The following is a 72,089-nucleotide window of genomic DNA, read 5'->3' as shown; positions in this document are numbered from 1 at the left end:
TTTTCCGTGCTGTGCGCCCCCTCCTGGAAGAAATGTGGACGCGTCTGAAGCGACGAGAAAACGTCACACCGCGTGTTATTCAACCGAATTCTTCTTTTTCATCGTCATCTATTTTCCCCCCACTCAATCCCCGTTCCTGTTCCATCTCAGCATTCCCGTTTCTTGTTGCCACATCCCACACAGGGAGCAGAGCCAGGAATTCATGCTGGACTTCACCGACCGCTAGATGTCGCCATTGTTTCATGAAACCGTTATTTATCTTCAGAAGCAATTGTTTCATTAACTTATTTTTTAGTGTTTAAGACAGGAGGGGAGCACAGGGTGACATAAAAGAGTGGAGGAAGGTGCACACACAGGTGGTGTAAGGTGAAAAGAGAAGTGGCAAAAACTAAGGAAAAGGCATGTAGCGAGCGCAGCACAAGAAGTTGAATAGTAAGGAAGGAGAAAAGGACTTGTACTTGGCCAGACAAAGGGACAGAGCTGGAAAGGATGTGCAGCAGGTTAGGGTGGTAAAAGATGCACATGGTAATGTGCTGAGAAGTGAGGAGTGTGTGCTGAGAAAGTGGAGGGAATATTTTGAAGAACTGATGAATGAAGAAAATGAGCGAGAGAAAAGGCTGGATGATGTGGTGAGAGTAAATCAGGAAGTACAAGAGATCAGTAAGGAAGAAGTGCGGGCTGCTATGAAGAGGATGAAGAGTGGAAAGGCAGTTGGTCCAGATGACATTCCAGTGGAGGCATGGAAATGTCTAGGAGATATGGCAGTAGAGTTTCTAACCAGATTGTTTAATAAAATCTTGGAAAGTGAGAGGATGCCTGAGGACTGGAGATGAAGTGTGCCGATTCCTATTTTTAAGAACAAGGGTGATGTGCAGAGCTGCAGTAACTACAGAGGCATTAAGCTGGTTAGTCACAGCATGAGGTTGTTGGAAAGAAAACAGGTGGAGATCTGTGAGCAGTAGTATGGTTTCGTGTTGAGAATGCAATGTTTGCTCTGAGAGTACTGATGGAAAAGTAGAGAGAAGGTGAGAAAGAGTTACATTGTGTCTTTGACACGCAGTAGTATCTTAGCTGTTCCTAGGACTGCACTCTTCCGGACAGAGACCTCCAATGTTGTCCCTGGAATCTGCTGGAGCTACGCTTCCAATTTGTGGGTTACAGCTCCAAGTGCTCCTGTTACCACTGCGTTCACTTTGGACTTCACCTTCCACATCTACTCCAGTTGCTCCTTCAGCCCTTGGTACTTCTCAGTTTTCTCATGCTCCTTCTTTCTGATGTTGTTGTGTATATGTATACAGTAAAACTCACTTAAACCATCTTTGTATAAATTGGATATTCGCACTCACCGGACCAAAGCAAAAGTCCCAATGCTTTTCTATGTAATAAAAACCGTATATAACAGATTTTGTACAACGGATTTTCGCTCACATCGGACAAAACGTCCTGTTTGATCGCAATGCATTTTCCATTAAAAACTCCTCGCACATACTGGACAGAGCAGTCTGAATGTCCCCAGAACCAGAGGTATGAAATGAAGTTCAGCACTGACACTCGTCGATTCCAGGAGAGCGGGCACTGTATTTCCGCAATTAAAAGACTGGGCATTTATTTTTTTAAACCATGCTTAGACACGGTACCTAAACAAGGCCAGCCTTTATTCAAGTCCGGTGATTATTAACAAAATGCTGCTTGCTGCCTTCACTGTAATATAGTGTTAAGTTTTCACACCTATCCCTGGGTGTGACAAACCAAACCGCTTTAGATTACAGCCCTCTATGGGGCTGCGAACCATCGCTGTAGCCCGATGCGTAGCTGACTGAGGCCGCAAGGGCTGCAATTGGTCACTTTTACGTTTTCACTCCTTCCTCTCCCGTCATATTTTAAAGGTTTTGCAGTGGGCCTGCCGATTAGGTCCCCTTCACACATAATACAAAATTGGGCAAAAGAAGCAGAAACAGGCCAAAAAACTGCAAACAAAAAACGAAATGGGGGGCTGCGAAACATTCCACCTGCTGTTGTGAGGGACACACGCCTGTGCGCATGCACAAACACAGTGTGAGCACCTGGAACATGTGGCACCACATCATGCTGCTGCTGTTGTGGGGGGGGGACGACACACACACAAAAAGAGCAAAACCGCAATTTCTAATATTGAATCTCTCTTATTGAGCAGACAATACAAGTATGATCCTTCCATGGTCATAAACACAGTCATGAAATAACATGAATGAAGCAGTATGCTTTTATCATATCCACATCTGCTGGCACCGCTCCAGCCGGCCCCGCGTGTCCAGCCTGCCCTGCATGTCCAGCGAGCAGTGCGCCGAAGGACACCGTGTCATGTGGTCCATAGCTGACGTGGGCAACGTGACATTCAGATCGCCAGCTGAGTGTACACATGATCATTGTATATGTGTGTGTATATATACATGTACACACATATAATCCGTCCAGATAAGAATAGTGATCTTGTTTATCAACCATCATTCTTCTCTACAAGAGTCAAGACAGAAGTCAGACTACCAGAGCAAGAATTTTAGCTGAGGAAGCTTCTGTGATTTGAAGCAAAACGTCCTCATGTCAAGCAACCCAGTCCAGTCGAAGATTCAAGCTTCTCTACTATGGAAACCACCTGGACAACTGAGAGCCTACACAGAAACATTGCGACCAACTGTGGGCATGAGGCCCTGGCACTGGTATGTAAGCTGGAAAGGACTGCTAAAAAGATAGCTAACTTTAGAAACCACTTAAGATTTAACCTAAGATGCAAACAAAACAATGTTATTCCCAAATGCATGAAGCAAAAGGCACTAGAAGCAGGTCACACAGCAGAAAAGATCCAGCACAGTTACCTTAGGAGGATTTTGGGTCTAAGAATTAGAAGGCTTCATTTTAAAATATTAGACCTCCAAAATAATCTTGATAGCCTTTACAAAAGGTTAGAAACCTTAGTGGGGGAAGAGGCCCATAATAAGATCACAAAGTTCATAGTTAAAATTCAAATGGCTGAGCATTTAAAAAGTAAGGAGCGGCAAATCAGGAAGTTTCACAACCTTTTAGTGCAGAAAAGGTGTACTTTCAGTGGGAGTAGTTTTAAAGATACACCCAGACAAATTAGTGACAACAGGGAAAATTGGGTAAATAATCTCTCCAACAGGGTTCTTACACAGACAGAAAAGGATGTGCTCGCTAAAGGACTAAATTTCTCAGTGACCCCTAAACATATTCCGACAGTAGATTACATCACTGCAGTAGAGTCAGCCATTAAACACAACAGTTTGTCAGAGTCAGAAGCTGGGGACCTCCGACTAAGAGTCACAGCAGTGCTGAACAGTGCTAAGCCTCCTCCGTCCAACATCACAGGAGAAGAACAGAAAGCTTTGGCAGCACTGCAGAAGGACCAAAGCATCCTTATCCTGCCAGCAGATAAAGGTAGATGCACGGTGGTCCTGAACACATCGGACTACGAGGCCAAGATCAACAACTTGCTCAGTGACTCCAACACATACAAACGTCTGAAGAGAGACCCCACGAGTGGCTATAAGAAGAAAATCATTAGCTGCCTCCAAAACCTGGAGAAAGAGGGACTCATTGACAGGCAGACATACTACAGACTGTACCCTGGGGACGCCACTCCGTGCATCTATGGACTGCCCAAAATCCACAAACAGGACGTGCCACTCAGGCCTATTTTATGTAGCACAGATTCCATCACATACAATTTGGTCAAGTGGATTTTGGCTCCTCTAGTGGGTAACTCAGACCACCATGTGGAGAACACACAAGATTTTGTGAACAAAATCAAGGACCTGCAGCTGGAGGCAGATGAAACTATGGTGTCATTTGATGTGACTTCGTTGTTCACCTGCATCCCCACTGCTGAGGCCATCTCAGCTGTGAGGCAGAGACTGCTGGAGGATGTGTCTCTACCTGAAAGGACCAAACTCACACCAGACCACATCTGCCAACTCTTGGAGATCTGTCTTAACACCACGTATTTCCTGTTTAGGGGGAATTACTACAGACAACTGAGCCTACACAGAAACTTTATCAACTAAAAATATTGCCTCAAGAGGGCGCCATTGGCTTCCCGAAAAGTGCTGAGCTATCTGGATACATTAAAAAAAAAGCAAGTATTCATTGATTTTTTGATGTGGGTCCGTTTTGTGGAGACAGCAGACCAAGCAGCTCACACCACACTTCCCTATCCTTGGCCAAGTCCTGGCTGTAACTCTTCCTGGGGGATCCCATGGGATTCCCAAGCCAGCTGGGAAATATCATCCCTCCAGCATGTCCTGGAGAAAATCCAGGAATAAGTCATCAAATTTATGTATTTTTAGTTCAAATAACTGTCAGAAACAGTATTGGTGTTATGTGATGTTATGCATACAGTTTACGGACTAATCATTTGCTGTACAGGTGGCACGGTGGATTAGTGGTTAGCACTGATGCCTCATAACAAAAAGGTCATAGGATTGTTTCCCACCCTTTCTATGTCTTGTTTGCATGTTCTCCCTGTGTCTGTGTGGGTTTCCTCTAACAATCAAAAACATGCTTATTTAGGGTGTTTTCATTTCCCTAATTCTGACCAAGACAGTGTCTGCTGTTGGTCCCCAGGTGCTGGACTGTGGCTGCCCACTGCTCCTATGGTTGCATTGTCTGTAACTGTAATTAAGATGGGTTAAATGCAAAAGGACAAATTTTGTTCTATGTATATGTACAACCCCAATTCCAATGAAGTTGGAACATTGTGTAAAATGTAAATAAAAACAGAATACGATTTGCAAATCCTCTTCAACCTATATTCAATTGAATACACCACAAAGACAAGATATTTAATGCTCAAATTGATAAACTTTGTTTTTGTGCAAATATTTGCTTATTTTGAAATGGATGCCTGCAACACATTTCAAAAAAGTTGGGAGGGGAGCAACAAAACACTGGGAATGTTGATGAATGCTCAAAGAACACCTGTTTGGAAACAGGTGAGTGCCATGATTGGGTATAAAAGGAGCATCCTCAAAAGGCTCAGCTGTTCACAAGCAAAGATGGGGCGAGGATCACCACTTTGTGAACAACTGCATGAAAAAAAAATGGTCCAACAGTTTAAGAACAATGTTTCTCAACATTCAATTGCAAGGAATTTAGGGATTCCATCATCTACAGTCTATAATATAATCAGAAGATTCAGAGAATCTAGAGAACTTTCTCCACGTAAGCAGCAAGGCCAAAAACCAACATCGAATGCCCGTGACCTTTGATCCCTCAGGTGGCACTGCATTAAAACTGACATTTTGTAAAGGAATCTTACCGTGTGGGCTCAGGAACACTCAGAAAACCATTGTCAGTTAACACAGTTCATCACTACATTTACAAGTACAAGTTAAAAGTCTACCATGCAAAGTGAAAGCCATACATCAACAACATCCAGAAACGCTGCCGCCTTCTCTGGGCCCAAGCTCATTTGAAATGGACAGACGCAAAGTGGAAAAGTGTGCTGTGGTCTGATGAGTCCACATTTCAAATTGTTTTTGGAAATAATGGACGCTGTGTACTGTGGACAAAAGAGGAAAAAGACCATCCAGATTGTTACCAGCACAAAGTTCAAAAGCCAGCATCTGTGATGGTATGGGGGTGTGTTAGTGCCCATGGCATGGGCAACTTACACATCTGTGATGGCACCATTAATGCTGAAAGGTATATCCAGGTTTAGGAGCAACACATGCTGCCATCCCAAGCAACGTTTTTTTTCAGGGACGTCCCTGGCTTTTTTCAGCAAGACAATACCAAGCCACATTCTGCACATGTTACAACAGCGTGGCTTCGTAGTAAAAGAGTGCAGGTACTAGACTGGCCTGCCTGCAGTCCAGACCTGTGGCGCATTATGAAGCACAAAATACGACACAGAGACCCCAGACTGTTGAACAACTGAAATCGTACATGAAGCAAGAATTGAAAAGAATTCCACCTACAAAGCTTCACAATTAGTGTCCTCAGTTCCAAATGCTTACTGAGTGTTGTTAGAAGGAAAAGTGATGTAACACAGCGGTAAACATGCCACTACTGTCCCAGCTTTTTTGAAACTTGTTGCAGGCATCCATTTCAAAATGAGCAAATATCTGCACAAAAACATTAAAGTTTATCAGTTTGAACATTAAATATCTTGTCTTTGTGGTGTATTCAATTGAATATAGGTTGAAGAGGATTTGAAAATCATTGTAGTTTTTATTTACATTTTACACGTCCCAACTTCATTGGAATTGGGGTTGTACAATGACAATAAAGGCTATATTATATACAATTCATTTGCCTTTTTGCTGCCAGCTTGCTCTTAAGCAAGGCATTTAGACCTGACCTCTTGTCTTGTGTATCACTGTCACTCATCCCTGATGCAAGCTTAATGAAAATTGGTACAATACACATTAAAATAATCACAAACATCATTTTTTGGTTTTGAAAACAGTTTAAATTCATGTTGTTTTACAAACAAGCCAAATATACAGAACTCCCAAAAAGCAGTCACTTCAGTACAACATACATTATTATTGTGATAGCGATGAAACTGATTTGTTTTTTTTGTTTTGTTTTTTTAAAGTGTTTCTTGGTATTCTTGCAGTTTTTCCACAAACATACAAATATCATAAATGTACATCACCTTCATCTCCATTTTTCCCCTATAAGGCACTGTGGTAAAGTCACAACAGTACAACACACACACACACACACACACACACACACACACACACACACACACACACACACACACACACACACACAAAGTCTGTTTTTCTTGGCTTTTGCTGGAACAGAAACACAGTAACAGTTGAATGTTAGGGTTAAAATTACAAATCAGCACTTCTGGCACTGTGGTTCCCAAACCTTTTTTTTGGCACACTGCACCACGCCTGATCCAATAAAATATCTACATTTAATCAATCAGTTATTGATGAAAGCAGCAAAAATTTTATTTATTTTCTCGAAACAAGATTATTCACAAAAACAAAGTGCAACCTTTAGTTTCACCTTCATGGTTTATCCAATTGAATTTCTGCAAACTGGAAGTTTTTAGGCAAAAAAATTAACATTTTTCCCCCATATCTTTGTGTGGAAAAAATCCTAGAGCATTAATGCCCTTTTAGGAATGAATAAACAAAACTGATTATTGTTGGCACATTAAACAGATTCCTCTTCAAACAGGAATGTTGGTCCTTCCCAGGTTTGGGAACCACTATTTAACAGCACAACTAAGAAATTATAGCGTTTCACGTCCAGTATGGTCAACTATGTACTCGTATTAAAATTACAAATATATCAAAAAGGAATGCACATTTAAATACACATTTACAAAGTGGATATATTAGTTTCACAACAAACCTTCAAACATCAGTTAATATCTTACAAAACGAGATCTATTCTGTTAAAGTCTAATGATTTAGCAAATAAATTACATACTTCTCAAATCAATACCTGTACTGCTTGTGCTCTTGCCTGCTCTTTATAATCATTTTGTGTTCCCACAAAATGATTCCACGTTTAGACGGCAAGTGGATCCGGCTCAGTATCAGGTTTGCTTCCAACAAATTCCAAAATTCTGAGAACTACAACAGCCAAATTGTCTTGTACTGTTGCTGTTGGTGATCAAGTTGTGTCTTATGTTTGCTGTGTTGCCAGATTTTCAGAGCCCTTCATCTCTTCAGCCACAAAGGGCGTCATGGAGACAGTGGAAGGAGATGACGTAGAATGTTTTTGTCTTAAATCCTAAGTCAAAAAGTTTCCAGCTGATGGGCTGCACGTGCACCATAAGAAAGAAATATTGATGCTCACGATTGGATTTTCATCACATAAAGACACAGTCCCATGTAAATGTAGAGCTGAGATAACAGGCAAAAGTTTTCACAATTGAGAATTTAAAAAAAAATTAACACCAAAAATTGTTCAGTGGTTCCAACTTCCACAATGAGGATTGATTGGCTGTTTTTTTTTTTTTTTTTTTCCAGTTTTGTGTTATTTACAGCTTAATATTTAACAGTGTAGGTTAGAAAACTAAATATAAAACATTAAGAACATGCTCAACTGGTTTCTGAAAAAGTCTTGTGTGCTGGTAAATTGTGATGGACAATTAGTAATTTCTGATGTAAATAAATTGAAATATTTGCATTCTCCTTACAGGTTACATTAGCAAAGCAATCTGCAAAGAACACTAACATCATTTAAGAAGGTTTTTTTTTTTTTTTTTTTTTTTAAAGCAAATTCATATTCCAGACTTACATGTTAAATAACGAAAATATTAATCATTCACTCTCCTTACCAGGGAACTGGGAAGTTAATTGGGAAATTCAAAATTTACAAATAAGTGTTTGTTTGCTCTGTATTTTTTTATTTATTTTTTTTATTGACTGGTCTAGACCAGGGGTGGGCAATTAATTTTTACAAGGGGCCACATAGGGAACCTGAATTATGTCCGAAGGCCACACCATCAATAACTCAGCTGTCTCCCATTACAAATTTTACAAAAAAATTACCCATTTAATAGCTTTTATAGGTAATTTTTATTATTGTAATCATGTTAATATACCTAAATAAACCTCTCTAATGATTTGCAACACACAAGCTTGACATTTTTAATATATGTAATAATAACCACAGACCTCATGAGGGCCGGACAGAGACATGCAAAGGGCCGCATGTGGCCCTCGGGGCTGCAGTTTGCCCAGGTCTGGTCTAGACGTTAGCTTTGTTTTTCCTTCAAAGTGAATGTCAAAACATGAGAAAACTACAAACAGTTGAAGTAATTGCTTATTAGCTAACTAGCTAGCTGATTGAGTTGGCCGTATAAGCAACACTGTCAATATTCAGGATGTTTTTACTGTCTCTAATGGTTTGTGGTACTTCACCAATACCTGTGTTTGTTAACTTTTTGTAAAACAAATATTAAAAAAGTTAATTTTGAAACTAACAAAGTCATCATTAGCACTGATTCTGTGAACGACTATATAGCAACCAGCTTGTGGTTTAGAAACCATGTATCTTAGGACTGTATCTTCAGGAGGTATTTTAATGAGATTTTATTTTAACAAGCTGGAAATTCAGCATTCCTGCTTCAAACTGATACAACACAGTTGTTCAATCAGTTATATTCACAGTTTCAACTTATGACACAAAAAGAGCAATGGACTGGTCTTCCAAATTAAATTTTAGCATGTTATGTACTCAACAAAAAATATAAATGCAACACTTTTTTCATGGGTTGAAGTAAAAGATGCAATACATCTATGAACAATGATAGGTTTTGTTTTCCTTTGAATTCTGTTCACAAAATGTATTAAAATTCATGTGGTGAACATTTCACCTTTGCCAAAATAATCTTAGATGTTTTTATTTGAATGCATGAAAAATGGGCACAAAAACAAAAGTGTTGCATTCATTTTAAGTTTAGAAAATGTAATTTGATGTTATATGTAGTTTTAGAGTTGTGAAAATGTGTTTGGCTGTCTCAGTTCAGGGGCTGCACCCTTCTTAAGCTGCGTCCCACGAAGATCTGGTCATCAGAGACAGTGGAGTCTGAACCAGTCGTTCTGAAATGAGATCGTCTAGCTCACAGAACATCATTAGCTTTTTCCATCCCTATCCCAGTCACCTGGCAACCTTGACAGCTGCAGACAATCTAGCGTAGTGGGCACAACCTGTAATTTTGTAGTAAATCTTCAGTACTTATCTATATATTAAAGCCAAGTGGCCTCTGTGTACGTGTATGGGTGTACTTTTGACCATGGACAAACTGGGGAGAGCTGACATTTACCGTTTGGTATGCTTATGTATTTTGGGTCAAGGATGAACACCACGATAACAGAAAGTTGATAGGACTAATATCTTTGGAGAAATTATGAATATTACATAATAACAGTGAACAATGGATCTTGGAAACTACATTCTGGACTCACACGCCATGCACAAATTCACACTACCCAATCTACAGCCCTTGGATCCCCACCGGCAACGCTACAGTTTATAATTTTTTGATAAACATTAACTTATTTATTTATTTATCTTTACAATTGTGCTAGAAAGTGTCTTTTTTTAATGAACCATTTTGCTCGGGGTGGGGGATGGGGGGTGTTGTTAAATGACCCATAGGATAGTTTGGGTTGTGAAGGATACACCCGCTGTATTTCTTCATCTTTTTGGGAAAGAAGGCTGCATCAGCTGCATTCCAAGGAGCCTTCGAAACAGGACAGTCAAGTCACGTACACAGACGACGAAAACAGCCTTAGAAGGATGCGGCCCCTGAATTGGGACACAGCCTTTGTGCAAGTATCCAAGTTGCACCCCCACCAAACAGAACACACTTAATTTGGAAACCAAGTGAGCTGATTTTGAACTTTGTGTGTTCTGAGTGTAATGGATGTCAAGTTACATGATGTTGAAAATAAATTTTAAATCTTTTGTTAAAAACCTCAGAAAATATCCCACTTGAAAAATGTTGGCAGAGTTTATCTGAATTTTCTGCTTCGTAACGTGTGGTTGTAATTCCATTTCATCTTCAAAAACTAAAATTCAGACTGTCAAATGTTTCTGGAATGCAGCACCTGAACAACCTCGAGGGTTTTCTCCATCAAAAGTACTTTTGGGGTTTGTTCTTTGGCAGTGAGACACAGTGCAACACCAGAACCTGTTGTGATGAGGAATCCAACCATCCATTTTCTATACCCGCTTACTCCAATTAAGTGTCTGTCATAGGGCGTGAGGCAGGATATGAAGGCTGAGGAATGATGTCAGTAAAGGAAAGACGATAAAAAGTGAAAACACAAATCTCCAAGACAGTCAGACGAGTCTGGCAGTGCCATAAACCTTCCCAGCTCAGTCATTCAGAAACTTCTCGTTTTTAAACCCACCGTTTTGTGCCATGTAGCTCTTACGCCGTTGGAAGAAGTCTGCACGCAGCAGGCGGTAAAAATAAATCAGCATCATAACGTTGATCGTTATCATAGCGGTGAAAAAATATTCGGCGTGTACTATCTCGGAGTAGTTGATGACGAGGTACCAGGTAAGGTAGAACTGAGTGCCGAGGCGGAACGTGATGTAAGTGAAGATGTTGACCAGCTTGTTGATGTGGTACACAAAGGAGGACTGAGCGCTCGCCAGTCAGGTATCAGCTCAGGTGCAGCGTGATGCTGTTGACTCTCCACAAAGAGAACGATCACAGCACCAGATATGCACTGGCTGTGTGGTACAGGCTTGTAGGGAAGAAACAGCAGATTCACCTGACAAACACACTACAGGAGGTGAAGTATTCACAGCTCTAATGGTTTCCCATGCAAGAATTAAACGGGGGGGGGGGGGGGGACAAGAATTTAAACAAGAGCGCTCTGAGAGCACAATATCCCCCGCTGGCAAATGCCACTTTGGTACAAGTGTTTACTATATTCTGCAAACATTTAAAGGCATGTGATAGTTGATTTCAGAATGCAGACACTAAAACATGAAACTGATGGAGTCTAGATTTGTTAATCGAGGGCCATAACTCTGGTAAAATCGGGCCAACTTGAACGAAATGATAATAGGCGGCTTGCCAAAATAAAACAAGAACTTGTGTCAAGTTTCAACAAATTCCTCCTAAAAATGGTGTCAATTTTAGAACGCTTATGGGTTGATTCTTAACTACGGGTACTACGGGCACTTTAACTACGGGCCTTGGTAAATGTAATTTCCACCACAACCATTGCCTTACAATATAAAAGTGCCTTGGGGCAACTGTTGTTGTGATTTGGCGCTATATACATGTGCTCTGATGTCACTGTTTTATCTCCATAGAAACTACCCAAACAATCTTTCATACAAACGTTTAGGGACAATTACAGTTGTTGTGGTGGAAAATATGGCAATAGTGTGGACAACTACATTTTGTTTAAAAAAAATCACACAGTTGTATGACATTGGAATACCCCAATTATGTTTTGATTATTTTACTGATATTTTATTCAGAGATATTTTAAAACTTAGAAAAAACGTTCTTTACCATTCATTTTTATCATTGAAGATCAAAGTCTGGGTGTGGGACAAGCACAAAACGGCAATATTTGCATATAATGATGCTGAAAAAAGGTGAAAAAGTCATCATAGACTACTAGAACAAATTTCTTAACACACTTTCATTGTAAAGATAACTATAAAAGTGTGAAATTTCCCCTTTTTTCTGTTTTTCAAACAATATGATCAAAGGACATAATAAGTGCCCGTAGTCTAAGAATCACCCTTATATGCTTTTTGGGACAGACTGACAGACAGAACCATGACACAATCCCCCTTCGGGCCTACACACATAATCCATCCAGAAAAGAATATAGATCTTGTTTATATCCTTCAACTAAACATATTGCCTCTAGAGGGCACCATAAGCTTCCTGAAAAGTGCTGCGCTATCCCCACATATTTTAAAAAAGTAACAATTATTCTTTCATTCATTTTCTGCCATCCCACACTTGCCTCTCCTTGGCCAAGTCCTGTAACTTTTCACGGAGGATCCCGAGGCATTCCCAAGCCAGCTGGGAAATATCATCCCTCCAGCATGTCGTGGGGAAAAGCCAGGAACAGTTGATCAGATTTATGTATTTTTACTTCAAATAACTGTCCAAAACAATATTTGTGATATGTGATTTGACAAGTGGAGATTTCTCTGCATCTGTTTTACAGACTGATCATTTGATATGTTATTTGTTTGCCTCTTTACTGCCAGCGTGCTCTTAAGCAAGGCATTTAAACCTGACCTCTTGTCTTGTGTATCAACTGTCCCTCATCCCAGGTGCAAGCTTAATGGAAACTGGTACAATGCACATTAAAATAAACACAAACATTTTTGGTTTTGAAAACAGTTTAAATTCATGTTGTCTTACGAACAAACCAAACATACAGTGCTCCTAAAAAGCAGTCACTTCAATACAACATACATCATTAGTGCGACAGTGATCAAACTGATTTGTGTTTTAAAAAAAGTGTTTCTTGGCGTTCTTGCAGTTTTTTCCACAAGCACACAGATATTAGCGTACTGTGCACGCAAAAAGTATTCACAGCACACTACACACAACACCCCATAACGACAACATGAAAAGTTATTTTTGAAATTTTTGCAAATTCATTAAAAATAAAATCACATGTGCATGAGTATTCCCATCCTTTGATCCTGTGATTTATTTTTTGTTTGCTGGTTTGTTTGTTTAATAAATTTGCGAAAATCTCAAAAAAAAAAAAAACTTTTCACATTGTCATTATGGGATGTTGTGTATAGCGTTTAATGAGTTTCATCCATTTCGGAATAAGGTTGTAACATAAAATAATGTGGAAACAGTGAAGTGAATGCGCCGTACATCACCTTCATCTCCATTTTTCCCCTATAAGGCACCGTGGTAAAGGCACAGCAGTAAAGCGCACACATACATACACTGCAAGTTTGTGTTTTCTTGGCTTTTTCTGAAACAGAAATACAGTAACAGTTAAACTGAAATGTACCAAAAAAAAAAAAAATGCACGACTAGTTTGACCTTCATGGTTTATGGACTGAACTGAAGCAAACTACAAATTTTAGGCTAAAAATGAGAGGATGCCTGAGGAGTGGAGACGAAGTGTGCTGGTTCCTATTTTCAAGAACAAGGGTGATGTGCAGAGCTGCAGTAACTACAGAGGCATAAAGCTGATCAGCCACAGCATGAAGTTATGGGAAAGAGTAGTAGAAGCTAGGCTTAGAAAACAGGTGAAGATCTGTAAGCAGCAATATGGTTTCATGCCGAGAAAGAGCACTACAGATGCAATGTTTGCTCTGAGAATACTGTTGGAAAAGTACAGAGAAGGACAGAAAGAGTTACGTTGTGTGTTTGTGGACTTAGAAAAGGGTGCCAAGAGAAGAGTTGTGGCATTGTATGAGGAAGTCTGGAGTGGCAGAGAAGTATGTTAGGGTAGTGCAGGACATGTACAAGAATAGTGTGACAGCGGTGAGATGCGCAGTCAGAATGACAGACTCATTCAAGGTGGAGGTGGGATTACACCAAGGATCAGCTCTGAGTCCTTTCTTGTTTGCAGTGGTGATGGACAGGTTGACAGATGAGATCAGACAGGAGTCCCCATGGACTATGATGTTTGCAGATGACATTGTGATCTGTAGTGAGAGTAGAGAGCAAGTTGAGTCTAGTCTGGAGAAGTGGAGATATGCTTTGGAGAGAAGGGGAATGAAAGTCAGTAGAAGCAAGACTGAGTACATGTGTGTGAATGAGAGGGAGCCCAGTGGAATAGTGCAGTTACAAGGAGTAGAAGTGGTGAAAGTAGATGAGTTTAAATATTTGGGGTCAACTGTTCAAAGTAATGGAGAGTGTGGTAGAGAGGTGAAGAAGAGAGTGCAGGCAGGGTGGAGTGGGTGGAGAAAGGTGGCAGGAGTGATTTGTGACCGAAGAATATCAGCAAGAGTGAAGGGGAAAGTTTACAAAACAGTAGTGAGACCAGCTATGCTGTATGGTTTAGAGACAGTGGCACTAACAAAAAGACAGGAGGCAGAGCTGGAGGTGGCAGAGCTGAAGATGTTGAGATTCTCTTTGGGAGTGACAAGAATGGACAAGATTAGGAATGAACATATCAGAGGGACAGCTCAGGTGGGACGATTTGGAGACAAAGTCAGAGAGGCGAGATTGAGATGGTGTGGACATGTGCAGAGGAGGGACCCAGGGTATATAGGGAGAAGGATGCTGAGGATGGAGCCACCAGGCAGGAGGAGAAGAGGGAGGCCAAAGAGGAGGTTCATGGATGTGCTGAGAGACGACATGCAGGTGGTTGGTGTGACAGAGGAAGATACAGAGGACAGGGTGAGATGGAAACGATTGATCTGCTGTGGCGACCCCTAACGGGAACAGCCGAAATACAAAGAAGAAGAAGAAGAAGTTAACGTGAAAGAATGATGTTACAATAATTTTTTGGGAGTGCATTTCTGGTTTTTGTGCAAAAAAAATAAAAAATCCTGGCGCATTAAATACTGACTAGCAAAGTTAATATCTTACAAAACTGAGATCTATTCTGTTAAAGTCCAATTATTTAGCAAATAAATTACACACTTCTCAGATCAATGTCAGTACTGATTGTGCTGTTGCCTGCGCTTTATGTTCATTTTGTGTTCCCACAAAATGATTCCACATTTAGACGGCAAGTGGATCCGGCTCAGTATCAGGTTTGCTTCCAACAAATTCCAAAATGCTGAAGCAAACTCTTAATTATGAGAACCACAACTGTCAAACTGTGTTGTACTGTTGCTGTTTGTGATCACGTTGTGTCTTATGTTTGCTGTGTTGTCAGATTTGCAGAGCCCTTTATCTCTTCAGCCACAGAGGGCGTCATGGAGACAGTGGAAGAAGATGACGTAGAATGTTTTTTTCTTAAATTATAAGTCAGTAATGTCAAAACGTTTCCAGCTGATGGGTCGCACATGCACAAGAAAGAAATATTGATAATCACATGATTGGATTTTCATCATATAAAGACACAGTCCCATGCGATGTGATGGACAATTATTAATTTCTGATGTTTTTAGACATAAACTGAAATACGAGGTTTGTTAGAAAAGTATCGGACCTTTCTATTTTTTTGCAAAAACATGATGGATTTGAATCACGTGTGCTTGCATGAGCAAACCTTGAACCTTCGCGCGCATGCTTGAACTTTTTCATGCCTGTCGATTGCATCATTTTCTGGTAAGCAGCCTTTGTGTGAGGACGTGTTGTGCTCTCGGCGGATTTTCATTTCAAGGAAAAAGACGGAACGACTGGAACAGCGCTACTGCATCAAATTTTGACAGAAACTGGGCGACAGCCAGGTGGAAACCATTCAGAAGATTCAAACGGCTTTCAGTGACGATGCTATGGGCATCACACAGATTAAGGAGCGGTACAACCGGTTTAAAGACGTCCGCACAACGGTGGAGAGTGAGCCGCGCTCCGGTCAGCCATCAACATGCTGAAATGACCAGATCATTCCTAAGTGAATGCTGTGGTGATGCGGGACCGTCGTGTGACTATCCGAGAAATTGCGGAAGAGGTGGACATCAGCACTTTTTCGGTACAATCCATTGTGACAGAAGATTTGGCCATGAAAAGAGTGGCAGTGAAATTCATGCTGCTGCTAACGGCGGAGCAAAAGCGCCTCCGTGTTGAAGTCTCACAGGACATGCTGTGACATGCCCACCTCTTCCACAATTTCTCAGATAGTCACACGACTGAAATCATCTGAATGGTTTCCACCTGGCTGTCGCCCAGTTTCTGGCAAAATTTGATGCAGCGCTGCTCCAGTCGTTCCGTCTTTTTCCTTGAAATGAAGCTCCAGCGAGCGCACAGCACACGTCCCACACAAAGGTTGCTTACCAGAAAATGATGCAATCGACAGGCGTGAAAAAGTTCACGCATGCGCACGAAGGTCCAAGGTTTCCTCATGCAAGCACACGTGATTCAAATCCATCAGGTTTTTGCAAAAAACTAAAAAGGTCCGATACTTTTCTAACAGACCTCGTATTTGCATTCTCATTACAGGTTACATTAGCAAAGCAATCGGCAAGAATATTTTAAGATCATTTATGAAAGTTTTTTAAATATAAATTCATATTCCAGACCTACACGTTGAATAATTAAAATATTAATCATTCACTCTCCTTACCAAGGAACGGGGAAGTTAATTGGGAAATTCAAAATTGACAAATAAGTGTTTGCTTGAAAGCTGGTGCTTTGTATTTTTTAATTAACTGAGTAAACGTTAGCTTTGTTTTTCCTTCAAGCGGAGTGTCAAAACATGAGAAAATGCAAACAGTTGGAGCAACTAGCTCATTAGCTAACTAGCTAGATGACTGAGTTGGCCGTATGAGCGACGTCGTCAATATTCAGGATGTTTTAACTGTCTCTAATGGTTTGTGGTACTTCACCAATACCTGTGTTTGTTAACTTTTTGTAAAACAAATATTAAAAAAGTGAATGTTGAAAGTAAAGTCATCACCATGTATTAGCACTGATGCTATGAACGACTATGTAGAAACCAGCTTGTGGTTCTAGCAGATTTCATTTTATAAAACTGGGAATTCAACATCCCTACTTCAAACTGAACACAATACAGTGCTTCAATCCATTATATTCAGAGCTTGAACTTGTGATAAAAGTGCAATGGACTGGTCTTCCAAATTAAAATTTTAATATTTTGTGATGCAAGACATCTTTTGATAAGTACAGTTTTGTTTTCCGCTGAATTTTGTTCACAAGTTTATTAAAATTCATGTAGTGAGCATTTCACCTTTGCCAAAATAATCTTAGATGTTTTTATTTGAATGCATGAAAAATGGGAACAAAAAGAAGAGTTGCAATAAAAGTGTTGCATTTATTGAATTTGATTTCATTTATTTATTTTAGTTTAGAAAATTAAATTCGATGTTATATGCAGTTTTTGTGTTCTGAAAATGTGTTCTAACTACTTTGTGCTTTACTAAATTTCTCCTGTTGGTTCTCTGAATAATTTAGGCTGTTTCCCAATTCAGGAGCTGAACCCTTCTTAGGCTGTGTCCCACAAAGATCTGGCCATCAGAGACCGTGAAGTCTGAACCAGTCATTCTGAAATGAGACGGTATAACTCACAGAACATTTTGTGATTGCATCATTAGCTTTTCCTGTCCCTATGCCCCGTCACCTGGCAACCTTTGCAGCTGCAAACAATCTAGTGTAGTGGGCGTAACCCTTAATTTTGTAATAGTTTTTCAGTACTTATTTCTAATTTCTTGATAAACATTACCTTTTTTTTTACAATTGTATGTATGGGGCTAGAAACTGTCTTTTTTAAATGAACCATTGTGTCAGGCAGGGGGTGGTTGTAACTTGCTAAATGACGCATGGGATTGTTTGGGCCACAAATGATACAGCTGTTATATTTCTTCATTTTTTAGGGGAAAAGAAAGCTACGTTGGCCGCATTCCAAGAAGTCTTTGAAACGGGACAGCAATGTCACATACAGATAATGAAAGCAGCCTTAGAAGGATGCAGCCCCTGAACTGGGACACAGCCTTTGTGCAAGTATCCAAGTTGCAACCCCACCAAACAGAACACACTTAATTTGGAAACCAAATGGTCTGATTTTGAACATTGTGTGTTCTGAGTGTAATGGATATCAGGTTACATGATGTTGAAAAGAAATTTAAAATTTTTTGTTATAAACCGCAGAAAATAGAATAAAATAGTTAATGAGCATTGGGAGATGAAATCCATAGCAATTTTGCACAAAGCACGAGATTTCATCTCCCAATGTTCATTGACTATTTTATATCATTCATTGTTCATTCCATATATGACCTATTGTATTGAGGTTTGGGGAAATACATATAAAAGTAATACTAATCCAATATTTTTGTTGCAAAAGAAAGCTATAAGAATTATCTGTAACATATATTGTGAGCCAATGAATCCATTATTTGCCTGTTTACATATTTAAAAATTCCGGGACTTGGTTGATTACATCACAATACAAATTATGTATCAAGTTCAAAATAAACTGTTGCCACAACATGTCCAGGATCTGTTTAAAGTGAGAGACTCCAGTTATAATTTGAGAGGAATATTATTGTTTGAGAAATTAACGGCCCAAACTACTGCAAAAAGTCATTGTGTTTCTGTTAAAGATGTTAACTTTTGGAATACTTGTCCTGACAATATTAAATTACTTGGTACTTTAGTTGGCTTTAAAAGAATAATAAAAATGCTTGTTATATTTTGAAGACTTAGGTTTAGCGATTCTGTTATTGTTTTTGAGCTTGTGTGTTGTGCTTCATTGTTCGTCTGGTTGTGTTTTGAAATTTTAGTTAATTGATTAATTTTGCACACTTTTTTGGTATTTGTCATCGTGTGTGTGTATATGTATGTATGTAAGCATATATATATATCTGTGTGTGTGTGTATTTATGTTGTGTTTGTGTGCATGTATGTATATGTGTGTGTGGGTGATTCTTAGACTACGGGCACTTATGTCCTTTGATCATATTGTATGAAAAACAGAAAAAAGGGGAAATTTCACACTTTTATAGTTATCTTTACAATGAAAGTGTGTTACGAAATTTGTTCTAGTAGTCCATGATGACTTTTTCACCTTTTTTCAGCATCATTATATGCAAATATTGCCGTTTTGTGCTTGTCCCACACCCAGACTTTTGATCTTCAATGATAAAAATGAATGGTAAAGAAACATTTTTTCTAATGTTTTAAAATATCTCTGAATAAAATATCAGTAAAATAATCAAAACATAATTGGGGTATTCAATGTCATACAACTGTTGTGATTTTTTTAAACAAAATGTAGTTGTCCACAGTATTGCCGTAATTTCCACCACAACACTGTAATGCCCCTTTAAACAGTTTGTATGAAAGATTGTTTGGGTAGTTTCTATGGAGATAAACAGTGACATCAGAGCACATGTATATAGCACCAAATCACAACAAACAGTTGCCCCAAGGCGCTTTATATTGTAAGGCAATGGTGTGGTGGAAATTACATTTACAAGGCCAATAGTGCCCGTAGTTAAAGAATCACCCGTGTATACATTTCTTATTTTTATCGTATAAGGGGTGAGTATTTATAAGCTTTGCTTCTCCCACACCCTTTGGGTCACACAACTTCGCTGTTGAGTTGTTATGAGTTTTTGTTATTGTTGATTTGTGTGCTGAATAAATAAATTAATTCATTCAAATATCCTGCTTGAAAAATGTTGCCAGAGTTTAACTGAATTTTCTGCTTCATAACGTGTGGTTGTAATTCCTTTTTCTTCTTCAAAAACTAAAATTCACACTGTGAAACGTCTTTGAAATGCAGCACCTGAACAACCTCGAGGTTTTTCTCCATCAAAAGTATTTTTGGGGTTTGTTCTTTGGCAGTGAAACACGGTGCAACACCAGAACCTGTCAGTATGAGGAATCCAACCATCCACTTTCCATACCTGCTTACTCCAATTAAGTGTTCGGGGGGGTCATACGGTATGAGGCAGGGTATGAGCACTGAGGAATTATGTCATTAAAGGAAAGACAATGACAAAAAGTGAAAACACAAATCCCCAAAACGGTTAAATCACCAAACAGTCTGGCAGTGCCACAAACCTTCCCAGGTCAATCATTCAGAAACTTCTTGGTATTAAATGTTCCGTTTTGTGCCACGTAGCTCTTACGCCGCTGGAAGAAGTCTGCACGCAGCAGGCGGTAAAAATAAATCAGCATCATAACGTTCATCATCATCAAACCGGTAAGTAAGTATTCAGCGTGTACTATCTCGGAGAAGTTGATGACGAGGAACCAGGTAAGGTAGAACTGAGTGCCAAGACGGAACGTGATGTAGGTGAAGATGTTGACCAGCTTGTTGATGTGGTACACAAAGGAGGACTGAGCGCTCGCCAGCTTCAGTATCATCCTCAGGTGCAGCGTGATGCTGTTGACCTCCACAAAGAGAGCCATCACAGCACCAGATATGCACTGCTGTGTGTAGAGCGTGTAGGAGAAACAGCAGATCACCTGACAAACACACACAGAGAGGTGAAGTATTCACAGCTCTAATGTTTCCATGCAAGAATTAAACAAGAGTCATCAGGAGATGACATATTCCCCTGGTGCCCACAAACCAGTAATGCAAAGTATCGGGGAGTACACCCTTATGCTACAGTGCATCCAGAAAATATTTTGGAATGAGGCTGTAACATAAAATGTGGACAAAGTAAAGCACTGAATATTGTCCAGATGCACTGAAACTATGAATGAAATTGGTCAACTGGTTCTTGAGATATTGCGCTAACAAGGGTGGCAATAACATCTTGACCATCAAATTGACCCCAAGGTCACCATAATTGACTGATGTCGGGGGATCACTCAAGTACACCCTTGTGCTAAATATGGGTTAAATCAGTCAAGTGGTTCTAGAGATATCGCACTAACAAGCAAAAATGGATGGATGGACATACTGATCGCTATAGCACCGGTATTTCATACCGGTGGGATAAAAAGGGGGTCAAGAATTTATAAAATGAAGTTGCATTATTTTGCTTTCATCCATGTTGCCAGATAAAGATTTTTTTCACCATTTTCATTACTACACTGGAAGTTCAAGTCAGGCTAGGTCTAGGAGTGTGTGGTGGTGTGGTGTCCACCACACCTTAGGTCCAGGGTGGCAACCACCCAAGCAGACAACCAGTCCATCCCCATGTCTGAAAACTAACCATCGATCTGTAACAGCCAGGTGAAATGTGGGCGTGTCCTTGGCCTCCTTCAGCTGCTAGGGTCCTAAACACTAAGGCACCTAAGTGCTGGACTATTCACAGAGAAATGCGCCACATGTCCAAAATGTAGCTGGCATTCCCTCACACAGCGGCCATCTAGTCTTCTCAAGTAACTGCTGGTTCAATGCAAAGTCATTTCAGCAGTACCCAAGTATACTCTGAAAAGACCCAGTGCCAAAGACATCTAGTAGTCATTGAAGCCATAGGTTTTTGAATGCATGCAGTGAGTGCTTTTTAGGCTTTCCGAAAATGTTGTGACAACACCAAAAAAAAAAAAACATTGGATGATGCAATGAAATGAAAGACATCAGATGGCCAATGCAAACCCTGCACACCGTGCACACTGGGATATATCCATGCCCAATAGCTCACGTTACCAATCAATCACAAATATTTTGCTGATAAATATGAACTTTACATCATCTCTCTAGCCCTTTTCGTTGTGGAGATATAGCAGAGAATATGTTTTTCGGACCATGTTTTTTTGACTTTGACCTTCATCTGAGCCTCTCTAAAAATGAATAATCATAACTAGGGGTGTAACGATACACAAAAATCATGGTTCGGTCCGTACCTCGGTTTTGAGGTCATTGTTCGGTTCATTTTCGGGTACAGTATGAGAACAAAATGCAAAACCTAAATTTGCTTGTTGTTTAAACCTGCAATTTATTGTAACATTATACAAACAGGAAAATAAACTAAGTGCAAAGGGCTGCCTGGTAATAAGGTAAATAAAATGTTCTCAAATAAACAACAAATGTATATAATATTATAAAAAATAAATTCCTAGTAAACAGCTTTTAACAAAACCTTTCCACAAGTAAAGTGCAGCACAACGGTTCCAGCATGAAGCCCTGTTCAGTTTTATTCAACCTTCATATTTATTTAATTAACTTGTCCAAAACTGTCACACTCTATAAGGTTTTCTTTAAGAGAATTAATGTTAAAGAATCCCTTTACTTTTGTATAACTTATTTTATTTTCTATGTCTGTCTTTCTATTAACTGTTTGTTTAATGTTTGTTAATATAGCTTTTTAAATAAAGTTTTGAAAAAAAAACATTGTGGGAGAGGCAAAAAAGTGAATAAAACCACCTTAAAAATATTTAGAACCACAAATAAACTTGATTCTTGGTTTGTGTATTTATTTTGCCATTAAAATTGGCCATCACTTATTAAAATAAAATAACTTCTCAAGGCCAGGGTTTCTAAAAGTCTGGGGACTATTTAATCACAGCACAGCAAACAAGGTCAGTAAGCTGAGCGAGTCCGAGTGAGAAGGATTGTAGATATCCCTCCGCTCAGTGCTTTACAGGCTGCTGCAGGCACCGGAGGAGGGGGAGACCCGTGGCTGCTCGGTGACAGAGACTTTCACTTTCAGTCGCCAAACATCAAAAAAGTCTCTAGTAATGCCAAAAAAAAGTATTTAGATTTGTTGCTAGTAGCTTTTGAGAAAATAAGTCATCAAGAGGGTTTGGAAAGTCATCAGATTTAGTGAGAAAGTCGCTAAGTTGGCAACACTGAATGTAAACACACGCAACGTGAACAGCCCCGTACCGAACGGTTCAATACAAATACATGTACCGTTACACCCTTAATCACAACATATCTACCAAATCAACATTCTCACCAATTCTGGTGAAAAACTGTCTAGCTGAAAAACTGTCCAGCTGAAAAACAGCTGATTTTTTTTTAAAGTTATCTTGTTCACAGACAAAGACGGACACACAAACGATCACTATGCCCTGCTTCGCTCAGTCACCAAGAAGCTGAGTAACAACTTGGCGAATTTCTGGGATGACAAACCTGGCTACCATCACGTCACCCCCATGGAACCTAAGTTTTGAATGGGTTGACTGTTCTTGATTTTGGTGGAGGAGTTATGAACAACATATGACCCTTTTCTTTCTGCCTTATTCCAAAGGTCAAGCATGGCTTGTATGTCAGCTAATCTGAGTGGAATCCACATTGTTTCACACACACAATATGTCAAATGCCGGCATTTTATGTACAGTGTCACATGTGGTGTGCAACAGTCAGATACAATTAACCTTTGATCATACAGGTATTGGGTAACGTCCAAATATTGACTAACTGACTTTATCGGTCAAACCAGATCAGCTGTCAAGTGCACTATACCCATAGTATATAACCACACTGAACTACAAAGAGCAAAAATGAGGCGTGGCCTTATCCAACTTATTCACATTCTTGTCATCTTAACTTGTAATGGAACCATTTCAGTCAGCTGTAACTACATACACTAGGGGGATTAAGATCAAAGCAGAAATTTCAGAAAAATAGAAAATATCAGTTGTCGATGCATTACTGATTACTGAGACACAGTGGTGGTGATGTTATTGAGGTTAAGGTGAAAACAGTCATTTTCTGGTCATTTTTAGTGTGAGAAAAACTTAACTGAAATCAATATGAACTGAGTAAAACCCAAGTTGCCTCATACTGTTATTGAGAAACATGGAAGTGTGATTTTATGGGGGTGAAAGGTCAAATCAAGAATTTCTGGTCATTTTTAGGGAAAAGATGTTCAGTTGGACCAAAGAGAAACTTTGGGTCTCTGGGTAACTTAAGACGTAAATCAGCCCGAGTATCAGTTGTTACTGAGACACAATGAAGGATTAAATGGAGGTTAAAGTTGAAAATGGGTATTTCCAGTCATTTCTGTAAAAATGCTCAGTTGGATCAAATAGAAACTTGGGGTCTCTGAGTAATTTAATGATAATTATCATTCAAATGTCCACAGTCCAGATCAGATCTGGATCAAATTTGTCGGGTGATAGTGAGTGCCAATCTGCACGTCACTTTCAAGTATCAGAGTGATTGGGGCACATTTGATTAAGATATAATGTAAAATATACATTAAATGGGGTTTTCAATGTTAAATTTAAATGGCCACAAAATCTGTAATGTGGATCAGATCCAGTGACGCAGACCGAACGGTCCACCCATAAAAATCAGTCTGCCTTTTGCATCTGCGCATGCATCATTTTGGATAACAGCAGCACATCTGAGACAGAGTCTCTTCACCCAAAGCAATCAAATAGATTAATGGGATTACTAACCATCAGATGATAAAGGTAAAACCTCTTAAATCATTCTAAAGTCAGTTTTAAGCAGAAACGAGGCAAAATTCTATGACACTTTGAAATGACAGAGGCACAGTGAAGGCATCAGCTAGCAGCTCATTTAGCCTTGGTGCTCTGATCGTTTCCGCTGCCTTTTCTGATGAAATAACGCTGAATTTATGTGGAAATGATTGTTGTACAAAAGCTTCAGATATCTGTCGCTCAGATGATGACTGGTGTGCAGTTTGAAGCAGAAACGAGGTGTTAATCTGTGAAATGAGTCATCAGGGGGACCGATTCTTAGGGGGACCATTCGGTCTGTGACACCGGATCAAACTTTGTCAGGTGATGGTGAGTGCCAGTCTGCACGTCACTTTCAAATAGAGTGATTGTGGCACGTCTGATTAAGATATAATGTAAAATACACATTAAATTGGGTTTTCAATGGCCACAAAATCTGTAATCCAGATCAGATTTGGATCAGTCTTTGTCAGGTGATAAAGGATGCTGTCCTACACAAGATCCTCAAATATGAAAGAAATTTGATCTTTTTTGACAGAGGTATGAATTTTTGAAAATTTGTTGCATGTTTAAGATAGGGATTTTTCCAATTTTCCAAGATTTTTTTTATTTTGACCTTTGCACTTTGACCTATGACATTGAAAATTGAATCAGTTCTTATCTATCAGGATATAAATCAATGCTACCATGATAATGCTGAAAAGAAAACTTGTTTTTTGGTCTTACCAGTGCGTGGTGGAGTAAGAATTCCCATGATCCTTTTGCATATCCACTCATCAATATATCACTTGCATCTTGAATAAAGTATCCTGAGATGGAGAAAAAAAAGAGTAAAGTTTCTGTCATGTGTGACAGTAGGATTACTCTGTTTATCAATGTATTATTTGTATAATCTGGTGCTAATAGGCCATTTCAGGGCCGGAGTTAGGCTAAAATGGTATGATGCATGTTCCCTCAAAATCCAAAGAGATGAGACCCTGTCAGCTTCAAGGACATAAAGAATGAAGTTCTTCAGATTTGAAAACCCTTAGCAACTATTTGGATAATTTCCCTCTTATTTATGCAGATCTGAGTCAGTAATCTTGCAGTTATACACACCACAATGTAACCACTTTGAAAATCAGCACACTCACAATTTATGTTCATAAAACAAAAAAATTGCATGCTGTAAATTTTGAAGTGTTTTTTTTTTTTTTTTTAACCCTTCCGGGCTGTTTGAGGCCTTAGTTAGTGATATGTGTTGTGTGGGCCGCCAGAAGAGGAGGTACTGCTGGCCCACCACCAGAGGGCGCCCTGCCTGGAGTGCGGGCTCCAGGCACCAGAGGGCGCAGCCGCCTCACAGGAGCAGCTAGGGTGACAGCTGTCACGCATCACCTGCAAACAGCTGTTACCAATCAGCAGGGGTACCATCAGCAGGACTACGTCTCCACCTCTTTGCGAGATATCGTTCTACCTGGAAGGTAATATTCTCAGCTGACTGCTTGACAGTAACCTTTTGTGACTTTTGTGAGTGATAACAGACCTTTTTTCCAACGAGAGGTGGAGGTAGCTTTCCTGCCGTGTGGATTACTGGGTGCAAACGCGCCCACCTTTAATTGTGTTTTTGTTCCTCGCCAGCAGTACCAGGGTCCGACACGCGGAGGCAGTGGCCACCTGGGAGTTCGGACTTGGCGGCTCCAGTGTTCCGGGTCTGGTGGCGGAGGAAATCGTGTGGTTCCGGTTCTGCTTTGGACAGGGGTCTCCTATCTTCGAGCCTGCCCACCGACACCTTTGTGGATTGATTCTGATCTATTGTTGTAATCTGTTGTAGTTGTTGTGCACATTCACAACAGTAAAGGTGTTGTTATTTTGACCTACTCCATTGTCCGTTCCTTTGCGCCCCCTGTTGTGGGTCCGTGTACCGACACTTTCCCAACAGATATGAATCCAATCTGACCCAAGTTTCCTCCACGAGGAGGAAAACGTAGCACTTCACACCCACACATCAGCACAGCAAAAGGACGAGACCCGATCCACGCACCCTCACTGGACACACCACAACGTGCAGTCGTGCACACAGATCCACACACCACTGGGATGCAAACCAGACGGGTGACACAGACTCAGACAAGATAAGAGATGAGGACTCACAGAAAGGCACCCCATCAATCCATCCATCCACACTCATACAACAGACAGGAGGCGCACACACCCACAGACAAGAGGGGGACAAAACCAGACAGGTTGAACAAAGACAAAATTCATACAAAACCCCAAAACACAACCCCACCGTACTGAAACCTATCAAACACATTCTTTATAAATCTTTGCTATTTGTCTGTAAATTAAAACCACAGCTTATCTGTTGTTGTTTCATCTGAGACGATTTCTGGATTAACATAATATGGAACCCTGAGCATTTATTTTTAGACAAATAAAATAGCATGAAAAGTAATGTGTACATTTTTAAGTCTGGTAGATTCATTCATTCATATCTGCATTTCAACCAGGAACAAAATACACTGTAAATAAATATAAATATTTATTATAAACACAACAGGAGATGATGTAATAAAGACTGAAGTGTGTTTGTTAATTAGGATTTCTAAATGTGACATAAACCTCATGATGAAATAATTTTTTAATTAGTCATTTCAACTTTTCATTATGTCCTCATTGACTAGTGATTGCTTTGAATGTTGTAATCAGGGTAGAGTAATTACTAAAATATGAATCTGACTATTCTAGTGATTGTGAATGCTTTGAAATTATGTACAATAGGGGCGGGGCTTCTTCTACCTGTGCAAATGTCTTACTGATTGAACTTTGACTTCATGGACATGTTTACTGATTCATTCATTTAATGTTAATATATAAAAGGAAACAGCTTTTTAAACAGCAACAAAATAGTTGCTGTTTAAAGAGCCTTTTTTTTTTTTTTTTTTAGAAGCGTACCAGCAAATGTGAGTTTGCAGAAACAACAGGTGAGCTGGACTCTCAGGACATTTAAGTAGATGAAGGTGGAGTTTCTGGAGAAAACTTTCCTCACATTTTGAAGTGCAGAGATGTTCTCCTCTTCCGTCTGTACTTGAGGTTTTGGTATATTTAGACTGACAAATGAGGCCCTTTATAAACCCATAATACAAATGCTTCGGTGGGAGCCTAAGCAGCCCTCGATCCCCCAACCCCATTATGCTGAGAAAAAAAAAATCTTGCTGAGAACCCTGTGTACTGTTACAAAGTAATGGCTTATAGTTATTTTAAGGTGCACATTTTTGCTCTCAGACTATATACGTATTAAGTGATTGTGAATATTATTTTGGCATTTCTATATGGTCTCTCTCTTTTCTGTCCTGTCCATCCGTCCATCTGCCCATCTGTTCCTAGCCAGTTAAGGATAATTTCTCAGACCTATGCTGATTGTAGGTGCATAATATATTTGCATTCTGCATTCATCTCCATCTGGATATTCTTTTTTTTTTTTTTTTTTTTTAGATTTGACCTTTGACCTTTGTCATGTCAATCAATCAATTTTATTTATATAGCGCCAAATCACAACAAACAGTTGCCCCAAGGCGCTTTATATGTCAGGCAAGGCCATACACTAATTACGGAAAAACCCCCAACGGTCAAAACGACCCCTGTGAGCAAGCACTTGGCGACCGTGGGAAGGAAAACTCCCTTTTAACAGGAAGAAACCTCCAGCAGAACCAGGCTCAGGGAGGGGCAGTCTTTGCTGGGACTGGTTGGGGCTGAGGGAGAGAACCAGGAAAAAGACATGCTGTGGAGGGGAGCAGAGATCAATCACTAATGATTAAATGCAGAGTGGTGCATACAGAGCAAAAAGAGAAAGAAACACTCAGTGACCATGTGACCTATATGGACAAAATGTCATGGTCAACTGTGGACCAGGTGTTATTGCAAACTAAACCAGTGCATGCTAAATTCTATTTCTGCTTTTTCCATCTGAGAAATATAGCGAGGATCCGCCCCAACCTGTCTATGGCTGATGCTGAGACCCTGATTCATACTTTTGTTTCTTCCAGACTAGATTATTGTAATGTTGTATTTTCAGGGTTACCACAGTCCAGCATTAGGGGTCTTCAGCTGGTTCAGAATGCTGCCGCCAGACTTATGACACGTAGCAAAAGGTCTGAACATTTCACACCCATTTTGGCATCTTTGCATTGGCTCCCTGTCTCTGTGAGAGCAGATTTTAAGGTTTTGTTATTGACTTATAAGGTTGTTCATGGACTGGTGCCATCTTATCTGGCTGATCTGGTGGAACTTTACGTGCCGGCCTGGGCTTTGTGGTCGCAGGATGTGGGACTTCTCTGTGTTCCCAGGGTGAAGAAGAAGTCAGCAGGTCAAACAGCCTTTTCATATCGTGCACCCACCGTGTGGAACAGTCTTCCTGCGACCGTGAGGCAGTCTGAGTCTGTGGACATTTTTAAGTCAAGACTGAAAACCTATTTTTATTCTCTTTCTTATGAATAGTTTTTATTTTTATTTGTTTTATTCTTTTACTTCTGTTTTTATTTATGTATTTGAATTTTTTTTTATTCATTTTTAATTATTCAATTTTATGTTGACTTGTTTTATGTAAGGCGCCTTGAGACGGCTTTTGCTGTAATTTGGTGCATTATAAGCTAATTAAATTATTTCCTAAATACAGAGCAACTCAAATGATAAATTTCTTCTGAATTGCAGCTGGAAGCACATGGTGCATTACATGATATCACATTACATAAAGTAAATATATCTCATCCCAGTAGACCAAATTGCTAGATCCATTTTAGAAAATATCGCAAAATATGTAAAATAATATGGATTCGACTTTTTCAGGTTTATTTTCTCCTAGAATGAATACATTTAGTTGTATGCACCAAGGATACTCATGATTTAAAGCCTGTAGATTTCAAATTGAAAGCCCTGACTGAAATCACTGCAGGGTAACACTGGCAGTGTTTGACTATTTGTTCTTTGTTGTACAATTTATTGCTTCATTCTGTGGTGACAGGCATCATTGTGGGTCCTGTAAATCACTGTAGGTGATTAGTTGGATCTCATTCTAGGCACTATTCTTTCCTGATCAATTTTCTTGCATTTGTGTGAACAGCATTCTCCCAGAATGGATGAAAAAGGTAAGACTGATTGGACATGACGTGCACTGTGTCAAGAAAAGAGGACAGCCAAGTTGCAATGTCCTGCAAGAGCAGACAGACCTGATAAGGGAGCAGGTTCTAGATATCTCGTGGATGTTATAAATGGATACAAAGACCTTGATTATGATATGCCAATTAGACTGACAGCTGAGTTGCTCAATGGTGATGAAGACATGGCAGATCTGCTGCTGGAACATGAAGCTTGTTGGCATAAACTCCTGAGCTGCAGGTGCAAGAAAGGGTATAGAAAGTCTTATTGTGGGTGTAAAAAGAACTCCCTCTTGTGCACTAAACTCTGTTACTGTGGTGGGCTGCGTCCAAACTGACTTCTAAATATTTGAAAATGAAAGACTATATTTGATCTGATGAAGGTTTGGATCATTTTGTGATGTTTCTACATAGTCAAATGGGGCCCCGCCTTTTGTTTCTTTTTTTTGTTCATGTTTATCTTTTAACCTTTTAGTGCGACCTTTATGTATTATCTTTTCTGCAAGATATACATTTTATTTTTTCAGCCATGACAATAACAATGACTGATGTTTGAATGTACAATGAATGCAATGGCAAAGTCTACATCTTTTCTTGGTTAACTGTCTGCTCCACACAGATTCACCATAGAGCACCATACTGTTTGTATTTCTACATAACTGATGTAAATAAAGTCCAAGACATATTCAGTATCTTGGACATTCTGAGCTGGTCTCCGATGTGATCTGTTATTTGCGTTTACGCCAAGCATGCATTGCGATGGAATTGTGCAAGTGAAAAATATGTTCATATCCACAATCATTGATGCAACTCCATGCAGTCAATTGAAAATCTATTATGACCCATAGTATCAAGTTCAGAGTGAGTTGAGACATGTGAGCGTTTATCAAGACCGATTATGAGACCCATGTATCTGTTAACTGGTCGTTCAACTTGTGCAAGTGTATTGAACCGTTTAAAATACACCTGTTGGAGACCAATCCAACAATGGTGAGACCCCATTGTGACCAGCCTGCAACCCCAGTGGGATTGACGGTGAGCAGAAGCCGTTTTTTTAAATCGCTACTCAGTCATGGACTCGGTGTAAACGAGGTGTAACGTGGAGTTGCGTCAGGAAGGACATCCAGCGTAAAACTTGTTCCAAAAATCAACATGCATATCCACCTTGGATTCTGCTGTGGCAAACCCGAGTGGAAAAAACACCAGGGAGCAGCCGAAGGGACTTACTATATATATCAGAGCTGATACACCTGGGCTCAAAACATCAAACTCAAGTTTTCTCCAGCTCCACACATTTCATATTATAAATCACTACACGTCTACTTCATTTCCATGTGAAGATATTTTAAAGTAAGTAAAGCAAGATAAATATATTTTAGAATTTTTTCCCCACATGAAATTCTGTCTAAGGTTTACATACACAAAGTGAAATTCCTCTGTAAGCAAAAGGGAAGATCTAAGATGAACCAACAAATGTATTTAATTCATTTTAAAAGCTAATGAATGCCTTTAAAACACTGGACACTTTGTTCTCATTCAGCACCACACACAAAAGTTCCTTATTTTCATTACTTGTCAAGTTATTGTTAATGGGTGTCTTTATTATTGGTACAATATCCCAGAATAACTAACTTGTGCTAATATTATTTCATGGTCTGTGATTCTAAGATGGATGTCGGCTTTATGACTTCAATTCTCTATTCAAATAACTTGCTATAATCCTTTACTGGATTGTCACAACGTGTAACTTTGATAATAAATACTCAGTCTGCTGTATTTCACAATATATTCACAAATCTCATGAAATTTCTTCAATTTATTGCTCTAAAATGCATTTCAGAGCATCGAGAACCCACCAACTTCCAGGGCACCAAAGGAATAGTTTTGACTGTGTTGAATGTTTGGTCTCCAAAGTAAAGGCCAAAAAAGGTGGACATCCATTGAATTCTGACATGTGACATATGTTACCACATAATATGATAACCAAGCATGACAGACGGTGCAAAGTATTCCTTTTTTTTTTTAAACCCCATTAACTCAACCAATAATTTGCATCACTTTTAACCAAAATTGGTGCAACTTTAACTTTTGACCCCTGTACAAACTGAAATTGACCTTTGTTATTGTTTTTGCTGTCTTTACCTTGTAACTCCATATCATTTAGTCAAGGACGCTCCAAACTACTTTTTGGAATCTTTATGATCAGGCAAAGACTATGGATACGTTCAATATGATTGGAACTTTTTAAATTTTGACCACTGTGTAAATCTTAATTGACCCCTGTAGGTCATTAGAGGTCAGCTCCAGGATACCGCCACAAGTGAAAATGAGCATTACTTAATTTAGAATATGTGGGCCAAATTTTGTGCTTTAGTCACAAAATGAACAACTGTTATGGATATTTTAGCTAAGCTGCACCATTATTCACAAAAGTTATGAAAGGAAGAAAAATATAGCTTCTTAAGCTGCTGCCACCGAAGCTGATGACATGGAACAAATTAGGATAGGAATAATTCAATTTCAATTTATTTCCTTTATATAGCACCAAATCACAACAGAGTTGCCTCAAGGCGCTTCACACAGGTAAGGTCTAACCTTACCAACCCCCAGAGCAACAGTGGTAAGGAAAAACTCCCTCTGAGGAAGAAACCTCAAGCAGACCAGACTCAAAGGGGTGACCTTCTGCCTGGGCCATGCTCCAAACGTAAATTACAGAACAATTCACAGAACAATTCACGGACGAATATACAAGAATTGCTGTTGGTGCACAGGATAGGAGGATCACCAACACAAACACAACTCCCATCTCTGGATGGAGCTGCACCTTAAACAGAGAAAAAACAGAATCAGGCATCAGAAAGACAAAAAATACTGTATAATTTGCCAGCATTAATCAACAAGAAAAACAGAAGAAATACTAAGGTGATCGCCGGCCACTAGCCCTAAGCTTCACTAAAAGACCCAGAATTTAGGTGAAGTTGAGGCCACGGCCCACTTCAATTACTAATAACATGAATTAAAAGAGTAAAAAGCACAAAACAAAACTGCACCAGTATGCTAGCCATATGAAAGGGAAAATAAGTGCGTCTTAAGTCTGGACTTGAAAGTCTCCACAGAATCTGATTGTTTTATTGACGCAGGGTCTCAGACACGCTTTGTCCCCTGTTTACAATGTGGTACTCAGGTCAAAGCAGTTTCAGTCTTTTGTTCATGGTAATGAGTCATTCATGTCATCAGTAGAGAGTCATCAAGGGAGCCATCAGGGGAGGCTTCTGTCCTGGCATTAGGAGAGTGCTAACTAGAGCACAATAGGTGCTAATTAGAGCTATTGTTTAGTCACTAGCCTATAGCAGTCAGCCTCTCGGTAGGTGGGGTCTGGTTAGGTTAAAAAACTCCAGCTTTTGTTGGCTTCTTGTTTATTCTTCTCTACAAGAGTCAAGACAGAAGTCAGACTACCAGAGCAAGAATTTTAGCTGAGGAAGCTTCTGTGATTTGAAGCGAAACGTCCTCACGTCAAGCAACTCAGTCCAGTCGAAGATTCAAGCTTCTCTACTATGATGCAGGGAGATCATTCCACAGAACAGGGGCACGATAAGAGAAAGCTCTGTGACCCGCAGACTTCTTATTCACCTTAGGGACACAAAGTAGTCCTGCACCCTGAGAATGTAAAGCCCGAGCCGGTATGTAAGGTTTAATTAGGTCAGCTAGGTAGGGAGGTGCCAGTCCATGAATAATTTTATAGGTTAGTAGCAGAACCTTAAAATCTGATCTCACTGGGACAGGAAGCCAGAATAAGCCAAGTGGGTCTCTCATTCTACTTGTCTTATAGGACAAGTCCCTGGAAATGCTCAATGTCTAAGCCTGAGTGGGTAAATACGAAGTATTATCGTAGTATGGCTGGGACACCTAGTCATATTACTAGACTGTGACTAGCTAGCACCTAACTTGTTGACTAATTTTCTTCTATCTGACGAGTTGGGTAATTCAGAAAGCCTGATTTTCCCGCCATTTAGGGGTACATCATTAAGAAAAGCGTGGCCAAGAGGTCAGTGCACTTGCTTTCTAAACAGAAGGTTCCCAGTTCAAAACCACCTGATAGTCCATGACAGTCATCAATTTTGACCAAATCTGTACGACTTAAGGTGACTAAACGACACTTAGAATCCAGCCTCAGTGTACCATGGCCCACACAAAAATGTATGATAACCATCCCAGGGTGGTAGCTTTTGCCAGGTATGAGTCAAAGAAGAGTTACAAAATGACAGATATTCGCCGGCGAATATCTGTCATTTTGGGTGACTGTTCATGAACATCGGGCCTCTGAAAATGCATACCGCCCTACAAAAGCATGTTATTGTATTATTAGAACCCTATAACCCAAACAATAATTTACATAATGTTTTTACTGAAATTGGAGCAACTTTAACTTTTGGCCCCTGTACAAACTGAAATTGACCTTTGTCACCATATTTGCTGTTTTTACCCCATAACTCCAGAGCATTCCATCATAGATAGTCCAAACCAGGGTTCTAGCTAGGACCATTTTAGTGCCGGGTAAATTACGTGATAGCAGCTCACAGGGTTTTAGTCACGGTGGGCGGCGCCGGGTGGCCCCGCCCAGTACTGCAAATTTCCGCCCGGCTCTCTGGGTCAAATTGCCTGTGCTGCCCAGCACAGAATTTCTGAAAAATGAACTGAAATGTTGCTGAAAATGTACCAATTTGATTGTATTTCAAGCTTATAGAGTCATAGTTTTTCAATTTTAAACCAATCATTGAAGTAATGAGAAATATATTTCTCATTTTCTTCATATCAAATTGCAAACAGCAGAGATCAGAGAGTCAGCACATTCTGTGGCCACAGAGCTGTGGAGAGTGGCTAGAAACAGCATCTCTGCTGTGATCTGAAAAAAAAAAAAATAAATAAGCCGTCATGAAAAACGACATTAATCCTGGTCCTTCTGTATCCGTATCTGAAGATACATTCAGAAATTTGGTTTATTTTACATATTTTACAGCTGAAAGGCTTCATGTTTCCAAAAAGCTCTGAGTTTGAAAAACAGAAGGGGGGGGGGTTACCGAGAGAGGGAGGGAGAGAGCAGAGGAGGACAGGAAGGGCACAGCGTCAGTGAAACTGGAAAGTGAAACTTATTCTCAAAGTTTTTCATTTAAAACAGCTGGTTTGGCAAATCAGTTCGGATTCAGCTCTTGTTCAAACAAGGCAGGTAGGTGTTATATCGTTTAAAAAGAAGAATTAATGCAATCCCACTCAAATTGTTGGGAAAAAAAACAAACTTGTGAGCCGTGATCATATAATTTACCTGGCACTAAAACGGTCCTAGCTAGAACCCTGGTGGCACATAGCTTCGGGTGACCGTGGGCCCCTGGATCCGCAGCCCTCCGAAGCTATATGGTTTTATACCACTAAAACATTCTTGGCAAGCCTTATTTTAACTAATTCTTAGTGGTTTTAGATGCATTGAATGCAAGAATAATAAATAAAAAATATATATATTTATGTTGTAATATATGTAAGATCAAAGTTATTTTTTGAATGTTTCTGTCAAAGTCTAAGTTAATAAACTAAATAACATTGAAAATGTTAAAAAACACAATATTTAATGGACATGGCATTTACTCTTCTTCAAAAATGACACCAGTGAAGCAGGCAGTTTTTCTTTCATCCTGACAGTTTTGTTTAGTTTTTTTTTTTTTTTCAAACAATTTGAGTGAGACTGCATTACTTTTTCTTTTTAAACAATATAACACCCACTTGCCTTGTTTGAACAATTTCATTTCATTTATTTACTTAAAAGGGACAACACATATTGATGAACATATAAAATAGAAACATGTCAGATGATAGCCGTGGGCTAATTTCCATCTATAGTCCCTGACAGACTAAAAAAAATAAACAATTTACAGTAAAAACACAACAATACACAACAGACTATATCACATAGGGGTCACTAAGTACTACAGCAACAAGACACAGACTGGACAAGAGACAGGAAACAAGAGGACACCGACCTAATCTGAGCATGAACGGTTATTTTACACAAACTCGGTCAAAGGAGGGCACACAGTTAAAAAAACATTTACAATTCAATTGGAATAAGTTAATTAAAATTGCAAGTCTAATTTCATACATTTATATATTTTAAAAACAATAACATTAAGAACAATAACTTAGAAAGTGCTGTAGTGCACTGCACATTCCCTACGGTTCTTAGTTTCTACAACTGAGTTCATAATGGTCACATTTTTTATTTGCTCTGAGCCACTCCTTTAAGTGACTTTTGAAAGCTTTAAAGCTTGGGGCCTCCCTCGCTGGTGGGCAAAGCGTTCCACTGGACACTGCCTTTGTAGGACAGAACATTTTGTGTAAAAACCTTTTCTCACAGACACTTCACAGTCCCCTCGACTTAACGCCCTGGTGACCCTCAGACCAATTCTTCTATATTTAATATAACCTACAAGAGGTGGAGGAGCCAACCCATGTAAAGTTTTGTATATTAGACAAGCTTTTTTAAATTTTATAAAATTTTCAAGACTAAAGTTATACTTTGTTAAAATTTTACAATGGTGATACAAAAATGGTCTTTTATCTCAAATTTTCAATGCTCTTTTGTAAAGCCTTTCAATTGGTTTTAGAATCGTCACACCGGTTAGAGACCAGCTGGTTATGGTCCAACATGAGAAAAGATCATACAGTGCAAGAACAAAAGCTGAATCTGGACTGACTTGTCAATCTCTCTCTCTCTCTCTCTCTCTAGATTTTTGGAAACACGAAGTCTTTCAGCTGTAAAATAAACCAAATTTCTGATTGTTGTCAATGTTGTCGAAATAATGTCTTTAGGTATTGTAATTATGCATATATGTGTCTGTAAATATTGTATATACTTCAATAAAAAAAGAAAAACTACATAAAATATATGCATTCCATTTCTCTTGCTTTGTGCTGTGACTATTCTGGTAATTCTAGCATATTTATTAAAATTATTAATTCATTTAAAAAAAGAGCCGTGGGACAACCCAATAAAGTGCAGTGTCACTACAGGTAAATATATCCATCCCCCTGTACAATCAGGACACTTGTAAATTCCTGCTAGCTTGAATATTTGGCATGTTAAAATCCTCATTGATTAAACATGGGGCTAACTAAAAAAATCTGCATCCGGTGACATCATGTCAGCCTAAGGCAATATTTTTAATAAAAAATGGAAAATAAAAATGCAACCGTGTACTGTTGTTCTTTTTAGCAGTAGTCCTTATCAGTCTGATAAAACTGAAGTTGAAGTGAAATTGAAGATGCAAATGTTATAAAGACATCACCAGATTGCGCCAAATACACATTGTGTCATTTCCCCGCTAAATTTAAAGATCAAGCTAATCGTGTTGTATATTTTCATGAATATTGTTGATTTCTTTGCATCAGACATTTCCATTTTTTATAATCAATGTTTCTAACTTCAGAACACAGTAAGTACGCCAATTTTATTAATTTACTACAATAGCAACCCAATACTGTTTATATATACTCAACAAAAATATAAATGCAACACTTTTGGTTTTGCTCCCATTTTGTATGAGATGAACTCAAAGATCTAAAACTTTTTCCACATATACAATATTACCATTTCTCTCAAATATTGTTCACAAACCAGTCTAAATCTGTGATAGTGAGCACTTCTCCTTTGTTGAGATAATCCATCCCACCTCACAGGTGTGCCATATCAAGATGCTGATTAGACACCATGATTAGTGCACGGGTGTGCCTTAGACTGCCCACAATAAAAGGCCACTCTGAAAGGTGCAGTTTTATCACACAGCACAATGCCACAGATGTCGCAAGATTTGAGGGAGTGTGCAATTGGCATGCTGACAGCAGGAATGTCAACCAGAACTGTTGCTCGTGTATTGAATGTTCATTTCTCTACCATAAGCCGTCTCCAAAGGCGTTTCAGAGAATTTGGCAGTACATCCAACCAGCCTCACAACCGCAGACCACGTGTAACCACACCAGCCCAGGACCTCCACATCCAGCATGTTCACCTCCAAGATCATCTGAGACCATCCACTCGGACAGCTACTGAAACAATCGGTTTGCATAACCAAAGAATTTCTGCACAAACTGTCAGAAACTGTCTCAGGGAAGCTCATCTGCATGCTCGACGTCCTCATCGGGGTCTCGACCTGACTCCAGTTCGTTGTTGTAACCGATTTGAGTGGGCAAATGCTCACATTTGCTGCCGTTTGGCACGTTGGAGAGGTGTTCTCTTCACGGATGATGCGAAGGAGATGTGTTGCACTGCATGAGGCAAATGGTGGTCACACCAGATACTGACTGGTATCCCCCCCAATAAAACAAAACTGCACCTTTCAGAGTGGCCTTTTATTGTGGGCAGTCTAAGGCACACCTGTGCACTAATCATGGTGTCTAATCAGCATCTTGATATGGCACACCTGTGAGGTGGGATGGATTATCTCAACAAAGGAGAAGTGCTCACTATCACAGATTCAGACTGGTTTGTGAACAATATTTGAGAGAAATGGTAATATTGTGTATGTGGAAAAAGTTTTAGATCTTTGAGTTCATCTCATACAAAATGGGAGCAAAACCAATTATATTAATTGTTAATTTGCATTTCATTTATGTAGTCTTCATTGTTATATTTATTAGTAGGTTTATTTGCTTGAAAACCACACTTGAACATGTGTTTCTGCAAGATTGGAAAGGTCCACTTTAAGGTCCAACAGTTTAAGATCACAAAGAAAAATATTTAAGACCAATGTTATTATTTTCCAGGGAATCTCCAACTATACAATGTAACAAAGATTAAAATAATCTGATGAACTAACAAAAATATTCTATAACTTTGCAGGTAAAAGCAAATCTTTTTTCAAAACATTTAAAAAAATCAAATTTAACAACACCAGATTTAAGACTTCAAAAGCCTTAATTTGAAATTCAAACATGGCAGAAACCCCATCTGGTGGTGTCTTTCAGCACAAAACAGCACAAACGAAGCACAAATGATTGACACCATTTTTGTCCATTTTGGAGCCATTTTAAGCGTCACGGGGGGCTGAGTGACCCCTGGTTGTCCTATAAAAGAATCGTTATCTCGAAAACTAAAGCAGCACAAACGAAACTTTTTGCAGCACAAAACAGCACAAACGGAGCACAAACGATTTACATAGTTTTTGTTTCGATGTGCGTTTGGTGGGGGGGCCAACTTCACGGAGGTGTTTCATGCTGCTCTTCACAGCTCTGTGGCCACAGAACGCACTGACTCTCTGATCTTTGCTGTTTGCAATTTGATACAAAGAAAATCTGAAATATATATAAAATATATTTCTTATTACTTTAATTACTGCCTTAAAATGGCAAAACTATGACTCTATAAGCTTGAAATACAATCAAATTGGTACATTTTCAGCAACATTTCAGTTCATTTTTCAGAAATTCTGTGCTTACAGGTATATTTAGTAAAAATGGGGATTAGTTTGCAGGATTACAATTTTAATGCATTTTATGACATTATCTGTATATAATTTTTTTTTCTTTGAAACTAAAACGTCCCCTCATGGACAGCGACATGACGTCTCCTAACCGGGCAAAATATTGTTGAAGTACCCGGATGTTAATGCATTTTTAATGGAGATGCGCGACTGAACACACTCAGAAAAATGCTCGCAAAATACATGTTAAAATGCCATTTTGACCTGGATATTGAGCCAGTAAAATTAAATTACATTAAATTATGTCAGGAAAGTATTAAACTTACTCTGACACACACACACATTCCCAAATATTAGTGTTGAAAGTTACACAGATCTGCGCTGTTCAAGCTGCTGAGCTGAGGCGTCCTGCTGCAGCAACTGTTGTGTTCAGTGCAGCGCGGCTCCTAAAACCATTACATTTATATATATATTTTTACACAATTATCCTTTATTGACCGAGTATCATTCATGAAGTCAGTGGTGTGGGTGCACATCTCTATGTGTGGGTGTGACTGTGAGCGGCACAGCGCGGGTCATTATAATCTCATTATTTTAAGGTGCAAATTTAAAAAAAAATCCCCAGTCTTGTCGAACAATTTTTTAACTAGACATTGATCTAGCAGTGGAAAATATCAACTAGACATAAGTGAAGAGTTAATGGTCCATGTCATCGGGCGACACAGGTACGACAGGAGACATACATCTGTTTATCATCCAAATATCACGGACAAAATGACAAGAAGAACCCAAACCACTTACTTATGGAAGGAAATATCCCTTGTTCCTCCGTTTGTGGCTTTGCCAACATGCGCAACAACTTCTATTCACGCAAATCACTAACGTGCCCAGAATTAAAATGGCGATCACGCCTCCTTACTGACAGTATGTACTTAATGGTTTTCATTATGCGTTTGTTCTTATTTTGAAAATTCAATAAGTGGACTGATATGTTAAACATGGTGCGAATGCTAAGTGAAAGACTAAAGTAAGATCATTTTATGTTTCCTGAACAAGCAGCAGACTTTTTTGTGTTTTGTATATTGTTCTGAAAGCCACTTTTAATTACAAATTCATCCGCACACCGCCTGAGTTTTCATTATCCTTCATTTGTTTGGCGTTTTGTTGAAAATTTAGCAGGTGAACACTGGGTGTGTTTAAAACAATATTGTGGCGCTCTTCATTCATAATGTGAAGTAAAACAGAGCATGCCATGTAAAAGAAACAGTTTTATTTTTGCTTAATAAACTGTACTATGTGGTCAAGACTATTTATGGGTGATTCTTAGACTACGGGCACTTATTATGTCCTTTGATCATATTGTATGAAAAACAGAAAAAAGGGGAAATTTCACACTTTTATAGTTATCTTTACAATGAAAGTGTGTTAAGAAATTTGTTCTAGTAGTCTGATGACTTTTTCACCTTTTTTCAGCATCATTATATGCAAATATTGCCGTTTTGTGCTTGTCCCACACCCAGACTTTTGATCTTCAATGATAAAAATGAACGGTAAAGAAACGTTTTTTCTAATGTTTTAAAATATCTCTGAATAAAATATCAGTAAAATAATCAAAACATAATTGGGGTATTCAGTGTCATACAACTGTTGTGATTTTTTTAAACAAAATGTAGTTGTCCCACACTATTGCCATAATTTCCACCACAACACTGTAATGTCCCTAAACAGTTTGTATGAAAGATTGTTTGGGTAGTTTCTATGGAGATAAACAGTGGCATCAGAGCACATGTATATAGCGCCAAATCACAACAAACAGTTGCCCCAAGGCGCTTTATATTGTAAGGCAATGGTGTGGTGGAAATTACATTTACAAGGCCAATAGTGCCCGTAGTTAAAGAATCACCATTATATTTAGTTTCTTTTGTCTGTATTAGCATATTTGATATTGGAGTAATCCAGAAGTAATTGAAAGTAATCAAATTACATTACTTTAATATTATGGTACTTAGATTACGTTACTGATTACATTTTTCAACAGGTAACTAGTAACTGTATCGGAATACATTTTTAAAGTAACCCTCCCAACCCTGGCTGGGCGGCACAGCCAATTTGACCCCAAGAACTGGGCGTAAATTTGCACAACCGGATGGGACGCCCGGCGCCACCCACCGTGGCTAGAATCCTGGTCCAAACTATACTTTTTTGGAATTGTTATGATCTGACAAACAATGTGATATAGTTTTCAATGTGACTGATGCATTTTTAAATTTAGATCTCTGTGTAATTCTTCATTGACCCCTACCTGGCTACAGCTACCACCCTGGGATGGTTATCATACATTTTTGTGTAGGCCATGGTACACTGAGGCTGGATTCTAAGTGTCGTTTAGTCACCTTAAGTGGTACTGAAAACCTGCTTGGCCCATGGACTAATGTGGAGTTGCATCACAAGGGTATCTGGCGTAAAATCTGTGCAAAGTCAACACGTAGATCCATATCGGATCTGCTGTGGTGACCCAGCGCAAAAAGGAGATGCCAAAATAAATTACTGTTTCAAACAACTTTATTGTTTTTTTTTTTTATGGCTTCAGTGTTTAATTTACAAAGATTATTTAATGTATACCATTTACACTGTGGTTGATTTATACTGAAAGCCTGAATTCAACAATGATTAGTTTTATTTCCAAGAATCAGGAAATCTCCAAGACTGGCTCGCATGCAGTCGCACCATGAACAATTTCCGTGTCATTCACCATATTTTCAGCTTGCAGTTGTATTGGTGGGGTACATTACCACTTTTTCATGTCTGATACAATACAAATACTGGTCTCCAGTACCTGCCAGTATCAATACCAAGTGGATACATTTCACCATCTAAAATTAATTAATCTGTTAATAAATATATTTGTCGGGATGTCCATTGCTAACCCAGCCATCAAACAAAATATCAACTTAAACTATGAAAAAATTCCTCTCCTGTTGTGCTGCCTTCTTGGCCAGGTCACTCTTGGAAAAGTGATTTTACCTGGATAAATAAAGGATTTATATATATATATATATATACATACATACATACACACACACACACACAACCCCAATTCCAATGAAGTTGGGACGTTGTGTAAAATGTAAATAAAAACAGAATACGAGGTCTATTAGAAAAGTATCCGACCTTATTATTTTTTTCAAAAACCATATGGATTTGAATCACGTGTGATTACATCAGACATGCTTGAACCCTCGTGGGCATGCAAGAGTTTTTTCCACGCCTGTCAGTTACGTCATTCGCCTGTGGGCAGTCTTTGAGTGAGGAGTCGCCCACCCTCTTGTCGATCTTTTCATTGTTTAGGAATGGCTCAGACTGCTGCTTTGTTTGATCAAACTTTTTTCAAAACTGTAAGGCACAACTGAGTGGACACCATTCGATAAATTCAGCTGGTTTTCGGTAAAAATTTTAATGGCTGATGAAAGATTTTGGTCTATAACTGTCGCTTTAAGGACGGCCCACGGCGCCTGACGGCGATCTGCACTTCGAGGCGGCAGCGTCTCGCCGTTTCAAGTTGAAAACTTCCACATTTCAGGCTCTGTTGACCCAGTAAGTGGTCAGAGAACTTTCAGAAGAAGTCGGCATGAGGAGTTTATTCGGACATTCCATTGTTAACGGACATTTTGTAATGAAAGAACGTGCGGGCAGAGTCGCATGTTGGGCCGGACCTGACCGCGGGGGGTCGCGACAGGAAAAACACCTCCGTTGGAAATCTTAACGGGCAAGTTGGAACATGCCCAAGCTGTTAAACAATTTCTCAGTTACTCACTTGTTGAAAGCCATCAAAAGCCGCCTGAATTTTACAAATGGTTTTCAACACGGAGGTGTTTTTCCTGTCGCGGCGCACACAGATTCACCGAGTCGTCACGGAAACGACTTGGCGAATTTGCGCGCACGTCTTTAATTAAAAAATGTCCTTAAACAGTGGAATGTCCGCATAAAGTCCTCATGCCAGCCTCTTCTGAATCTTCTCTGTTCTCTCACGACGTCCTGGGTGAATTAAGCCTTAAATTAGGATGTTTTCAGGTCGAAACAGGCCGACGACGGCGCCTGGAAGCGCTGCAGGACGTCCCGCTCCGTGGGAAGTCCTTACAGCGACAGAAACACCCCATAATCTCTCATCAGCCGTTAAACTTTTCACCGAAAACCATCTGAATTTCTCGAATAGTGTCCACTCGGATATTCCTCACAGGTCCAGAAAAAAGTTTGATAAAGCAACACGCGCCGTCTCGAGCAACGTGTGAAACAAAGGAATTCAGCCGAGAGGGCGGGACCACATCTCACTCAAGGCCTGCCCACAGGGAAATGACGTCACCGACACGCGTGAAAAAACTCACGCATGCGCACGAGGGTTCAAGCATGATTGGTGTAATCGCATGTCAATCAAATCCATATAGTTTTTTTTTTTTTATAAAACTGCCGGTTAGTTTTATAAGATACCTCGTACAATGATTTGCAAATCCTCTTCAACCTATATTCAATTGAATATGCCACAAAGACAAGATATTTAATGTTCAAACTGATAAACTTTATTGTTTTTGTGCAAAGATTTGCTCATTTTGAAATGGATGCCTGGGACAGTGGTATGTTTACCACTGTGTTACATCACCTTTCCTTCTAACATCACATTAGCATTTGGGAACTGAGGACACTAATTGTGAGTGTCATGACTGGGTATAAAAGGAGCATCCCCAACAGGCTCAGCTGTTCACAAGCAAAGATGGGGTGAGGATCACCACTTTGTGAACAGTTGCATGAAAAAAATAGTCCAACAGTTTAAGAACAAGCAGCTTTACAGTTCAGAAAAAAATTGGACTGGTTTCATTTATGGCTCTTCTGCAGGATTTCATTGATGTTCATGTATTTCCATTTCAGCAGTTTGTGTTAAGGAGAATTTATCTCATTGTCAAAGTGAGTATGTGTCTGGGAACCAGCCAGTGTTAAAACAATGCCACCGCCGGTATCTGGTGCTGCTGACCTCATCAGAGATGTTGCTGTTTGTTGCTGCTAGGGCAGATTTAAGCGCTCATTGTTACACAGCGATGCACAAAAGACCTAATCATTCACACACCAGCCACATCACAAGCTCCTTTAGGGATCAACATCATCGCCCGCGGAGAGTTACAGGTGGCGCCACTCCCATTTCTTCTGAGGATCAGGTGCAATGGGCGGTTTGTATTTTTCTTTCTTTTAAAGGCATCACCTTTAAGGTAGAGGGAGCATGCCTTGGGGTAGAACACATCAGTATTATGTACATGTAATACTGTGATCAAAACTATTTATCGTCACCTTCTTGGTAAGCATACAACACTGTTTTTGCACAGTCCCATTCCACTATGTCATTTATTTAACAGTGAATACAGTTTTGCCTATTTGACTCTTTTCTTCTTACAGAAGTGTTTTTTCTTTTCTTTTTTTTCTTTTCTTATTGTTTATGCACCAATAACACCAGATCAAATTCCTTGTATGTATGAACTTACTTGCCAATAAATTCGATTGTGATTCTAATTCTAACACCACTTAATTAATTCACACTAGAGCTGGGCAATATGGAAAAAAATAAGACCATAATATATATTTCCATATTGATATGAGCGAAGCGTCGCGCAGTGGCATGAAGCTCACTCATGGTACAGAGCATCCTAAACAGGAAGTGCCAATTTTCAAATCCACAGTAAAACAGGAAATGTTCAAATGTCAAACACTTCCTGGATTGACAGACAAGATCCCATGGAATCTCGTGGGAACTCAGTGGCAAGCTCACACTCAAACAGGAAGTGCCGAATTCTCAGTCACAGTGAAACAAGAAATGTTCAAATGTCAAACACTTCCTGACTTGGGTGGAGCTAGAGCCGAGGCCGGAGTTTCACTGGACTCTCCTGAAATCTGACTGGACACAGATGACTGACATGTCACGGCGCCACACATCTGGTTGAAAGAGCTGCATTTTCAAATCAGTGAGTCACATTGACTGCTAGCTTACTCCTGTCCAGTCGTTTGTGCTGTGTACCACAAAAAGTTGTAATCCACCTTAGTAGAAAAAGAAAAATTTTTGCTCCAGATTTGAACTGAACACGTCGTTTGAACTATGGACTTCTAATCACACCAAACTTATATCGGTGAGTAAATGACCATATTTTATGTCAGAAATGAGGTCCAGGTTGTTAAAAGCAGCATTTCTCCTTTAATTCAGGTGGCTTATTGTTGTTGGCTTATTAGTGCAGCAGATAACTGAAACAATCCTTCAAATGGTGATACAAGCATCAAATTCAGCACAAATACAGCTGGAGCAAAATTAATGGAGCAACTTTAACTTTTGACCCCTGTACAAACTGAAACTGACCTTTGTCACCATTCTTTTTTTTTTTTTTTTTGGACAATAAAGAATTATTCTATTCTATTCTATTCTTCCTGCTTTTACCTCATAACTCCATAACATTCAGTCATAGTTAGTCCAAACTACACCTTTTTTGGAATCTTTATGATCAGGCATATAATGTGGTGTAGTTTTCTATATGATTGGAGCATCTTAATTTAGACCAGATGATTTCACTGATTAATATCACTTTGAGCAGATGGAATCAGTTAATCAGTGAAATCACCTGGTGGAATCAGGGGCTGCAAAGAAAACCTGCACCTTCTTGGCCCTTTCTGGAACAGGTTGCCCACCTGATTTAGACCACTGTGTAATTCTTCAATTGACCCCTAAATGGCTGCCTATTGAAAATTCAAGTGGCCAATCAGTTTTTTCAAAAGAATTCATGTCTATGGATTATTTGTGCCAGATTTGATGCTTGTATCACCTTTTGCAGGATTCCACTCTAAATATTCTCTTATCTGCTGCACTATATGGGTGATTCTTAGACTACGGGCACTTATTATGTCCTTTGATCATATTGTATGAAAAACAGAAAAAAGGGGAAATTTCACACTTTTATAGTTATCTTTACAATGAAAGTGTGTTAAGAAATTTGTTCTAGTAGTCTATGATGACTTTTTCACCTTTTTTCAGCATCATTATATGCAAATATTGCCGTTTTGTGCTTGTCCCACACCCAGACTTTTGATCTTCAATGATAAAAATGAATGGTAAAGAAACTTTTTTTATTCAATGTCATACAACTGTTGTGATTTTTTTAAACAAAATGTAGTTGTCCCACACTATTGCCATAATTTCCACCACAACACTGTAATGTCCCTAAACAGTTTGTATGAAAGATTGTTTGGGTAGTTTCTATGGAGATAAACAGTGACATCAGAGCACATGTATATAGCGCCAAATCACAACAAACAGTTGCCCCAAGGCGCTTTATATTGTAAGGCAATGGTGTGGTGGAAATTACATTTACAAGGCCAATAGTGCCCGTAGTTAAAGAATCACCCATATATGAGATGTAAGATGCTGCTCCTCAGTGTTTCTCAATTGCCCTCAAAAGTATTGGAACACTTGGTATTTTATTTATATTAATTTATATTTTATTGAATTTGTTTATTCCATTTCAAATACATTTTTTTTCTAAAATTATCTTCCTCAACTCAAACTGAAAGCAAATCTCTACAACTTGATATAAATGAATTAACAATATAAAATCCAGCTTCCTGATGAAGTGGTGTAGAGGAGGATTTTCTTAAAAAGAAGACCTGAAAGTTCAGCTACAATTTGACAGAAAGTACATTTGAGATGAAAGACTAGATTTTATGTTTTGGTGAAAGAAACTTTTTGTATTTCTTTATAACTGATGTAAACAAAGTCCAAGGCATATTCATTGACTTGGAAATGTTCATGTTTCCATCCCCTGACTTGTCTAAAGAAAAGTGACAATAAAACTATTATTATTTACAGGTTTTATCAAGTTTTAGAGATGTGCTTTCAGTCTGAGTTTGAAGAAGATAATTTTAGACATTTTTATTCTTTATTTTTTTGTATTTCTTGTATTTAAAATGACATAAGTTAAAATGTGTGAAATTCCAAGTGTTCCAATACTTTTGGAGGTCACAGTATCCTAACCTTATGATGAGTGCAAAATGAGTGTGTATTATTACTGTTTTGTTTAAGAATGTTTAATTTTCACTGTTGCTGCACTTTGTGTCAAATCATAGTCATATCGTATATCATATTGATATGACAATTCAGAAAGGTATATCTTCTATTATACATTCCAAATCTAAGGTGGAACTCTACTAGTGTTTACTAAGGTACACCTAAATACCTTAAAAAAAACAAACAAACAGAGTGTTGAGAACCAGGGATGGTTGGTTGAAAAGTTTTTTTATCCCATGAGAACTCTCTCTACCCACCTAAGCGGCTCAAGAATATGGACAGCATGTATATAAGTGACATTTACATGACAATTTATGACAATATTGAGATACGATAATCTGGCCATATTGTGCAGCCCTACTGTCAACTAGCTGAAAACTCTGAATATTAATTTACACCAACATTAAAAAAATGCTTAAAGTGGCAGGGGGTTAAGAGGACTGTAATGAAGGGGGTCGGCTGAAAAGCAAAAAAAGAAAAATGCTTAAAAAGGTGGAGAGTGTGGGGGGCAGAGCCCCTCCAGAAGCTGAAAGGCAAAATAAGGAAAATGCTTAAAAAGGCGGGGAGTCTAAAGCTAAAAGGTTTTAGTCATGCTCATGCTCCCAAGAACCATTTTACTGAAAAAGTCTGAAGGACCTAAAGGACATTGTTAGATGGCGAGGAGCTTTTCCAAGTGTGTGAGAGGCAAATAAAGAAAAATGCTTAAAAAGGCGGGGGGTCTGGGGAGCAGAGCTCCCCCAGAAGCCGAAAGGTTTTTGCCATGCTAATGCTCCCCAGAAGCATACTCAAAATAAAGTCTGAAGAACAATAAATGACACGGTGAGATGCTGATGAGCTTCGCTCGTTCATGTCCGCGACATATGCATACTATTTATATATATAATTTATTATATATTATTGCTAAATAATTTAATAATGCTGGCAGTTTGAAGAGTGACATGGTAATGACTGAAACCTGAAGAAACCAGAAAGTTCATTAAACTGCAGAATATAGTTCATGAACAAATACAGAATTTCAGCACAGAAACTTTGAACTATGTCAACTAGCTTTATCTGCCTTAACTAAACAAGTTAGTTTCTCTTGCAACTTATTAATGTAATGTAAATAAAACAAAATGAAGCTACAGTTCAGGAGATGGACAGGATTTGTTTAATTTCACATCTTGGTTGACACAATGACATATTTTCTAGTCCGTCTTAATTTATGCTTCATCACCTGGGCTGGTATGATTTAAATCAGTAGATTTAAATCATGGTTTAAATTGCTGTTAAAAAAAATTCCATAAAAAAAATCTATTATATATATTTAGATATCAGTACTTAAAACATCACCAAAATATGAAATCAGTACCATTAATTAATGGTACTTGTACATGTTGTATATGCACCTTTATGTTTTAACATGTCAGTAAAGACTATAAATAGTGATAGTATTTGTATAGTCTCATTTAGAAGAGTGACATAAATAAAAATGATAAAAGTCTTGATTTAAATAGAAAAAGAAAAATCAAAAATCATGACTTTTTAGAAAAAAAGGTTGACTTTTTTTTTTTTTTAAACCAGCCCTGTTCATCACTTTTTAGGATAACCAAACTAATTCTGCAGAGTTAATGTTATGTTACTTGAAGTTATTTAATTGTTGCCTCTTAGAAAAATGTTCCGAGTTAGTGCATTTGCCCCATGGTATCAGAGGCTCTTATTGTGAAAGGTCAAGGCAGAAGGTGTGCATCTTTCTCCTTGTGGGTTGCTTGAGGGTGGGTTCAGTTACAGATTTTTTTTTTTAGCAAATCTCAGTTCACTCAAGGGAGCCTCCATGTCTTACTTGTCTTTTCATATCAGTGAAGTATAACCCTTTATCTTTTTAGTCAACAATCACGAGTTCAGTTGCATAGTCACTCCAAGTACCTATCACTGGTCCCACTCTTCCCCCTTTTTCCAGATGTTTCTGCACTGCTGGTAGCTCCAACAAGGCTTTGCAACTAATTGTGATCATTTAATTGCCCACTTTTGTTTACATGATATGATGATTACAAAAATAATGCCCATATTCAGACTAAAATTGGAGGGAACAATTGTTACACAATTAATTACCCAAAAATGCACTTTGGTCTACATCCAGGTAGAGATATGGCCCTTTGTGTAAATACACACTCTAATGATTGCTGTTCTAGTTTGATTCTAGGCAGGGAGAGTCAAAAACTAGCAAAGTGAATGGGATTATTATTTGTTATTAGAAAGAATAAATTTGGTGATGATTCAATATTTAGCAGGTGTGTATAGAGAGAGCCAGAATGAAATGAAACAAGTGACAGAAAAGATTAAGGAACAGGCATATAGCAAGCTGCATATGAAGGTGTATAGTAAAGAAATAAAAAACTTTTAACTGATTGGCCAAACAGAGGAACCAAGCTTTAAAGAATGTGCTGTAGGTTAGGGTGAAAAAGGAAATGTGCTAACAAGTGAGGAGTGTGTGTTGAAAAAGTGGAGGAAGTATTTTGAGGAGCTGATGAATGAAGAAAACTAGAGCAAGAAAAATGGATGTAGAGAGAGTTAATCAGGAAGATCAACAGATTAGTCAGGATGAAGTGAAGACAGTTATGAAGAGGACAAAATAGAAGCTAGGCTGAGAGCCGAACAGCAATACATGTTCATTTGGAGAAACAGCACAATGTTTCTTCTGTAACTGAGATGATGCAGAGTCAGAAAGGTGAACAACCTCAACACTTGGTCATTATCTTGGATTGGGTGGAAGTACTTAATCCTATTTGTTCTCATGGTGGTGTTTTTTTTATGATGCTTTCACTGACCTGTTGAGACACAGACGAGCAGGTGGGACAGAGGTGTGTAGAAAGTCTGGATTTTATACAGCGTCTCTGGCCAAATCACTGCACTGGAGAAACACACATTTTATGGATAGATCTGTACATGGATTCACTCCTGGAGAAACAAAAGCCTAACAAAACACGTATATTAATATCAGATGTTAAAGATTAAACCCTGAACCAACAGATGTCCACATATATGTCCATGTTAAACTAGTCTTACCCTTTGATTTATTTATTTTCAAAAGGACATTTTGTGCTCCACCTCCCTGAATAAATACACACAGATAAGGAATAACCCATGATTCACATGGTACTTTCTGAGAAACTCAAACTGACTTTACTGAAGCATCTCCACACATAAAACAAGCTAAATTACATATTTCACACATCTTTTATTATTATTATTTTTTTTTTTTGCTAATCTTAATAATTCTGCCTGCACATTTAAAACTTAAAAAGTTAACTGCCTGCCATGAGATTGTTCTTAATTATTTTGTCACTTTCATTCAGACACTTCACAGAAAACAACAGTTATTAGATCTCTATTGTGAAATTAATTTATATAAATTATAAGCACATTTCTGAGCTTCCATTTTAAGTATAGAAATTGCATTCATACAATTCACCTCTTTCTGGTCTACATTTTGATTTTGATTGTTTACAATCTGACTGAGTCTGAACAACAGAACTGAGACTGCAGTTCATAAAGTTTAAAATTATGTTCCTATTAAATCAATATTATGACCACTCTATTTTTGCATTGCATTCGATAGACCATAATATTTTAATTTATATTTGATTAGTCTTTCAATAACCAATATCTTTCCACAAAAGCTGAAAAAATTTTGTCTGCATGGGAAGATATACCTCAGAAAGACTGAAAATAAAGTTGGGGTCCCTCAAGGCTCAGTCTTTGAACCACTTTTGTTTGAGTTGTAACGATCCCACTTTATCAAGTTATCATGAGCCATTTGAAATGCCTAAATATCCCAATTTTTTGGGACTCACTAAAACTGTGTTCAGCAAGATGTGCTTACATATCCGTATCCCGTACAGCATATACAATACTGTATATCATTATAGCTTTGTGAACACTTTGTATAACAAACATTCCTGAGTTATAGCTGTTGACATAATTTATGCTAATTATCACCCTAATTACCATTGTTTGATATGGCATTCTAGTTATATATCATTAATATAAAATATTCGTCAGTAATAGCTGGTTGGGGGGGTGTGACATTACGGCAGTGCTAGCAGTCTTGCACTGGCTTCCTGTGCATTACAGAATCCAATGGTACTGCTTGTTTTTAAAGCCTTAAATGGCCTCGCCCCCAGATATGTTGTTGACATGCTTAAGGTCCACATCTCAATTACTTTTGACCTCCCACAGTCTCGGCTAAAACAATAAGGAGACCATGCATTTGCTGCTGTTGCACCATGACTTTGGAATGCTCTCCCAAGTGATCTTAGACATCTGAATCCTGTCTGCTTTTAAATCTAAACTTAAAACAAAATGTTTCCATGTAGCATTTGTCAACTGCTGATCCTGAAACTGGGATGGAGGACAGTTTTACTTTATTGTGGAGTATTTTGTGTGTGTCTGTTGCATTGTTTGTAACTACTTATGTGTACTCTATGTTGTGTTTTTTCTCTTCATAGTGGAGTAGAGAAGAATTTTCTTCCAAGAAAACTTACGATGCATGTTCTGGCAAATTGTAACTGAAATTTCAAGTTTTCTTTCTTTTTTTAAATTATTCTCTATACCACTTCATCTTGAAGCATATAACTAGTGATGCAAAATGCAAAACATGCACTGTGCACAATTTCTCCAATCACAGCTACAGAAGCCTATAACTTCTTCTGGGTTGTCTGGGTGTCTTGGTGTCTTTCCTCACTCCTTTTGCTTCTTGCACGGTCACTGAGTTTTTTCAAATTTACAAATTATGATGATTAATTAATTTAAAGCCTGATTTACGCTTCTGTAACTCTGTAATGCCATGTCATGACAACAACGTGCGTGACAGTTTAAAATTTCTCCGTCACTGGATTATGCTTTATTCTGAATTAATTTGACCCTCAACAAGCTTTTCTTTCTACAATCATCACCTCCAAATCAAAGGTAAACTGTACAATTTCCTCTTAATCTGACTCTGTGCTGTAAATTTGCACTTTTCTGCTAAATGTATGTGATCCCGAAATATAATCAGCGTGCGCACTGCAAAAACTATTAAGATATGAGAAGAAAGAGTGAAAGCAGAAAAAAAGTGTCAAATCACAGCCTTTTGTGTCTTTAACAGGTGCACGTCAGGCTGCGGGTCTGAGTCTAAGCACGGTGTGAAAAAAAACAAAACGGTCAGTCTTTTAATCACGGAAATGACTCCGGTCCCATATGCGAGGGGTTTTTAATGGAAATACACTGCAATCAGACAGGACATTTTATCCAATGTGAGCGAAAAATCTGTTATATATGGTGTTTATTACATGGAAAATAATACAAAAACATTGGGACTTTTTTTTGTCTGGTGACTGCAAATATTCGGTTGATACGAAGACGGTTTAGATGAATTTTATTGTACATGGGACTGAACAATAAATTTACCTCTCAAAACTTTGATGATGAAGTCGCTTCCATCCCACACAGTTGACTTTATTTTCACATATTCTTCTGTTCAGATCTGAAGGGAATCTGTATATCTTGAAGCCCATGTTGTGTATATTTGTGCATCCAAATGCACAACAATGCGGCATTTTCAGTGAATAAATAAATAAAAAATAGCTGCATTTACATGCAGACAGATTAACAGCGAATTCTATTTTGGCCCCAGGAGGCCACCACAAGTCACGTGACTCTTTTTTTTTCCAACTCGTCGTGTCGCTACTCTCTGAATAAAGGAACTCTAGTCTGAAGAAGACCTGATGTTAAAGTGATGGTTTATATGTGTTATACTAAAGGGTGCACGCACTTACTCACACCATCATTTTGGCATTTCGATTTTTATTTCTTTTAAGTCATGATGTAGAGATTACTTTTCACTGTGAGTATAAAAGGCATCATTTTAGAAATTTTATGTAAAAAGCCTGAATTTTTGTTTAGTTTTTTGAATTACTAAAACAATTAAAACATGTAAAAGCTCAAGGGGTTCACAAACTATCAAGCAGCCCTGTACACACCAACAATCTACTCCACAAGCCATCTCTATGCTGTGTTAAGTGCGTCACAATCCATCCCTTGTCATTGTTTTGCGTCCTGTATGTTAACTGTTTTTTTAAATTATCATTCTTTAGTTTGTGCTTTAGCTGTTTTTTAGTTCCGCTTTTGTTTCTGTGCACTGGGTCTTATCTGCGTCTTTGCGTGTGTCACTAGTGTTAAGTGTTTATTCCTGACTTGTCTTAATTTGTACTCACTCCAGGTTTGTATTAGTTGAATTTTCCACTCCGTGCGTCAGTCTGCTCCTGTCTGTTAGTGGGTTAGTGGCTCTGTCACTGTGTCTTGTCTTGTTTTGTCGTGTCTGTACAGGTGTACTTCACTCTGTGGATTATTCACTCCCCTGTCCTGATTTGTTTCTGTCACTATTTAAGTTCTTCTTTTCCCCACAAATTCTCTGCCATAATGTTATGTCAGGTTGTTTGTCTTGTGCGTGTGCTTGTGTCTGCATTTTTTGGAGTTCAGCTGACTCTCCATGACTGTCTACTATTTATTATAAATGCATGGCATAATGTCCCACATGCCATGACAGAGACTTGAACAAAGCCCTATTTTTCAACCATAATTGAGCCGATTCCACGCATATCTGTATTACTGCAATGACTGACTTGGCCTTTGATCTATGACCTTGGGATGATATCTGCTGTGAGAGGATTGTCCAGAGTTTATTAAGTACAATTTAAACAAAATTACTCTTGCCATGACCTGTGTTATGAGAAGTTAGGTCCACTGAGTTTCTCAACCAAGTTTGACTGAAATTACTTTTTCAAAATATTGCCATGTTTTTAAAAAGGATCTCTGATTTAACCTTGAACTTTTACCTATGACCTTGACATGATCAGCATTGCGAGAGGATTGACCACAAAGTTCTGATTAAAAATATGTTTTTGTTTGTATCTTGATGATATTGCCAGATATTTTTAGACAATGAGATCTGATTTGACTTTGAACTTTAACCTTGACATGATCCATGTCAGGGGAGGATGATCCCTTGACTTCATCCACAAAGTTTGATTGAAATTGCTTTTTCATTTTGATATCGACAGGTATTTTAGGCAATGACCTCTCTGATTGATCTTGACATGATCAGCATCAGATGGTCCACTGAGTTTATTCACCAAGTTTGAAATCGCTTTTTGAATTTTGGAAAAAAAATGCCATGTATTTTAGACAAGAACTTCTAATTTGACTTTGAACTTTGACCTATGACCTTGACACAATCAATAGAGTGGTCCACTGATGTTAACCAGTGAGTTTTATTGAAGTTGCTCTTTGCATTTTGAAGTGATCACCGCAAACGAACCAACAGACACATAACTGAGCTTCTTTTCCGCTTCAGGCAGGCCGCTTCTCAAACTTGCACGATTTTGCAATTGCATGGTGTCAGAAATGTTACGTACACAGTGTTGAGAGTATAGTTTTTGACAACATCCATTCATAGTTACTGTAGCAGCAGGAAAAGTTACAACACAATTTGAATGGCTGTGGCTGCACAGTCAGTCCATGATAATTTAATCCCATGGGGATGATATTGGCCACAATGTGGCACTGTGTGAAATTTCAAAAGGACGGGCCAAATAGCAACACACAAAGTTGTGCTGGATGTTTTTCTCACTTACATTTGGATACGGAAAACTGTAATTTGCACTTTAAAAGTAATTTTCTAACATTTTAAAGTTTAAAACTTTATTGCACAGGTGGCCTGAAATTAAGATTTTGTTGAACAGCTTCCTGTGACAGATGAGTCACTGGTGTGATCCCTGCCCCAATGAAACACTTTTCTCATGATACTTTCGCAACAGGTTTTTCCAGTTGGCTTCTCGGGATCCTGCCTGAGTGAGTTTACGGCGACTTTACGCCCTTTCAGTTTCTGAATCACACACACACACAAATCAGATTTTTACGCAAATGCCGAACCGAGCTTTGTGCGGATCAGCGATATTTCCCTCCCCGCTTCTACATGCCGTGTCTCCCCCGTGCCTCGCGTTCTCTGAGCGCGCTCTGTTCTTCTCCTCCTCCGTCTGGACTGGCTGCCACGGGCTGTCACTGCTCCACGCGTGACGCATCACGCTGTTAATGGACAATGGATGGGCACTTACCACGTCAGGGCCCATACCCCCGTCAGGAGGGAGTGCACGATGGAGACGGAGAGGTTCCTCCACTTCCAGGAGCGAAACGCATCTTGACGCACAAGCTTTGGCGCAGGCAGCGCGCACAGCAGCCGGTGGACCACCCTGAAAATCAGAGCGCACAGCAGTACCAAGAGGCCCGTGTGAGCCTGCAGCACGGGGTGCAGGGCATCCATCCTTTCCTCCCCACCTCCGCTTTCTCGCTTTTGGCGCGTCTGTTCTCCGCTTCTCCTTGCGGGGCTTTTCGTAAGGAGGCGCAGCTGTCCGTCCGCACAGAGGTAATGAGGAGGAGAAGCAGAAGTTCCTGATTTTCTGGATTTGCTGCGCGCCGGAATCTCCTCCTTTCACACTGTCGGTGCGCTCATTCCAATGCGACGGCGGCGGCGTTTGTCTTCACGCCTCAGCCGTGCGCTCTGCGCTGCCGACTGAAGGGGGAGCAGTCTGGGTGGTGCCTGTTCCCACAGAAACAAGGAGGGGCGGCGGGCGATCCTGTTCCGCAGAAGGAGGGTGCGTATCGGAAAGACCAGCGGAGAATCCGGTCGCCCGCGTCGCCTGAAAAAAAAAAAAAAAAAATTAAAAGAAACTGACGTTCGAACAGGAGCCACAGGAGAACATCGAGCCTTCTGCACGTGCATAAACCCTCCATGCCACACGGTGGCGCTAGTCTGTGCGTCATTCGAAAAGCGACACCGGAAGTCATGGAGATCTAAAATCAGATCAAAGCCACCCTGCTCAGAGTGCCGCTCTCATAAGCTAAGCTAGTGGCGCTCGTGAGAGTGAAAGCCGCTTCTTCTTCCTTTTCTTCGTGTTTAATGGCGGTTGGCAACCAGCTTCTATGGAGCATTACCGCCACCAACTGGACTGCAGTGTTGGTCAGGAGGCTACCGTCCCCAAAACCAAATTACAAACAAAACAAAACACAGCAGTCGACTGAGAGATCAAAGCCTCTGGTCAAAGACTCGTTTAAATCATCAGACCCACGTGATCAGAATGCATCGTTTTCCTCTGTTATCACCAACAGACAAAGAGGAAATGTGTGAGTCAGACACATTCTGATCATGTGGAAGTATAATGCACACATTAAATCAATTCAACTACGTTTTTCCATTTTTCCATTTCAAAGATGAAATAAGTCAAATTGCTCATTTCTTTCCTTGATTGATAATTATTTATCTTTTATTGTGCATGTAAAATCTGTTGTGGGATTCAAAAACAGTTTGATGTATCATAAAACCTCCAATTATAAGATTTAAACTCCATCCAGCCAAATAATGGTAATCATTTTTCTCACAATCATCCACACAGTATACAATATATATATATAACATAATGGTAAACAGATGTGAGTTGTTAGTTGTTTTGTTTTCCAAGTCTTGGGTCCACCACTGTGTCAATTTTGCTAAAATTCTATTATTTCTTCCTTGATTTCTTTCCAAAATGTTTGGAATAGTCCCAGAATATATGACTATGCCCCTCCTCCCCCCCACCATCCTATAATTTGCTCCAATTCTTTTAACATTTTATGGTTTATATTGGCAATGTTACCACTTCAAATTAGTGACATTATAACGCACACCACAACACTGGAGGCACTAACAACAAACCAAATGGGCACTCAGAGAACACATCCAAGATCCAACAGGGCTTAACATCCTTTTAACAGAGTTTCAGTGCAGATTCAAGATTCATTTATTAATGACCACACAACAAGCTGGTGGAATTTGTTTCCAGTACAGCATGAAATGCTCACATCTCTGTGTCAACACACAACAAACAAACAATAAATAGACAAATACACATAGACACATCAGTTAATGACTTGGTTTAGTGTCCATATAGCTGTTGGAAAAAAGCTGTTTTTGAATCTGACTGATTTCGTTGGCAAGGACCTGTAGCATCTTCCAGAAGGCAACAGTGTGAACAGGTGACATGCAGGGTGTGAGGGGTCAGAGGTGATTTTTACTGCCTGTTGTGTGATGCGTCTATTGTACAGTGTGTCAGTGGAAGGGAAGGTGAGGCCGGTGATTTTAGGTGATTTGTCTACTATACGCTGTAGTATTTTTTTTTTTTTGCATGAATAGGAGTCAAAATTTCCATACCAGACGATTATGGATGAGGTGAGAATGCTTTGAATGATGGCGGTGTAAAACTGAAGCAGAACGTTGTGCCTGACTCTGACTTTTTTGAGTTGTCTGAGAAAAATAATCTTTTATTAGCTTTTTTGTACATTTTGTCTGAATGCAGTTTCCATTTGAGTGTGTTACTGATGTGTGTACATAGGAATTTGAATGACTCAGTGATAGAGATGGGCTGAGTAGAAATGAAAATGTGGATTTTGTGAGAGGGTGAGCGTGAGAAGTTGACTATGAGTTCCTGGGTTTTTGAAGTGTTAAGCTATAGGTTATTGTTTTGGCACCAAGTGACTGCTTGGGTGACCTGTTCACGGTAGTAATAGAGAAGCTTGAATCTTCGACTGGACTGGGTTGTAAAGGAATATATCCTAAATGTGCTAATATTATTCATTCATTCATTCAGTCATCTTCTACCACTTAGCCCCCTTAGCTAGGGGGCTGGAGCCTATCCCAGCAGTCACAGGCGCAAGGCGGGGTACACCCAGGACAGGACGCCAGTCTGTCGCAGGGCCACAAACAGACAAACAAACACAGACACACCTACGGACAATTTCAAAGATTCCAATCCACCTAACCCGCATGTCTTTGGATGTGAGAGGAAACCCATGCAAACACGGGGAGAACATGCAAACTCCACACAGAAAGGCCACGGGAATTGAACCCATGACCTTCTCGCTGTGAGGCAACAGCGCTAACCACTAAGCCACCATGCTGCCGTGCTAATATTATTTATCTTTTATTGAGCTAACAATATATTGTTACATGAGTGTGTTGTAATGTTTAGAAGTCATCATTTCCATATTACTAGAGCTTGTTGCTGAAGAATATATTACTCATATGCTCATAGTGATCAATATTTATCAATGCTTATTAAACATGTAAACAATAGTTAAGGTTAATTACATGATATCTATATATTCAAATACTCTTGGGTTATATGTTTGAATGCTGTTTTTGAAATGTGCAAACATTCTTGTGATGTAACTTGCTGACAGTTTTTCAGTTAGTAGCTGTTGCCTGAAAACCTTATCAGAAGACTTCACAGCACGTGTGGGTAGGACCATGCCATGAAAAAGAGGGATCAAGACCACCCAGATGAAGGACAACGCCCAAGATTAGCAGAAAGACGTTGTAGTAGCTTAGGGTATAAATTTAAATGCCAGCCCACTGTTCAGGGTTCCTCCTTGCTGTCAGCTTTGTTGTGTGGGCCGCCAGAAGAGGAGGTACTGCTGGCCCACCACCAGAGGGCGCCCTGCCTGAAGTGCGGGCTTCAGGCACGAGAGGGCGCTGCCGCCACGGACACAGCCGGGGGTGACAGCTGTCACTCATTATCTCTTGACAGCTGTCACCCATCTACACTTCATCATCCCACTCCATAAAGACCGGACGTCATCTCCACCTCGTTGCCGAGATATCGTCTACCTTAGGAGGTAACCTTCTCAGCCTGCATATCCAGATAAGTGGTTACTCAGACACTGCACGAGTGTGTGTTAGAGGTGGAGGTGGAATTCCCACCATTGTTGTTACTGGGTGTTCACACACCCACATCTGATTGTCTCTGCTCCTCGCCAGCAGTACCAGATCCGACACGCGGAGACAGTGGCCACCTGGGGTGTTCGGGATTTGGCGGCTCCAGTGTTCTCCAGGTTCGGTGGCGGAGGAAATCGTGTGGTTCCGGTTCTTCTCAGGACAGACGTCCTCTATCCTCGAGCCTGCCCACACGTCACCTTTGCTAATTGACTATTGTACATATTCTGTAATCTGCTGTGTTTGGTTGTGCTTTTCACAACAGTAAAGTGTTCATATTTGACTCTTTCATTGTCCGTTCATTTACGCCCCCTGTTGTGGGTCCGTGTCACTACACTTTCACAACAAGCTTGCTGGGACACCAGTTTGCTGGTTGGAAGCTCGCAGCTCCTGGGACCCTCAGAACTTCTGGGTATGTTTTTGTTTATCTCACTCATTCTGTAAAACTTAAATTCTGTCAAAATGTGTGACATTTAATTCCTGTTTAATAAATCTCTGAGTGGTGGACTAGCCCTCAGAGTAATTGTGTTCAAATTTAAATGACTGGTTAATACCTTCTTTCAAATCAACGGACGCACGGGATAACAGGAGGTCACAGGGGACCCCCAAAATATCCCAAGAGTTGCTTGACATGAGGATGTTTCACTTAAAATCGCAGAAGCTTCCTCAGCTAAATTTCTTGCTCTGGTAGTCTGACTTCTGTCTTGACCCTTGTAGTGAAGAATAAACAGAAGCCACAAAAGCTGGAGTTTTAAACCTAACCAGACCCCTCCTATCGAGAGGGAGACTGCAATTGGCTAGTGATTAAACAATTGCTTTAATTAGCACCTATTGTGCTCTAGTTAGCACCCTCCTAATGACAGGGTAGCTGTCCCTCCTAACGATGGGACTGACGCCTCTCCTGACGCGTCTCCTGATGACGTGAATGACTCATTACCATGAACAAAAGACTGAAACTGCTTTGACCTGAGTACCCCATTGTAAACAGGGGACAAAGCGTGTCTCAGACCCCCTCCCCGGTTAAGGCTGGGTTTCAACTGTTTCACATAGAATGCCTCCTTGACCCCTCTCTCAAACCATTTCTTCTCTCTGGCTAAGATTTTAACTTCCTTGTCCTCAAATGTGTGGTTAGTGTCTTTAAGGTGGAGAAGAACTGCAGACTGAGGTCCACTGGTGCCCTCTCTGCAGTGCTAGTATAGCCTTTTGTGTCATGGCTGCTTAGTCTCACCTATGTAGTGTTTGTTACAGTTTTCCTGACATCTGATAGAGAACAGGAAAACTGTACTCAGCTGTACAGCAAATAAATGATCTTGTACATCTTCAGATTAAAAGAGTATATGCAGGAGGACAAACTGTTTCAAATCTGGTGAATTTTGATGCACCAGGTCATTGCCACAATCAACTTTGTTTTGCTTATGCAATATCCCACAGACCTGCTGGCCACACGCTCAGCACTGACACCTGCTGGATGGTTTGAAGAACACTGTAGGATTGATGATGAATTAGTTGCAGCTGAGCTTATCAGTTAGTGAGACAGCTTCAGCACAGAACTGTACTGAATCAGAGAAATAAACATATGTCCTGATTAATTCTCAGTGGTTCAAAGGCTCAAGTAGTCGTCACAAGGCGATTCAACCCAGCAGAAAGGATTTCACATAAATTTAGCAACTCTGAAAACGAAACCAAGTCAGATGCAAGGTATGCAGTGAATGTGATCTGTGAGAGAGAGATAGCGACACAGAACTTCACGGAATGAGAGTAATAAAATGTTATTTTTTTACATTTTAAAAATAAAATAACGTGGTTACAAATCTACATAACCTCATGAGAAGGATTCTGCAACTGAAGCAGACTTCTTCCTTCTCTCTAAATCAGGGCTGTCCAATGTGGGGCCCGTGGGCCATATTTAGTCTGCACGTTTGCCATACTGTAAACCCTCCAAAATAATATGACTGAACATACTGAACAGTAGTATATTTATGATTTTGTGATTTTATTTCATACATTTAATTGCATTTAATTCACACAACACCAGTGTTTATTTTTGGCCTCTGGCTGTCCATCCACATTAATTTCTGGTCCATGTGAAAGGAAAGAAATCAGGCTGTGTTGGTCAATGTGTTGTTTTGAAGTGATACAGAGGGCCTGATTTATTAAAGGTTTGCAAAGTGTGTGCAAACACCACAGCACTTGCACAAAGACATGCATGATGATTGACAGTACTATTGGTTCACACTGAGGATAATGTTTTTCCAGTGTGCAAGACTGAAAATCTTGGGGGAGTGTCCACCAGAGTACACAAAATTCTGGGTGTGGAACATGCTAATAGGTTAGATTTGCACACACAATGAGATTTATCAAAATCACATCTGTATACTTCATGTTTGAATCCTGGGTGTTAACAGACAGCTGTTTCAGCAGCTGACCTCCTCGCAGACAGAATAAAAGCAGTCTCTCTTCATAAACACTGGACTATTTAAAGAGTTTAAAGAGAGTTTTAAGTTGTGCTTCTTTCATTAAGAACAAATGTAAATGGTAAATGGACTGCATTTATATAGCGCTTTTCCATCTGCATCAGACGCTCAAAGCGCTTTACAATTATGCCTCACATTCACCCCGATGTCAGGGTGCTGCCATACAGGGTGCTCACTACACACCGGGAGCAATAGGGGATTAAAGGCCTTGCCCAAGGGCCCTTAGTGATTTTTCCAGTCAGGTGGGGATTTGAACCAAGGATCTTCTGGACTCAAGCCCAACACCTTAACCACTAGACCATCACCTCTCCTCTAATAATTAATAGTTCTGTTCTTTTCTGCACAAAGTACTTTTTTGTGCAACTCCTGATCGTTGCTGTACTTTAAAATCACTTTTACATGAAGGCTGCAGTAAACGAAATGTGTTTCTCTAATATAAACTACATTATAGTTTGGTCGTGCATGGAATGAGAAGAAACACACAAAGTGGCCAGAGTGTCTTTTTAGCTGTTGGGGAATGAGGCTTACTGACTAACTTCTGTCTGCGTCATCTTACCACCACCACTGCTGCATCCACCCCAATGCAAAAAAGTTTGAAATTTGATTTAGATTTTATTTGGATTATTTTGTAACATTTATACATGCCCAAGTTGATATGTAATATACTTTCCACATATAAATATCACAAGGGATAGCGCCAAAAAAAAAACAAACAACCCCCCCCACCAAAAAAAACAAACAAAAAAACGCATAAAAACTTGTTTCCCTTGTGGTTCTCAGGTTCTCACAAGTACAGTTCAAATGTAACATAAGATTAAATATAATCTAAACAATATAAACAGTAATAAGAATGTAGCAACAATAAAAATATAACTAAGAGCTATAAAAGGTGGACAGGTCATCTTTTTATTCTCTTTTAAAAGTAGAATTAAGTGGTGCAGGTGTGGTGGCCAAGTGGTTAATGCGCTTGGTTTCAGTGCAGAAGGTTCCGGGTTCAAATCCCACCCCTGCCACATTTCTCCATGTAATGTGGAGTTGCGTCAGGAAGGGCATCTGGTGTAAAACCTGTGCCAATTCAACATGCAGATCCACCTTGGATTTGCTGTGGCGACCCCGAGTGCAAACAAGGGAGCAGCCGAACGGACTTACAAAATTAGAATTAAGTGAGTTTGGTCAGTTTTTTGCTGTTTCATTTGTTTTTGTTTGTTTGTTTGTTTTCACATAATCCACTCAAAGTGTCAAGAAAGCAACTACCCACAGAAATACACAGAAAATAGAGTTTAGTTACCTCAAATTGGAGGAAGCAGGTATAGAAAATGGATGGATAAAGTTTAGTTCAGGCAGATCTCTCTTTCTCCCCCCCCACTCTGCCACAATCTCTCTTTCTGCTCCTCTCTCTATCTCTCTGCCTCTCCTACATGTGTGATCTCTCTTTCCTCCTCTCTATCTCTGCACCTGTTTCTCACTTTCTCTTTGTCCCGCTCTGTCTGTCTCTCTGCCTCTCCCACGTGCATCATCTCGCTCTTTCTTTCTCTCTCTCCACAAGGACATGCTGCATGCACGATGCACGATCAGTGAGGAAATATGACGTCATGCTTTCCGATCACACCAAACATAGAGCCAAATATCCCCAGTAGTAGGAAAGCAGGGGCCTCATGTACAAAGCGTCCGTATGCACAACAACCTGGCGTACGCCTGTCTCGACAACCACATGCAGATGTATCAAAAATGACTTGAGCATGGAAATGTGCGGTGTGTCACACAAAAATCCTGGCTGGTGTACACACGTTTCTACAGCTATTGTGCCACTGCTGACATGTACAGGTGACACAGAGAACCATTAATAGTGTGAAAACAAGAAGTCATTAGAGTGATGTGCACATCACACTGATGAACATTTAACACACCCATGTGTTTGCAATTATATGTGTGGTTATAAAAGCACATGCAAAGTGATGCATAAAATGGCACTAAGTGGCTGCGTTAGCATCAGAGCACCTTGCAAATAGTGCAATCTGACATGAGCGTGTATTCAGGGAACGCGAGGATTTACTTCCAAATGAGGATAATTGACTCATAAACCAATTTCGACTGCCAAGGCCACTGTTACTGGAGATGCGCACTGAACTCTGTCATAATTATGAACATGTAAGAAATAGTTTTAGTTGTAGTATTCTTATAGCCGCTAGCTCACCAATGCCTCAATGGGGCTGCGGGGGGGGGGGGGGGTTGTCTAATAGGTGTTGTTGTTGTAGTGCCCTAAAGAAGAATTCATATTTCTCGTGAGACCCAAGACTCTTGTTCACACAGCACCAGGTCGGGGTCTCTGAAGGTGCATGGTTTTCTGCTATGAGACCCCTGGTGAAACCCCCACCAGGGACCATTTAATCATTCCAATTACACGCAAACTGTAAAATTAAGGTAAAAAATGTACTTAGTTCCCCTTTAAATTCAAACTTGGTCTCAAGAGCTTGAAGATTGGTAGGCAAGCTGCTCCACAGCTCTGAGGTAGTATACACAACAGGTTAAGCTCACACAATTTAGTACTTGTTATATGGGATTTTAGTAAATCTAGCCCATAATGTGCAACAGACCAAACCCTCATCACAAAACAACTTCTAATGCCTCAGTGAAGAGCAGGGCCACCAAATGGACTGGAGGCCAAGGCAAGCTAAGGGGCTAAACTGTTCAACCTGACTATAGGCCCTTTTGCTTCTTTTTGTCCCTGATTTGATTGATTGATATTAGTAAAACATACATTACCAAAGTACGTATACATAATTGGGGATGACACAAAAAGTCTAGAGACTTATTTCTGTTCTGGTCCCCCTGTGCATCTGAAAATGATGCACTCCTTCCCCATTGTCAGAGCTGTCAGTGTCCCGCATCCCGCATTGGTGTGTGTGTGTGTGTGTGTGTGTGTGTGTGTGTGTGTGTGTGTGTGTGTGTGTGTGTGTGTGTGTGTGTGTGTGTGTGTGTGTGTGTGTGTGTGTGTGTGTGTGGGATGTCCATTAGTCCTGCAGTTGTGTGGGTCCGGGCATGCCCCCAGACCCCCCCCAGTTAAGCTTCAACCGCTGGTGCTCGCAGCCAAGCGTGTGTCCTGCATTGGTACTGTTAGATAATATCTGTGCGAATTCCTTATTCTATGTTAGTTGTCAACTGTTTGTCTGTGTTATTTGTTTGGACGTTTCTGAGAAATATAAGAGTTAAGTTTCACTTCCATCATATGTGCAAGTTTCAGAAACAGGGAGATCTCCTCTTGTTGGTGAGAGCCAATAACATTAGAAATGTGAGACTAAAACACACCCACTGTGATGCTCACAAGGTATAAAAAGTGTTGTATGACTCATTTTAGGGGCCTTTCACAAGATGGACACTGTCTGTGAGGGTCCCAGGCTTGGTTTTTGTCGTGACTTTTAATAAATCCAAAATGAGGAATACAATGGTTGGTTTTTGGTAAGGGGCGGTATATTACAAAAAGAACCGGGGTAGAAATTACAGTACATTCAATTGTTGGCAGGAATGCATTGTCCCTGTCACGTAAACACTAGTTATAATGGTGGCCACTAGCTAGCTGTGCTAGCGGCCAGGCTAACTGTAGGAGCAGGACATCCTGGAAATGACGTTGCATCAAATTCTCCTATAATCGAAATTAAATTAAAATGTTTCTTTGCTTTTAGTGGGGTAGACATGCACACATTTACCTGTATAGAGATCCTTTCCATGCAATCAGACAATTCTAATGACATTTTCAACTCTTCAGTGGCAACAAGAGATCTACTGAGTGTTTTAAGCTCACATACATTTAGCATTTTGGAGCCTGTTAAGATGTTTGCGTTACAAATCAATGTTTCAGTGATTAAATTCATGTCATAAACGTCAAAAAACAGAGCTCAGGTTAAAAAAAAAAATGTTCGCGCCTATTTGACTGCAAATAACAAATGCACCACTAGATGACAGCAGAACCGTTTGTGAGGAACACATTCAATGTCTCATGTTTTAATATTTCACCACTTGGTGGCACCAAACCACACAGGAATACTGTAGCCCCGTTGAAGTGCTAGAAAATTCCCTGTGATGGGTTCGGCTGAAGTGTCTGATGTATTAATTCCACAACAATCCAGTTCCGCAGGTCTTTGGTAATTGCCCTCATTAAAGAGTAGACTGTGTGACAATGAAACAAATAAAGTCCCGAATGTATCATATCTGTGACATAACGTCAAGACAGATTAAAATGTACAATTCCTCTCTTTGCACAGAAGTGGAGACATGAAAGACGAGCTGTATGATAAATGAGCACAGATCTAACAGTGCACGGATCTGTGTAACACAACACTGTGCAATTACAGAGAAAATGTAACTTAATACTACGGTTTTGCTGTTCGACTTACCGTGGTATTTTGTTGTAGCGTGAGAGAATGAACGTTTGCCCTCAGAAATTCATCACAGAAACCTGTAAACCCTCAAACCTTCCAGCTTTAGCAAAGATAAAAATGTCTGCCAAAGCAAAGTGAGACAGAAGAGTTTGTAAGAGGAGAGACTTTATGATGAGCCCACAAAATGATTTTGAGGATACAGTATATCTAAAAATATGTTTCATTGAACATACTTGTTCACTGCAGTACCTTTTCCCACAAATCTCCCCTTGACTTTTTTTTTTTCACATTTGCATTTGCCTGAAGACCAAAGATACTGGAGTTTCTTCTGAGCACAAGTATCCTCAATTTGTTGCATCACAAAAACAAAGGGGCACGTCACAAGGGTGATGGGTGGAGCTATTGTGATGTGTATCCCCCAGTTAAAATTTCCCCTCATGTCTGCCCTATCTATCTATCTATCTATCTATCTATCTATCTATCTATCTATCTATCTATCTATCTATCTATCTATCTATCTATCTATCTATGTAGTGCATAAAATAAGTATTGAACACGTCACCATTTTTATCAGGAAATATATTTCTAAAGGTGCTACTGACATCAAATTTTCACCAGATGTCTGTTACAACCCAAATAATCAAGAAACCAAAACAAATAAGTACAGAAGTCGCCTCCTGCATGGAGAAACTAGTCACATGCATTGCTCAGGTGAGATTTTGTCCCATTCTTCCACACAAACAGTCTTCAAATATTGAAGGTTCTGTGGACATCTTCTATGAACTGTGATCTTTAGTTCTTTCCATGTATTTTTATTGGATTTAAGTCAGGTGATTGGCTGGGCAATTCTAGTAGCTTTATTTTCATTCTCTGAAACCAACTGAGAGTTTCATTAGGCTTTGTGTTTGAGATCACTGTCTTACTGACATGCCCACCCTCATTTCATCTTCAGCATCCTGGTAGATGGCTGCGGATTTTTAATCAAGAATGTCTCAGTACATTTTTCCATTTAGCCTTCCTTCATTTATATGACGTTTGTCAGTGCCATATGCTGAAAAACAGCCTCACACCATGATGTTCCCACCTCCAGACTTCACTGTTGCTATGGTGATTTTGAGCTGATGTGCAGTGACATTTGACCTCCAAACATGGTGTATATTATGGCATCCAACCATGCAGCTTTACCATAGGTATTATACTGTTTGTGTTTCTTTATAACTGATGTAAATAAAGTTCAAGACGTATTCAGTGACTTAGAAATGTTCATGTATCTATCCCCTGACTTGGCTGAAGAAAACTGGCAATAAAACTGATTATTTACAGGTATTATACCAAAGGGGCCAACCCATCATCTATATATCATATATTGAAAAGCCTGATTTACTTTTTGTATTTGAAATGCCATAAACAAATTAAAATGCATGAAATACCAAAGGGTATGAATACTTTTGCAAGCCACTGTATATATATATATATATGTCTCTGTGTCTGCATGTATATGGCAGATTCATAGGTTATTATACTAATGTCTTTCACCTTTCAACTTGCATTTCCTGTAACATAGATGAGTCGAAGAACATCAGTGTCATGGTGACTACATCTAACGGAGAAGAACAATTCCATTGAATGGAATTCCATTCCTCTGGAGCTGCTTGCAGGTTATTTGTCCGGTCGTTGCCTTCTGGTGGTGACTCTTGATTTACTTTGGCATCCATTGAGGTTGCGATATTAGTCACATAGTTCCCTGTGGAGCTCCAGGTCTCTTGTTCCTCCTCATCCAGCACAAAGCTGTCGATGTAGGAGAAGAGCTCGTCTGATCCCACTAGGGTGATGAACTGCTTTCTGTCCACTCTGAACTTATCCAGCAGCACCATGCTGAAGTAGGATCTGGAGATTCTGAACACTTGCCTCAAACCCTTGATGACCTCAGAATGCACTTGATTTTCCCTGATGCGGCCCGTCTCATTAGGTGGTAATCCGAGGAGTTCGATCACCGTGACGTGTCTCACATCTAATCCACAGTCTGCTTTATGTATCATGATGTTCTGCAGTTTGTAGTCTGAGTCACTAAGGTCAGGTGCAGACAAGACCAGCAGCCTTCTCTTCTCGTAGAACTGATCCAGAAGTGCGCCCACCGTCCTCACGTCTGCTTTAAACTCCATCGGAACACTCTCAGCGGCGTCTTCGCTCCAGCTGCGGTCGAACTGGCAAACCCGGCTGGACACACCTTTCCGCTCATACCCTCCGTCACAATGGTACTTGCATGTTGCGTCGTAGTTATTCCCATCAGAGGAGCAGGTGAGGTACCTGTGCATGGGTGCACTTAGAGCTACACATCTTCTCACCTCAACACAGACAATGAACTTGCAGGCGGCCCCGTTTTTGGCTTGATCGTACACTTTGTATCAGACAATTGTTGGTCCCTCTTTAAAGTCCCTCTCTGGCTCCTGGCAAACAAGTATCACCTCGAGCATTTTATCAGCAGTGTCCATCACAGCGGGAAGATCCCAGGACACAGTGGCTGTGAGTTTTCCAGGTTCTGTGACTTTTAGTCTGGACGGAGGACATTTGATCTTCTGAGGGTCTGTGTCTGAACAAACAGGCTATAGACCGCTCCACAATCCCCCACGCAGACAGGTTCGGGAGTGTTCCCCCTTGATATGGTAGTCGGGGTTACAGATGAAGTCACACCTGGAATCCACCATGAAGCCGTGAGTGCAGGTGTACTTGCCATGTGGAGTTAGTGGCAGCAGATGACAATGCATTTTGTGGCAGAAAGTCGTCCCAGACCAGCGGCGGTTGGTGAGACATTGAATAGATCTCCTCCCCAGCAGTCTGTATCCACGATCGCAGCTCATCTGACAGCAACTTCCCAGTGAGCTCCAGTAGGCCCTGCCTCGAGGGGAGTGGCACGTCACCTCCCCATTGGTCGGCTGGGAGAATGGCACCAATGCGGGTCTTTGTAGTCTAGTTGTGCTGTGTAGTCGTCCTCTGGAGATACATCATTGTAGATGTCTTACACCGTGGTCCCAACACCAACTGTGAAGCACAAAATGATGATCACAGCAACATGTCTGAGTAGCATTTCTACAAATTTAAAGTCTGTACTTGCAGATTTGAAACTGATGAGAAGGAAAAAGTTGAGCAATTTTTCAAGTTCCGCAGTAAAACAAAATAAATTTAGAATCCAGACGAAAATGAGGAAACTTTTAAAAAATAATAGTGAGAAATCTTTGTTTATTGAGGAGAAAAAAAAGTCACTGTCAAATGACAATCCTTGAAGGTTCGTCGAACCAAACATTCCTCCAGCTCAGGAAGTCACAAGAAGAAAGCCATTACTACAAGAATGCCACAAAGTATCCCACTTACAATATGCCAAACAGCACAGAGAACAAAGTCATTTCAGTGATGAGACAAAAACTGAACTTTTTGGCCACAACCATAAACATTACATTTGGAGAGGAGTCAACAAGGCCTATGATGAAAGGTACACCCTTCCTATTGTGAAGTACAGAGGTGGATCGCTGATGTTTTGGGGATGTGTGAGCTACAAAGGCACAGGGAACTTGGTCAAAAGTAATGGCAGGATGAATGCAGCATGTTATCAGAAAATACTGGAGGAAAATTTTCACTCATCAGCCTGGAAGCTGCGCATGGGCATACCTGGACGTTCCAACATGACAACGATCCACAACAGAAGGCCAAATCAATCAATCAATCAACATTTATTTATAAAGCACTTTACAGCACCGACTGGTGTCCAAAGTGCTTAACATTAAAAACACAAATTTACAAAAATAAAACACATATAAAATAAAATTTTAAAACAACACATAAAAAAAGAACATAAAAATAACAGAACATGTCACCTCCCCACTAAGTGTTAAAAGCCAGTTTAAATAAATAAGTCTTTAACTTAGATTTAAAAAGTGCTAGGTCAGGAATAGTATGTAACTCAAGAGGTAGCTCATTCCACAGTCTGGGGCCAGCTACCGCAAAAGCATGATCACCCCAGCGTTTATATCTTGACTTTGGAACATCTACGTAAAGCTGGCCAGACGCCCTTAATGTCCGATTCGACTAAACTGATTTGTCATTGGCTCCAACAGAATAAAGTGAAGGTCCTTGAGTGGATATCTCAGTGTCCTGACCTCAATATCATTGAGCCACTCTGGGGAGATCTCAAATGTACAGTTCATGCAAGACAGCCTAGGAATGTACATGAACAGGCTTTTTGCCAAGAGGAATGGGCAGATTTACCATCAGAGGAAAGAAGGCACCTCTTTCACAACTACCACAAAAGACTACAAGCTGTCATTGATGTTAAAGGGGGCAATACACAGTATTAAGCACTGGGGTATGTAAACTTTTGATCAGGGTCATTTGGGTAGTTTCTGTTGTCATTATAATTTAATAAGAGTAAATACAGTTGTTTGACAATAAATAGCTTCACACAACCACTAATCGTGAGTGAAAAAAATGTTTTTGTGCTATCATTCATGTTTTATGCAAAATGGCCAAAAAATAATGTATCAGAGGGAGTTTTTCCTTACCATTGTCGCCTGTGTGTTTGCTCTGAGGGTTGGTAAGGTTAGACCTTACTTGTGTGAAGTGTCTTGAGGCAAATTTGTTGTGGAAGGGGGAAGCTGTGGCATTTTGCTCATTTTTGGAAATTAAGAGTCTCCTGCTACTAGTAAACACTATTAAGTAATGCTACTACTTAATGTTACTAAAAAAATTGCTGCTTCAAAGCTTCAATGAAAATTTAGCAATAAGGTAAGGAAGGGAAATGCTCTCGAATGATTTCCTGTCATTGTTAAACCTGTTTTGGGTAATCATAAAAGACTCTTGACAGATAATACCTTCATACCTGGGGTTTAGCATCAGTTTCTCCTTGCATCATGGTGCATTCCTCATCACTGAGTGTCAAGTCTGCTGCCGAAAGGAGGCAGTGGCGTAAGGGCAAGTATGTCACTCAGCTGGTCTGAGGAGTGTTGTGCAGTACAATGCTCCTTTTGGTCCTCCTTTGATGAGAGACTGTACTCCTAAGAAAGAGTGCACCATTGTTTCTTCACCTGTCTTCCTTCCACCTATACCTCCATCAGAATTCTGCAAATTGCAGAGAAAAGATTAAATTACATTTGTGGCCATATATCATTGTTTTAGATTGATGATAATAGTGGAGGTATGTTCTTCAGTGCAACACAGAGCATGCTTTGTCAGAACACAAAGCACTTATTATTCCCGTCACGGCAGCCCCCGTCCTGCTGATCTCAGACAAGGTGAAGAAGGTTCTTATAATCATCAGGCGTCTGGGTCCAAGTTTGCAATACCTGCAGTCCCAGCTCAAGATTGTCCAGTTCATCTCAGTCTTATCTCAGCTTGTCTCATCGGGTTTCATGTCAGATTGTTCCGTATCTGACAGATCTGTGATAAACCTGTCAGTCATATGTGGTAGCGCGTTTCTGTTTCATAACCTGACATGTTTGCTTTGGTTTTATATTTACCACTACTACAAATATTAATTTGCCATTTTGTGCACCTGTGTGGTTTTTGTTGTTCTAAAGACAGCTATTTTGAGTGCAAGTCCTCAATCTGGCTGTGGAGGTTTTCCTAGTGAGCATGCAAGAAATCATAATTTGAGCAACATTTGTCAATTTGTTTCTTCCCTACTCCTCCCATATCCTGTTATCCAATTCATCCAATTTCCAACAAACTTAATATATCAACGATGGTTGATACCAGAATTCCCTGTAAAGGGTTGTCTTGGCAAAGGTCAAAGTCATGAGTCTTTCCATTCAAGGTGGCTGAATTTAACCTGAATTGAAAAAAAACAAAACAAAAACTGATACGTATGTAGTTGGGTTCCTGAATTGTCTTTGTATGGTCACCCATGGGTCGATCATTTGGGTGAAGTTAAGGTCACTGGGGCAAAGGCCAGATTTCTACAATGCAATTAAATTTTTTAACCAGAAAATTCTATGCTGTACTAAGAGCTGTAGCTCGTAGTGTCCTCAGGAAATTCTGGATCTGACGAAGTAAAGTCTGATCTGATTGGATCTGACAAGGTTGTCCAGTGGGCATTACTGGAATTGGGCATCACGGGGACTTCCTAAGGGTACATTTCTTTCTAAATGTTTGTTCACCTGATTTTTGGTATTTTTAGCATGGCCAAAGCAATTTGTCACCCCTCTGAGTCTGGTCTGCTTGAGGTTTCTTCCTCAAAAATGCCAGAGGGAGTTTTTCCTTGCCACTGCTGCCTACATAGGGGGTCTTAGTAAGGTTAGACCTTACCCTTGTGAAGTGCCTTGGATTGACTTACAGTAGTGT

General features: G+C 39.7%; 2 protein-coding genes and 1 pseudogene across 5 annotated transcripts in view; all 3 read right to left on the bottom strand.

Annotated features, from left to right (window-relative positions):
• Positions 1-135, bottom strand: part of rab34a (RAB34, member RAS oncogene family a) — a 24,093-nt gene extending 23,958 nt beyond the window's left edge. For 2 of the 4 annotated variants that reach the window (XM_034169202.1, XM_034169201.1), the window contains exon 1: positions 1-135. This exon is cut by the window's left edge. The gene's annotated coding sequence lies outside the window, so the exon portion shown is untranslated. The other 2 variants (XM_034169208.1, XM_034169205.1) reach the window with 2 other exon arrangements.
• Positions 136-19,533: 19,398 nt separating this feature from the next.
• tlcd1 (TLC domain containing 1) lies at positions 19,534-55,776 on the bottom strand. Its single transcript, XM_034169200.1, has 4 exons — positions 55,221-55,776; positions 49,896-49,978; positions 25,133-25,215; positions 19,534-20,545 (listed from the first exon to the last, which is right to left on the bottom strand). The coding sequence occupies exons 1-4, from the start codon at positions 55,424-55,426 to the stop codon at positions 20,147-20,149; spliced, it is 771 nt and encodes a 256-aa protein (XP_034025091.1). The 5' UTR covers positions 55,427-55,776; the 3' UTR covers positions 19,534-20,146.
• Positions 55,777-67,258: 11,482 nt separating this feature from the next.
• On the bottom strand, positions 67,259-68,932 carry LOC117509489 (annotated as a pseudogene).
• Between the last annotated feature and the right edge of the window lie 3,157 nt (positions 68,933-72,089).

The sequence above is a fragment of the Thalassophryne amazonica genome, chromosome 4, assembly GCF_902500255.1.
Source record: "Thalassophryne amazonica chromosome 4, fThaAma1.1, whole genome shotgun sequence".
Lineage (NCBI taxonomy): Eukaryota > Metazoa > Chordata > Actinopteri > Batrachoidiformes > Batrachoididae > Thalassophryne > Thalassophryne amazonica.
This window is presented reverse-complemented; position numbering and strand designations above follow the sequence as displayed.

Coding starts and splice junctions, on each gene's coding strand:
- tlcd1 (XM_034169200.1), bottom strand. CDS start 55,426: ATGGATGCCCTGCACCCCGTGCTGCAGGCTCACACGGGCCTCTTGGTA. Junction 49,979..55,220: donor GGGGTATGGGCCCTGACGTG/GTAAGTGCCCAT, acceptor GTGTTTCTCCAG/TGCAGTGATTTGGCCAGAGA. Junction 25,216..49,895: donor GCTCGTCTGTGTCTCAACAG/GTCAGTGAAAGC, acceptor TCTCCATCTCAG/GATACTTTATTCAAGATGCA.